At 35.0% G+C, this 71,901-nt stretch overlaps 7 protein-coding genes, 1 long non-coding RNA gene and 1 pseudogene across 9 annotated transcripts; 6 read left to right on the top strand and 3 right to left on the bottom strand.

Moving 5' to 3' along the window:
* Positions 1-20,038: 20,038 nt before the first annotated feature.
* Positions 20,039-21,159, bottom strand: LOC146932277 (uncharacterized). The gene is made up of 3 exons (XR_015007042.1): positions 21,004-21,159; positions 20,757-20,901; positions 20,039-20,220 (listed from the first exon to the last, which is right to left on the bottom strand). It is a non-coding gene; the product is annotated as an uncharacterized LOC146932277 (long non-coding RNA).
* Positions 21,160-26,209: 5,050 nt separating this feature from the next.
* On the top strand, positions 26,210-29,973 carry LOC146932276 (NAC domain-containing protein 10-like). The gene is made up of 4 exons (XM_085703930.1): positions 26,210-26,388; positions 26,552-26,798; positions 26,993-27,182; positions 29,175-29,973. The coding sequence occupies exons 2-4, from the start codon at positions 26,622-26,624 to the stop codon at positions 29,765-29,767; spliced, it is 960 nt and encodes a 319-aa protein (XP_085560056.1). The 5' UTR covers positions 26,210-26,388; positions 26,552-26,621; the 3' UTR covers positions 29,768-29,973.
* A 3,569-nt stretch (positions 29,974-33,542) lies between these two features.
* LOC146932275 (uncharacterized) lies at positions 33,543-34,665 on the top strand. The gene is made up of 2 exons (XM_085703931.1): positions 33,543-34,250; positions 34,303-34,665. Exons 1-2 carry the CDS (start codon positions 33,662-33,664, stop codon positions 34,515-34,517), a joined length of 804 nt encoding a protein of 267 aa, XP_085560057.1. The 5' UTR covers positions 33,543-33,661; the 3' UTR covers positions 34,518-34,665.
* Positions 34,666-35,807: 1,142 nt separating this feature from the next.
* LOC146932274 (uncharacterized) lies at positions 35,808-37,633 on the bottom strand. Its single transcript, XM_085703929.1, has one exon. The coding sequence runs from the start codon at positions 36,947-36,949 to the stop codon at positions 35,954-35,956; it is 996 nt and encodes a 331-aa protein (XP_085560055.1). The 5' UTR covers positions 36,950-37,633; the 3' UTR covers positions 35,808-35,953.
* Positions 37,634-39,097: 1,464 nt separating this feature from the next.
* Positions 39,098-41,018, top strand: LOC146932273 (uncharacterized; annotated as a pseudogene).
* Positions 41,019-41,223: 205 nt separating this feature from the next.
* On the top strand, positions 41,224-41,730 carry LOC146932272 (uncharacterized). Its single transcript, XM_085707740.1, has one exon. The coding sequence runs from the start codon at positions 41,224-41,226 to the stop codon at positions 41,728-41,730; it is 507 nt and encodes a 168-aa protein (XP_085563866.1).
* A 9,053-nt stretch (positions 41,731-50,783) lies between these two features.
* LOC146932271 (uncharacterized) lies at positions 50,784-52,619 on the top strand. 2 transcript variants are annotated; one of them, XM_085703928.1, is made up of 2 exons: positions 50,965-51,233; positions 51,326-52,619. In XM_085703928.1, exons 1-2 carry the CDS (start codon positions 51,171-51,173, stop codon positions 52,451-52,453), a joined length of 1,191 nt encoding a protein of 396 aa, XP_085560054.1. In that variant the 5' UTR covers positions 50,965-51,170; the 3' UTR covers positions 52,454-52,619. The 2 variants fall into 2 exon arrangements, with proteins under 2 accessions (XP_085560053.1, XP_085560054.1); XM_085703927.1 differs by having other exon boundaries at positions 50,784-52,619.
* A 2,826-nt stretch (positions 52,620-55,445) lies between these two features.
* Positions 55,446-58,552, top strand: LOC146932270 (quillaic acid 3-O-glycosyltransferase CSL1-like). The gene is made up of 8 exons (XM_085703926.1): positions 55,446-56,100; positions 56,196-56,297; positions 56,506-56,628; positions 56,727-56,939; positions 57,012-57,111; positions 57,233-57,405; positions 57,484-57,831; positions 57,941-58,552. The coding sequence occupies exons 1-8, from the start codon at positions 55,486-55,488 to the stop codon at positions 58,478-58,480; spliced, it is 2,214 nt and encodes a 737-aa protein (XP_085560052.1). The 5' UTR covers positions 55,446-55,485; the 3' UTR covers positions 58,481-58,552.
* Positions 58,553-60,177: 1,625 nt separating this feature from the next.
* Positions 60,178-69,969, bottom strand: LOC146932269 (Guanylate-binding family protein). The gene is made up of 14 exons (XM_085703924.1): positions 69,684-69,969; positions 68,453-68,614; positions 68,269-68,334; positions 67,943-68,086; positions 67,700-67,813; positions 67,123-67,224; positions 66,850-67,035; positions 65,447-65,536; positions 65,231-65,365; positions 62,954-63,076; positions 62,641-62,726; positions 61,922-62,534; positions 61,722-61,799; positions 60,178-61,562 (listed from the first exon to the last, which is right to left on the bottom strand). The coding sequence occupies exons 1-14, from the start codon at positions 69,939-69,941 to the stop codon at positions 60,534-60,536; spliced, it is 3,186 nt and encodes a 1,061-aa protein (XP_085560050.1). The 5' UTR covers positions 69,942-69,969; the 3' UTR covers positions 60,178-60,533.
* Between the last annotated feature and the right edge of the window lie 1,932 nt (positions 69,970-71,901).

Below are 71,901 nucleotides of genomic sequence, written 5' to 3'. Positions count from 1 at the left end.
GCGTTTATGGCCTTGCACGTGTATCCCGGTTTTAACGAACGCTCTAGGTATTCTGCCCCGAATCCCATAGGAACCGGCCCTTAGTTCCACATTCGTATAGGTGAGTCTATCAAGAGTACTCCTGTAGCTATGTATTCCACTCAAGATAGAGTATAGATCTCATTAAGAGTTTCTATTATCTCATCCCTCTATCGCTGCAGGAATCATGCTTTCTTACTTTTAACATAGCATGTTCTATCACTTGTGACTTGTTATTACCCATTGAACCTATTTCTTGGGATCTCCAGTCATGTAGGTCGGGTTACCATCACTTGTGACCTTTGGGCATTAGTCCCATCATATTGGATGTGTTTAGGACTTTCTTTTTAGTAATTCCTTTCGTCAAAGGATTGACTAATTCTTTATCAGTACGTACATGATCTACTTTAACCGTTCCTTTTGAGAGTAGCTAGCTATCTAATCCTTTATGTGTTCATGCCTTAATTATCGTCTCTAACGATTCTCAATTTTTTGTAATAGCTGCAGACTATCACAATGAATTAACACTTCTGGAAACGGTTTTATCCACTAAGGGATCTCAATTAGCAAGCATCTTGTCAACTTGCTTCTCCACTAGTTTTCTCTAGTGTTCTCATCTCAGATTCATTCCATAGTGGACTGAGTCAATATCATTTGTTTTAACAAACAACTCCTCTAGTGATGCTCAATATGCAAACACTAGTCGCTAAATATTCATCTGAAAGATGTTCTATTTTATATCTTGTACCATTTAAGTACAATAGGTTACTCCTAGTGAAGTAATCTTAGAGTCATAATCTTCTTAAGGCACCTCATGACTCTTTCTATAGCATGACAATGCTTCTCATCTGTCTACTAGTAAACTTGCACAAGAGTTTTACGACATCGGCAATGTCGGGTCTAATACATTCAGTGGCTTACCTAAGGACTGCCAATGACCAATGATGCTCGCATATTTTATTTGTTTAACTCCATCTCAAGTGTTCTTACACTTGGATCATAATATATGATTGCAAGTTTACGGTGAAATAATAATATTTCCGTAAGAACTTCAACTTTGTCTGGGTCTTTCTTGTCAATGTTATTGATAAACAATGATTTCACATAATTCATAACATGAATCTTTAAATCAACTATGAGCAAGTCGTCTTCATAGAGACATATGATCGTGCAAATATTATTTGTCACTTTCATTCACTTTATACTCATTCGATAGCATTAGAATGCCAAATTTTTCATGTTATTCCTTAAGAGTTTATTTTAGACCATACAAATAATTATCTAACTTACAGACCTTGTTTTCTTGTCCATGAATCGCAAAACTTTCAGGTTGTTTCATATAGATTTCTTCTTCTAGTTCACCATAAAAAGAGGCAACTTTCACATCCATTTGGAGTACTATCGAGTTATGAACGGCGGCTAAAGGGACTAGTACTCTTATGGATATGATTTTCGTGACTGGTGAATAAATGTCGAAGAAGTCTATATTTTTCTCTGTCTAAAACCTTTGACTACAAGGAGAGCCTTGTATTCATCAACCGTACCATCAGGTTTTAGTTCCTTTTTCCAAAATCCAAATACAACCGATTGGTTTTGCAACTATGAGACAAGTCAACCAAGTGTCATGTTTTGTTAGACTCTAGAAAATCCATTTCATCGTTTATTGCTTCTTGCCATAATTCAACATCCAATGAGGATATAGCTTCTTTAAAGCTTAATGGATCTTCTTCCAATGTATAAACCATAAGGTCCATACTCTTTAGCAATTCTTGCTTTCTTACCTCTTTGAGGTTCTATAACATCCCGTACGATGTTCTCATAACTATTTCTAATTACATGAATGTGATTAGATATAGTGTCCCCACTAGTTCTTAATTTTTAGAAGGGAATTTATTTTGCCCCCACTAATGTCGTGCTCCCATTAGAGCCCCCACTAGTGCCCCCACTATTCTTTAGTTAAAGGGGTAAACATTTACATAGAAATCGACATCTTTTAAATTCTATGATCACTTTAACATTTAGGTCATAAAACCTATATGTTTCGTTATTTTATCGCATACCCGATGAATACACATTCATAGGCTCTACTAATGAGTTCAACTCTCGGGGTCCAGAATCCAAATATAGTTCAGACAATCCCAAGTTCAAAAAATAAGACAAGTTAGGTTGTCTTTTCTTCAAAAATTTCTTAATTAGAATTTTTATTCTTAGACTTGGGTACTCTATAAATTTCAATTTTCGTTATAAAAATTGAACATTCGAGCATATCAATTTTATTTTCCAAAATTCACAGTCATCAATAAATATGATAAAAACATCATTTTATCATTTCTAATTTATGTGTCATCAAATTCACACATATCATAATTTATTATGTTTAGAGATTCATATTCTCTAAATTCTGATTTATATGAACTTTGGTTCATATATCTTGACTGCAATAAATAAAATTTGTCTAATTATAACGTTGGAATTAAATCCAAGTTACTCAAATTTAAAATTAAAAGCTTGTTCGTGATCAATTTTGATATGTCAAATATTAAAATCACACAACTAATAAAATAGAAGGAGAATTTTAATTTTGAATCTACCATTAAAGGTGCAATCTTTTTCCACAAGAATGCATAGAGTACAAGTCACTAGACCTGTTCTTATAGGATCAAAATCCTAAAATAATTGAGTGCTCGAGTTCATATTTATAATCAAAATCATAACGATACGCTTATGCTTTAATTTACCAAATAAATAGTTCAATGTGAAAATTGAAATTGGTTTTGGTAAAGCAGGCACATTATGTTTCTGACGTGGTACACTCAACCTTCAAATTTAGGACCTTAGCATCACTTTCATTTGCCATCGCACAATACAAAAGAAATTCAATACTTGACCGACGATTTGTTGTTGCCACTAGTTTGTTATGTCATATTTTTGTATTTACAAATTGTCAAGTAGAGAATTTAAGGACGATGCGTCAAACAAAGCAACACATGAGGGTTCTAATCTCAAAATAGCTAAAGGTATTTATTCAGAATGCGGTTCTGACTTTTGAATATAAATTTCAAAGTCGCATATGTGAATTTCTTAGTGTTGTTGTTTATAACAACAATCACTTCATCGTTTCAGTCAAAATATGTATTTCTATAGCTTGATTTATCCTTAATCTATTTAAGGACAATTGAACCTCAATAAGTAACTTCTTCGGTAGACATAGTAGATCGAAACGTCTTAAAATTGTTGTTTTTGGATTTCCAAACTATTGTATTTGGATTTCCAAATTCTATTATCTACCGAAGTTGTTACTAGGTTGAGTCACGACCAGGTCGCTCTCTTTAAGACGTTTCGTGGCACTACACAAAATTGTGCAAGGTAGACTATCAACCACGCCGCCTCCAGGATAAAACAAGCCCAGCTACAACTGTGCGGTTAACTACTGCACCGTAGAAAACCGTTCGAGAATTACACCCTCAAATATGGTACTAAGACCACTCTTTAATACTGAAACCACTTTAATATGATATTATTACCATTCTATTATGGTGCTAAGACCACTCAAATATGGTGTTTCCACCATTCTAACCCTTAAGTTCTCCAAACTATCAATATGGTACTATGACCACTCAAATATGGTGTTACCACCATTTCTCCTCAAATAGAAAAATATTGTTATAATATTTATATACCGTTAAGATCATTCTTGATTCTGACGGGACATTATTATTCCAAATAGGGACTATGATCTTAAAAGTACTCTTTATTCCGAAGGGACATATATTACCGAAGGGACTATGAACTTAAGACCATTCTTAATTCCGAAGGGACATTAAACCGAAAAGGGACTATGGTCTTAAGAACACTCTTAATTCCGAAGGGACAGAAAGGAGTAGAAAAAGGAGAATGACTTGTTAAACAAGTCGAAGGAGGGAGAAGAGAGGAAAGACTCATCAACACAAGTCAAGAAAGGGAAAAGAGAGAAAGAGTTCCCGACAACTCAATGAAACTCTTTGGTGTGTGGAATGCACTATGTGAGTTCTCTATATATAGGGAAAATTCATAACTAATAAGTGAGAAACTTTGGGAACAAGTAATATGAGAAACTTTGGGAACAAGTAACATATTACTTTGCTATTAAGTAATTCACTTATTAGATCTAGTACAAAAATATCTTAATTCAGTACTAAAATATATTAAATTTAGTACAAAAATATATTATATTATGTACCAAAATATTTTAGCAAAACTTGGGGACTAAGAAAGCACTTTCTAATAATGATTAAATTAATTATTTAATTTATCATTTCCAAATAATAAAATATATATCAATATATATTTTTTCTCTAGTGCTTATGTACCCCCATTAATTAGAGGTACACCCCCACTATATAAACACTACTAATGTGTGTGTTCCATCCGATGTGGGACTTCCACTTTTTTCAATTCACACAACACTAGTTCTACTCAACATGGGAATTTGTGTTTAGTCTTTTTACTCAATTTCCACACATGTTCCAACAATCCCCCACTTGAATTTAAAAAATGGTTTCAGAAGTAACGTCAAAAACGTCTCCATAAGATTTGCTAGTTAACAAAGGTGTCGCCTACAACTTGAACCTTTGCATAGTGAGTAAAATTCTGATTAACAAGATTTGCTTACAACATTGAACTCTATCTCAGACATAGAACCCACACACAAACCTTTTCATAAGGTGTATTCTAAAAGCCCGTGCGTTTATGGCCTTGCACGTGTATCCCGGTTTTAACGAACGCTCTAAGTATTCTGCCCCGAATCCCATAGGAACCGGCCCTTAGTTCCACATTCGTATAGGTGAGTCTATCAAGAGTACTCCTGTAGCTATGTATTCCACTCAAGATAGAGTATAGATCTCATTAAGAGTTTCTATTATCTCATCCCTCTATCGCTGCAGGAATCATGCTTTCTTACTTTTAACATAGCATGTTCTATCACTTGTGACTTGTTATTACCCATTGAACTTATTTCTTGGGATCTCCAGTCATGTAGGTCGGGTTACCATCACTTGTGACCTTTGGGCATTAGTCCCATCATATTGGATGTGTTTAGGACTTTCTTTTTAGTAATTCCTTTCGTCAAAGGATTGACTAATTCTTTATCAGTACGTACATGATCTACTTTAACCGTTCCTTTTGAGAGTAGCTAGCTATCTAATCCTTTATGTGTTCATGCCTTAATTATCGTCTCTAACGATTCTCAATTTTTTGTAATAGCTGCAGACTATCACAATGAATTAACACTTCTGGAAACGTTTTTATCCACTAAGGGATCTCAATTAGCAAGCATCTTGTCAACTTGCTTCTCCACTAGTTTTCTCTAGTGTTCTCATCTCAGATTCATTCCATAGTGGACTGAGTCAATATCATTTGTTTTAACAAACAACTCCTCTAGTGATGCTCAATATGCAAACACTAGTCGCTAAATATTCATCTGAAAGATGTTCTATTTTATATCTTGTACCATTTAAGTACAATAGGTTACTCCTAGTGAAGTAATCTTAGAGTCATAATCTTCTTAAGGCACCTCATGACTCTTTCTATAGCATGGCAATGCTTCTCATCTGTCTACTAGTAAACTTGCACAAGAGTTTTACGACATCGGCAATGTCGGGTCTAATACATTCAGTGGCTTACCTAAGGACTGCCAATGACCAATGATGCTCGCATATTTTATTTGTTTAACTCCATCTCAAGTGTTCTTACACTTGGATCATAATATATGATTGCAAGTTTACGGTGAAATAATAATATTTCCTTAAGAACTTCAACTTTGTCTGGGTCTTTCTTGTCAATGTTATTGATAAACAATGATTTCACATAATTCATAACATGAATCTTTAAATCAACTATGAGCAAGTCGTCTTCATAGAGACATATGATCGTGCAAATATTATTTGTCACTTTCATTCACTTTATACTCATTCGATAGCATTAGAATGCCAAATTTTTCATGTTATTCCTTAAGAGTTTATTTTAGACCATACAAATAATTATCTAACTTACAGACCTTGTTTTCTTGTCCATGAATCGCAAAACTTTCAGGTTGTTTCATATAGATTTCTTCTTCTAGTTCACCATAAAAAGAGGCAACTTTCACATCCATTTGGAGTACTATCGAGTTATGAACGGCGGCTAAAGGGACTAGTACTCTTATGGATATGATTTTCGTGACTGGTGAATAAATGTCGAAGAAGTCTATATTTTTCTCTTTGTCTAAAACCTTTGACTACAAGGAGAGCCTTGTATTCATCAACCGTACCATCAGGTTTTAGTTCCTTTTTCCAAAATCCAAATACAACCGATTGGTTTTGCAACTATGAGACAAGTCAACCAAGTGTCATGTTTTGTTAGACTCTAGAAAATCCATTTCATCGTTTATTGCTTCTTGCCATAATTCAACATCCAATGAGGATATAGCTTCTTTAAAGCTTAATGGATCTTCTTCCAATGTATAAACCATAAGGTCCATACTCTTTAGCAATTCTTGCTTTCTTACCTCTTTGAGGTTCTATAACATCCCGTACGATGTTCTCATAACTATTTCTAATTACATGAATGTGATTAGATATAGTGTCCCCACTAGTTCTTAATTTTTAGAAGGGAATTTATTTTGCCCCCACTAATGTCGTGCTCCCATTAGAGCCCCCACTAGTGCCCCCATTATTCTTTAGTTAAAGGGGTAAACATTTACATAGAAATCGACATCTTTTAAATTCTATGATCACTTTAACATTTAGGTCATAAAACCTATATGTTTCGTTATTTTATCGCATACCCGATGAATACACATTCATAGGCTCTACTAATAAGTTCAACTCTCGGGGTCCAGAATCCAAATATAGTTCAGACAATCCCAAGTTCAAAAAATAAGACAAGTTAGGTTGTCTTTTCTTCAAAAATTTCTTAATTAGAATTTTTATTCTTAGACTTGGGTACTCTATAAATTTCAATTTTCGTTATAAAAATTGAACATTCAAGCATATCAATTTTATTTTCCAAAATTCACAATCATCAATAAATATGATAAAAACATCATTTTATCATTTCTAATTTATGTGTCATCAAATTCACACATATCATAATTTATTATGTTTAGAGATTCATATTCTCTAAATTCTGATTTATATGAACTTTGGTTCATATATCTTGACTGCAATAAATAAAATTTGTCTAATTATAACGTTGGAATTAAATCCAAGTTACTCAAATTTAAAATTAAAAGCTTGTTCGTGATCAATTTTGATATGTCAAATATTAAAATCACACAACTAATAAAATAGAAGGAGAATTTTAATTTTGAATCTACCATTAAAGGTGCAATCTTTTTCCACAAGAATGCATAGAGTACAAGTCACTAGACCTGTTCTTATAGGATCAAAATCCTAAAATAATTGAGTGCTCGAGTTCATATTTATAATCAAAATCATAACGATACGCTTATGCTTTAATTTACCAAATAAATAGTTCAATGTGAAAATTGAAATTGGTTTTGGTAAAGCAGGCACATTATGTTTCTGACGTGGTACACTCAACCTTCAAATTTAGGACCTTAGCATCACTTTCATTTGCCATCGCACAATACAAAAGAAATTCAATACTTGACCGACGATTTGTTGTTGCCACTAGTTTGTTATGTCATAATTTTGTATTTACAAATTGTCAAGTAGAGAATTTAAGGACGATGCGTCAAACAAAGCAACACATGAGGGTTCTAATCTCAAAATAGCTAAAGGTATTTATTCAGAATGCGGTTCTGACTTTTGAATATAAATTTCAAAGTCGCATATGTGAATTTCTTAGTGTTGTTGTTTATAACAACAATCACTTCATCGTTTCAGTCAAAATATGTATTTCTATAGCTTGATTTATCCTTAATCTATTTAAGGACAATTGAACCTCAATAAGTAACTTCTTCGGTAGACATAGTAGATCGAAACGTCTTAAAATTGTTGTTTTTGGATTTCCAAACTATTGTATTTGGATTTCCAAATTCTACTATCTACCGAAGTTGTTACTAGGTTGAGTCACGACCAGGTCGCTCTCTTTAAGACGTTTCGTGGCACTACCCAAAGTTGTGCAAGGTAGACTATCAACCACGCCGCCTCCAGGATAAAACAAGCCCAGCTACAACTGTGCGGTTAACTACTGCACCGTAGAAAACCGTTCGAGAATTACACCCTCAAATATGGTACTAAGACCACTCTTTAATACTGAAACCACTTTAATATGATATTATTACCATTCTATTATGGTGCTAAGACCACTCAAATATGGTGTTTCCACCATTCTAACCCTTAAGTTCTCCAAACTATCAATATGGTACTATGACCACTCAAATATGGTGTTACCACCATTTCTCCTCAAATAGAAAAATATTGTTATAATATTTATATACCGTTAAGATCATTCTTGATTCTGACGGGACATTATTATTCCAAATAGGGACTATGATCTTAAAAGTACTCTTTATTCCGAAGGGACATATATTACCGAAGGGACTATGAACTTAAGACCATTCTTAATTCCGAAGGGACATTAAACCGAAAAGGGACTATGGTCTTAAGAACACTCTTAATTCCGAAGGGACAGAAAGGAGTAGAAAAAGGAGAATGACTTGTTAAACAAGTCGAAGGAGGGAGAAGAGAGGAAAGACTCATCAACACAAGTCAAGAAAGGGATAAGAGAGAAAGAGTTCCCGACAACTCAATGAAACTCTTTGGTGTGTGGAATGCACTATGTGAGTTCTCTATATATAGGGAAAATTCATAACTAATAAGTGAGAAACTTTGGGAACAAGTAATATGAGAAACTTTGGGAACAAGTAACATATTACTTTGCTATTAAGTAATTCACATATTAGATCTAGTACAAAAATATCTTAATTGAGTACTAAAATATATTAAATTTAGTACAAAAATATATTATATTATGTACCAAAATATTTTAGCAAAACTTGGGGACTAAGAAAGCACTTTCTAATAATGATTAAATTAATTATTTAATTTATCATTTCCAAATAATAAAATATATATCAATATATATTTTTTCTCTAGTGCTTATGTACCCCCATTAATTAGAGGTACACCCCCACTATATAAACACTACTAATGTGTGTGTTCCATCCGATGTGGGACTTCCACTTTTTTCAATTCACACAACACTAGTTCTACTCAACATGGGAATTTGTGTTTAGTCTTTTTACTCAATTTCCACACATGTTCCAACAATCCCCCACTTGAATTTAAAAAATGGTTTCAGAAGTAACGTCAAAAACGTCTCCATAAGATTTGCTAGTAAACAAAGGTGTCGCCTACAACTTGAACCTTTGCATAGTGAGTAAAATTCTGATTAACAAGATTTGCTTACAACATTGAACTCTATCTCAGACATAGAACCCACACACAAACCTTTTCATAAGGTGTATTCTAAAAGCTCGTGCGTTTATGGCCTTGCACGTGTATCCCGGTTTTAACGAACGCTCTAGGTATTCTGCCCCGAATCCCATAGGAACCGGCCCTTAGTTCCACAGTCGTATAGGTGAGTCTATCAAGAGTACTCTTGTAGCTATGTATTCCACTCAAGATAGAGTATAGATCTCATTAAGAGTTTCTATTATCCCATCCCTCTATCGCTGCAGGAATCATGCTTTCTTACTTTTAACATAGCATGTTCTATCACTTGTGACTTGTTATTACCCATTGAACCTATTTCTTGGGATCTCCAGTCATGTAGGTCGGGTTACCATCACTTGTGACCTTTGGGCATTAGTCCCATCATATTGGATGTGTTTAGGACTTTCTTTTTAGTAATTCCTTTCGTCAAAGGCTTGACTAATTCTTTATCAGTACGTACATGATCTACTTTAATCGTTCCTTTTGAGAGTAGCTAGCTATCTAATCCTTTATGTGTTCATGCCTTAATTATCGTCTCTAACGATTCTCAATTTTTTGTAATAGCTGCAGACTATCACAATGAATTAACACTTCTGGAAACGGTTTTATCCACTAAGGGATCTCAATTAGCAAGCATCTTGTCAACTTGCTTCTCCACTAGTTTTCTCTAGTGTTCTCATCTCAGATTCATTCCATAGTGGACTGAGTCAATATCATTTGTTTTAACAAACAACTCCTCTAGTGATGCTCAATATGCAAACACTAGTCGCTAAATATTCATCTGAAAGATGTTCTATTTTATATCTTGTACCATTTAAGTACAATAGGTTACTCCTAGTGAAGTAATCTTAGAGTCATAATCTTCTTAAGGCACCTCATGACTCTTTCTATAGCATGGCAATGCTTCTCATCTGTCTACTAGTAAACTTGCACAAGAGTTTTACGACATCGGCAATGTCGGGTCTAATACATTCAGTGGCTTACCTAAGGACTGCCAACGACCAATGATGCTCGCATATTTTATTTGTTTAACTCCATCTCAAGTGTTCTTACACTTGGATCATAATATATGATTGCAAGTTTACGGTGAAATAATAATATTTCCTTAAGAACTTCAACTTTGTCTGGGTCTTTCTTGTCAATGTTATTGATAAACAATGATTTCACATAATTCATAACATGAATCTTTAAATCAACTATGAGCAAGTCGTCTTCATAGAGACATATGATCGTGCAAATATTATTTGTCACTTTCATTCACTTTATACTCATTCGATAGCATTAGAATGCCAAATTTTTCATGTTATTCCTTAAGAGTTTATTTTAGACCATACAAATAATTATCTAACTTACAGACCTTGTTTTCTTGTCCATGAATCGCAAAACTTTCAGGTTGTTTCATATAGATTTCTTCTTCTAGTTCACCATAAAAAGAGGCAACTTTCACATCCATTTGGAGTACTATCGAGTTATGAACGGCGGCTAAAGGGACTAGTACTCTTATGGATATGATTTTCGTGACTGGTGAATAAATGTCGAAGAAGTCTATATTTTTCTCTTTGTCTAAAACCTTTGACTACAAGGAGAGCCTTGTATTCATCAACCGTACCATCAGGTTTTAGTTCCTTTTTCCAAAATCCAAATACAACCGATTGGTTTTGCAACTATGAGACAAGTCAACCAAGTGTCATGTTTTGTTAGACTCTAGAAAATCCATTTCATCGTTTATTGCTTCTTGCCATAATTCAACATCCAATGAGGATATAGCTTCTTTAAAGCTTAATGGATCTTCTTCCAATGTATAAACCATAAGGTCCATACTCTTTAGCAATTCTTGCTTTCTTACCTCTTTGAGGTTCTATAACATCCCGTACGATGTTCTCATAACTATTTCTAATTACATGAATGTGATTAGATATAGTGTCCCCACTAGTTCTTAATTTTTAGAAGGGAATTTATTTTGCCCCCACTAATGTCGTGCTCCCATTAGAGCCCCCACTAGTGCCCCCACTATTCTTTAGTTAAAGGGGTAAACATTTACATAGAAATCGACATCTTTTAAATTCTATGATCACTTTAACATTTAGGTCATAAAACCTATATGTTTCGTTATTTTATCGCATACCCGATGAATACACATTCATAAGCTCTACTAATAAGTTCAACTCTCGGGGTCCAGAATCCAAATATAGTTCAGACAATCCCAAGTTCAAAAAATAAGACAAGTTAGGTTGTCTTTTCTTCAAAAATTTCTTAATTAGAATTTTTATTCTTAGACTTGGGTACTCTATAAATTTCAATTTTCGTTATAAAAATTGAACATTCAAGCATATCAATTTTATTTTCCAAAATTCACAGTCATCAATAAATATGATAAAAACATCATTTTATCATTTCTAATTTATGTGTCATCAAATTCACACATATCATAATTTATTATGTTTAGAGATTCATATTCTCTAAATTCTGATTTATATGAACTTTGGTTCATATATCTTGACTGCAATAAATAAAATTTGTCTAATTATAACGTTGGAATTAAATCCAAGTTACTCAAATTTAAAATTAAAAGCTTGTTCGTGATCAATTTTGATATGTCAAATATTAAAATCACACAACTAATAAAATAGAAGGAGAATTTTAATTTTGAATCTACCATTAAAGGTGCAATCTTTTTCCACAAGAATGCATAGAGTACAAGTCACTAGACCTGTTCTTATAGGATCAAAATCCTAAAATAATTGAGTGCTCGAGTTCATATTTATAATCAAAATCATAACGATACGCTTATGCTTTAATTTACCAAATAAATAGTTCAATGTGAAAATTGAAATTGGTTTTGGTAAAGCAGGCACATTATGTTTCTGACGTGGTACACTCAACCTTCAAATTTAGGACCTTAGCATCACTTTCATTTGCCATCGCACAATACAAAAGAAATTCAATACTTGATCGACGATTTGTTGTTGCCACTAGTTTGTTATGTCATATTTTTGTATTTTCAAATTGTCAAGTAGAGAATTTAAGGACGATGCGTCAAACAAAGCAACACATGAGGGTTCTAATCTCAAAATAGCTAAAGGTATTTATTCAGAATGCGGTTCTGACTTTTGAATATAAATTTCAAAGTCGCATATGTGAATTTCTTAGTGTTGTTGTTTATAACAACAATCACTTCATCGTTTCAGTCAAAATATGTATTTCTATAGCTTGATTTATCCTTAATCTATTTAAGGACAATTGAACCTCAATAAGTAACTTCTTCGGTAGACATAGTAGATCGAAACGTCTTAAAATTGTTGTTTTTGGATTTCCAAACTATTGTATTTGGATTTCCAAATTCTACTATCTACCGAAGTTGTTACTAGGTTGAGTCACGACCAGGTCGCTCTCTTTAAGACGTTTCGTGGCACTACCCAAAGTTGTGCAAGGTAGACTATCAACCACGCCGCCTCCAGGATAAAACAAGCCCAGCTACAACTGTGCGGTTAACTACTGCACCGTAGAAAACCGTTCGAGAATTACACCCTCAAATATGGTACTAAGACCACTCTTTAATACTGAAACCACTTTAATATGATATTATTACCATTCTATTATGGTGCTAAGACCACTCAAATATGGTGTTTCCACCATTCTAACCCTTAAGTTCTCCAAACTATCAATATGGTACTATGACCACTCAAATATGGTGTTACCACCATTTCTCCTCAAATAGAAAAATATTGTTATAATATTTATATACCGTTAAGATCATTCTTGATTCTGACGAGACATTATTATTCCAAATAGGGACTATGATCTTAAAAGTACTCTTTATTCCGAAGGGACATATATTACCGAAGGGACTATGAACTTAAGACCATTCTTAATTCCGAAGGGACATTAAACCGAAAAGGGACTATGGTCTTAAGAACACTCTTAATTCCGAAGGGACAGAAAGGAGTAGAAAAAGGAGAATGACTTGTTAAACAAGTCGAAGGAGGGAGAAGAGAGGAAAGACTCATCAACACAAGTCAAGAAAGGGAGAAGAGAGAAAGAGTTCCCGACAACTCAATGAAACTCTTTGGTGTGTGGAATGCACTATGTGAGTTCTCTATTTATAGGGAAAATTCACAACTAATAAGTGAGAAACTTTGGGAACAAGTAATATGAGAAACTTTGGGAACAAGTAACATATTACTTTGCGATTAAGTAATTCACATATTAGATCTAGTACAAAAATATCTTAATTGAGTACTAAAATATATTAAATTTAGTACAAAAGTATATTATATTATGTACCAAAATATTTTAGCAAAACTTGGGGACTAAAAAAACACTTTCTAATAATGATTAAATTAATTATTTAATTTATCATTTCCAAATAATAAAATATATATCAATATATATTTTTTCTCTAGTGTTTATGTACCCCCATTAATTAGAGGTACACCCCCACTTTATAAACACTACTAATGTGTGTGTTCCATCCGATGTGGGACTTCCACTTTTTTCAATTCACACAACACTAGTTCTACCCAACATGGGAATTTGTGTTTAGCCTTTTTACTCAATTTCCACACATGTTCCAACAGTTCACAACTTTTCCGTTCATCATTGTCTCCGAGAAGGAAACCAATGCGCGGACTTCATGGCCAAATTGGGAGCTTCGTCGAATGAAGAGTGCCTAGTTCATGCCTCCCCTCCTCATGAGCTTCTTGATTTAATTAGATTTGATGCTATAGGTGTTAGAATTTTAGTTGATAATTTATTTTAAAGTTTATTATTATTAATTATTAGTAATTTATTTTAGTTAATAATAATATTAATTACTATTAATTGATACACGTTTTCTTGTTGCTTAATTGCTTGGTCAAACTAGCGGTTGCTGGGTTTACTTGGTATCCTAATTACTAGGAATTGCAATATTAAAAATTTAATTGCACATATAAAGGAAATTGAGGTCTTTGGGGTTAGATGTATAGTTTCACTACTCTCTTCTTCCTTTTCTTATATTACACAGCAACAATGCGTAAAAGTTTTAATAATAATTAAGTTCCCATTAGCATCCAAAAGTTGTTTCTGAGACCTTGCTAATTCACGTGCGGTGCTAGCAAGATGTGACTGTTGTATCCTGGAGAGTACTAGCTATGAGACCTACTGCATCGGGTAACTTATCCGGGGTGGCGAAATACTCTTAAGCCCAGTGCTTCGTGCACGCCTCAGTCAATAATCGATAAGTTCACTTATTCTCTATTCTATTGTATTTAGAGTTCTATTAATTTGATGCTAATATTTCTTGTTGTTTATTATCTTATAATAATTCTATGTCTAATTTTACCTACAATCTTAAGAGTATTTTGCTTGACATAGAATTGTTATTAATTTTATTTTAGATTTGGTTTATGAATTATTTGTTGATGAAAATGAAATTTTGAGAATTGAAAGTAAGAATTGTTTGGTTGCTTTTCTTGATCCAATTGATCGGTGCTTGAGAGTATTGGCACCTGCATGTGTTTATGATCTTGAACCACTAGTATTCTTTTAAGAGAACTCTTATTACTATTTTCTCTCAATGTCTAACTTTGTTTTATTTTGATGAATCAGAATATGCTTGTAAAACTAAGTTATAACATTACGTGGTGAAGTAATTGCTGCAGACAGAATTGGCGAATAAGTTTCTGCAAATTATAATAAATAAACTCCATCCAGGTTCTATCTGTTTGATTCTACTAGCTTCGTGGTTAATTGAAGATTTCTTTGTGTTTATGAATTTGTGGATACGTGTATCAAATATTTGGTTAAAATAATATGTTAAAATTTGCTTTGATTACTATTATTTCATCGTTGGTGAGAAATTGTGTTTGATATATTATCTTACAACTAATTGGGAAAAAAAAAATGGATATATGAGTTTAGATTACTTATATGCAACATGTGAAAATGGTTCAATTTGTCTATAAATATAATGATTATATAGTGTAATTGAAAATCACAACCTTTGTTTCTTTTATGATTACTTTTGTGATTAAAATCTTGTAGTAAGGCATGTTGCTGTGTTACTTGCAATTTATGATAACATGTATAAAACCATGTTACACCGCTGCATGAGGTTTTTTATGTCTCCTTTGAATGTGTAGAAATTCTAGAATACTACATAGTTTATGAAACTCTGATTATCATATACCATTGCAAATATTAGAATTTCTTGTACTTCATATTCTATGATTATATTTTATTAAGCGTTTATAAGCACATGTACATGTATATATTTATTTCAGTTTGGAAAAACTTAATTAGTATATAGTTTAGTTGTGTACAACTGATCCATGCATACATACCAATGTATTTAAATTATCAGGATAATTTAATTTGACTTGTGTGTATATATCAATGAAAATCATTGTATGATAAATTTATATTTTTGGGAATGACGTGAGTGCTGCATGTGGAGGAATTAGTTTATGATCATGCATGTTACAACTATATAGTATGTATATGATTAATTAAAGTTTGTTTGCATTAAGCTAAATAATTTGGTTATGCACTCAGTGGTGACATATGTATTAATGTAATTTAGATGTACATTATTTATATTCTGCACTAACTGATATTTAAGTGATGCACTACATTAGTTGCTGCTGAAGCATGAAGATACATATATGATATGCATGAGTGAAACAAGTGCAATAGAGATGTTTTGTTGTCGCTTAAAATTAATTTAAGCAGACTATATTTTGTGGCACTTGCTAAACACATGAGATATATATTGAGATACACCGTAAAATATTGGTGTAATATTGTGGATTATCCATTGTATTAAAATAATGCAATGATGTTTGATTTATCTATGTGTCGATTTATTTTCCCCAATGTGGGGGTGTCGTCACTTGAAAAATAATTTAAGTAGACTTGAATAAAATTCACACATGAATTTATATTTACCCAATGTGGGGGCGTTATCACTTGAAAGTATTTTCAAGTAGACCTGTATAATAAATCTAAATGTAGATTTAATTTTCTCCTATGTGGGGGTATTGTTGCTTAGAATTTATTTCAGCAAACCTATGATAATATATCATAGATGATGATTTGATAATATATATGAGATACTGACTGAGAGACGTCTTGGTCAATGTATTATTTGTGATACAGCTGTATAGTGAAAAATATATTTACATCGAAGGGGGATAAATTATGTCCAATACAAAAATTGAGAGTGATGGTAACCCAACATAAATTGTGAAAATTCGCAAGGTTATGTTCATATGGGTAAGAACAAGTCACTTGTCAATTTGATGAGACACTATCCATTTTATTTTTGAGAATTCATCCCTATAATGTAGGATAGTGTATACTACAGCGTGGTAGGTTGAGTTCATACTCTTAATAAATCTATAGCTCATACATTTGAGTGGTGTACTTGACTGTGGTGTACACTTGATAGATTTACCTATATGAGTGTTGGAGGTGGGGCCGCCTCTATGAAAGCTTGGGCAGATTTTCTAGAGCCACTCATGAAATCCAGGCATAGGTGCAAGGCCAAAATGCACCACATCGCGTTGAACAAACTTTGGACGAGAGATCAATGTGAGTGATGAGGTCACTGATTCACATACGGAATGAGGTTCATAGAGGTTATAATCTCACCGACATTCTAGTGGGTCAAATTTCATTTGCTCTATGTGCTAGTTCATAGTCCAAAAGACACTAGTACTTATGCATTGATTTTTCACGCTCTTGGGAACAGCTAAAACTTTAAAATAAATTGTGGGGGATTGTTAGAATTTTAGTTGATAATTTATTTTAAAGTTTATTATTATTAATTATTAGTAATTTATTTTAGTTAATAATAATATTAATTACTATTAATTGATACACGTTTTCTTGTTGCTTAATTGCTTGGTCAAACTAGCGGTTGCTGGGTTTACTTGGTATCCTAATTACTAGGAATTGCAACATTAAAAATTTAATTGCACATATAAAGGAAATTGAGGTCTTTGGGGTTAGATGTATAGTTTCACTACTCTCTTCTTCCTTTTCTTATATTACACAGCAACAATGCGTAAAAGTTTTAATAATAATTAAGTTCCCATTAGCATCCAAAAGTTGTTTCTGAGACCTTGCTAATTCACGTGCGGTGCTAGCAAGATGTGACTGTTGTATCCTGGAGAGTACTAGCTATGAGACCTACTGCATCGGGTAACTTATCCGGGGTGGCGAAATACTCTTAAGCCCAGTGCTTCGTGCACGCCTCAGTCAATAATCGATAAGTTCACTTATTCTCTATTCTATTGTATTTAGAGTTCTATTAATTTGATGCTAATATTTCTTGTTGTTTATTATCTTATAATAATTCTATGTCTAATTTTACCTACAATAGGAACTCTTTTCCCTAGAGCTTAAGTTTCTGTTTTAGTCTCTTTTTTCTCTTTTTGTTTTTCCTTAGCATTGTAACCAAAAAAAAAAAGAAAAAAACTTTTTTATTCTATATACACGCATTGTACTTCCATCCGAACACACTTCAAAACCCTAAAATCTCGGTACAACAATATGGATAAAAATGAAATACAATCGTAAGGAATCCCACTCTAGCAGAAGAACCATATTAATATGTCAATAATTTCCTCAGTAGTAATTGGCAAACAAGTAGCTAATACAGTAATCTTCAGAGTGAATAATTTTGACACATTTTACTACACAGAAATTGAGCCCTAAATGTTCTACTTGAATATACAATGTTAGAAATATAGTACTTAAATAATGTGTATTTAATTAATCAACAGACATCTTGGATGGTACTGATTCATAGAAAAATTCAAAATGGAACTTGAGCCAAAATGGCATGCACCAAAGTTTTTCAGTGGCTGTCAAATTAGTAAAGCAGGTAATGACAAATCTGCATAACTCCAAAAACTCTTACCTTCCAGTTTCCACTCACCTCATTGATAAAAACCTATCATGAAGAAGAACATTGAAAAATGCAAGGTGCATAAGACGATAACAACACCTTTTTCATAGTTAGATATCCAACCTAATATAACATCTAGGATCAGAACAAACAATAAGAACTCATGCTAATTCTTTTCATGCTACAAATTTGTGCTTTATTCTGACTAAGAAATTAAAGCCATAACAAGCAAAAGGAACGTCAAAAGAAAACTAACATAAATTGCTTTATAAAATAAAACTAATCATATTATTGCTATTCCGACGACAAAACCAAGAAAAAATAAAGAACAAAATCTGAGCTTTGCAGAGCAAAGAATGACATTGATATAACCTAGATATATAACCTACAAAAATCAATTCAACTTAGAAATTTCCTTATGAATATACATGCATGATTCAAAGAACTAATGAAATAAGAATATAGTAATAGGAAACGTTGAGTTGTTGCATTTGTAAAATGTGAATCCTTGAGTTATTGCATTATCTCATTCTCAAGTGGAATCACGTACCACAAACTCAATCCTTCAATGTCATAATAAAAAGCATAGCCCCTTTCAAAAAGTAAAATAAACAAATGTTATAGCAATAAATAGTGGTCATAGGGGGGTGAGTTAGCTCACTTTATCGAGTTAAAGGATTAAAAGAGTTATAAGGTTTGAATCACGACAAGGTTAACACACTAAAATTGGCCATAAGCTTTATTTAGAGAATTTTTTCCCATGTGCCATACTTGTGTGATTTTATTTCCAAAATGTCTCGGTTAAAAATATATGTACAAATCTGCCCCAATTTGGATTTGAAGGTACGAGTGCGGCCTTCCATTGGGCGCATTCATGATTTCTTTTCTTCGTTTTTTGCTTCTTTTTTTGGGTTGTTTTATATTTTATTTTATTGTCAATTTAAAAAATATTTTTGTCAATAAAAATTTACTTTAATATTTAAAATATATTTTTTTGGCGGTGGCCGGGGTTTGAACTCCGAACCTTGCATATTTTATGCATTGTCCATACCAACTGAGTTAAGCTCACGAGGACGTTTAAAATATATTTTAAAAATATAGTAATAATATTCATAACAAAATATTACAAATTAATAATTATTAAGACAAATAGAGAACTACAAATGTCTATATGTGCTACATGCCCGATGTCTAACGTCGCGGGTGGAATATCATGGACCTTTTGGTTGTGCATTTTCGACGGATGATTGCATGAAAGAACTACCATCTTGATATCACATAGAAAGTCTTCTTTAAGTGTGCCCCACATAGCGTTTAAGAATTGACTGAAAAATTAAAATTATGTCTTGCCGTGGAAGTTATTATGTGGTTGTGTTTGTGATTGGAACCGAAAGTATAAATGTTCTTGAGGGGATTCATAAGGAGGACAATTGGACCCAAATACAATAGGCGATCACAAAAAAAAAAAAAAAACTCATGATGGGCGAGTAAATACCCACATTGTTGGGTCTAGGCTTGAATAATTATTCGCAAATTTAAAAGTGAACGGATATGAACGCGGATACGAAAACTCTAGTGTCCAACCCACTCCGTAGCTTACCCACTATATAAACAATAACTATAATTTTATATAGTACTTAAATTAGTTAATCAATCATAAGTCTTTCATATTTATTGGAACATGCACTTGTTTTTTTAACTCAATTCATACCGATAAAAACATATTTGACCTAGGGTTCATATATGTTATAATATTTTATTTTATCAATCTCAATTGAATAAATTTTACATTATTTTATTGTGTTGGACAACTTATAATACAATAGTTGTTTTGTGACTATTAATTTGTCATGTGTTATTCTTCTTGTCCTATCATTGAAATCAAAACTTCTGAAAAGTATAAATGAAAGTGTGAGAGAAATAACAAGAGTAAAAATGAGATAAAAATAAAAGGTTTAAATGTGTAATTGGTCCTTGCACTTTCAATAGATTTTGGCATTGGTCCCTGCACTTTTTTTTGTTTGGCATTGGTCCTTGCACTTTGTAAAAATATTGTCATTGGTCCCTGCGCTTTTTTTTGTTTGACATTGATCCCTGCACTTTGTAAAAATATTGTTATTGGTCCCTGCACTTTGTAAAAATTTTGGTATTGATCCCAATCATTTCATGCCACGTGGCACCAATACCAATATTTGTCCAAAGTGCAGGGACCAATACCAATATTTTTACAAAGTGCAGGGACCATGCCAAACAAAAAAAGTGCAGGGACCAATGCCAATATTTTTACAAAGTGCAGGGACCAATGCCAAACAAAAAAAAGTGCAGGGACCAATGCCAAAATCTGTTGAAAGTGCAGGGACCAATTACACATTTAAACCAAAATAAAATTATAGGCTTTAAAAGAAACAAATTATTTTCAACTTAACTATTAATAGCAGTGACAAAAGTCATTAAAGCATCTCGCAAGGGAAAGTTTTATGCACATAGTCCTTGGACAATCAAAGTCGGAGCTGCATCTTTTCTTCAAATAGAATTCTGAGTTCCAACTATGCGAGTTCCACTCCTCAGCTACTGTAATGTGAAACAAGTATAATAAAATGCTATTAAAAGATGATAAAATATTGTGTATAAGCTAAATAAGAAAATTTGAAATGGATGATAAAGGGGAATTACCAATACTGGTCACAACAAGAAATAGTGAAAGAAAGATGGACATAGTATAAACAAACTTCAAAGTTTCACCCATATTCTTCTTCCTTTGAATATAATAGAATCAAATAGTTTGTTTACGTATTTATAATGTAAAAGACATCATACTCTGCTTACTTCAATTTAAAAAATTATCACTTGTTACAAGAAACCATTTGTAAAACAAAAAATATTATTATATATTCTTGCCCTTTTGTCTCACTGAAGTGGTCAGTTGAAATTATCACGTACAAATCTGGTTGGTAATAAGAGGTAATCCATTTTTTTTATAAACCTTTCATTATTATTTGTATTTCTTTATTAGCCTTAATGATAAACAAGAGAAAAATGCGAATAGAGGCGTCTTTGGAATTTTATGAAACTTGGCTGATCATTTCTATGTATTTTTATATAGGTATCACCAAAAAAACCGCTAAAATTATGATTTCAAAGTTAAGATTTTCGTTGTTTTGGTTTTTGAGTTTTTGGCGCTTTAGAAATTGATAATCAATTTGTTCCTTGTCGGAAAATTCTAATTTTATGTAGGATGCCTTATATTAATGTCCTATACATACCTGTAAAAAAGCATTAAAAAATTCAACATCTATGTCCCTTTCTGTACTTTATGTCTACATGGAAAAACGGTCCATGAGCGATTGGGCTGTCGGAGGATCAAAATGGAAATAATCCCAAAATACAAAGTGGAATCTGTGTTTTATCATTGAGGCTATCTCTAGACTTTGTGTATATTATAGGAGCTATTTCAACGATTAACCCTAAAAACAAAATAGAAAATACAAAACATGGGGGCATAAACTAAACTTATGATGGTAAAAAAATAATTAGAAAGGAGATTCCTAACTCTATAAATATTCTCAAAAATAAATGGGGGGATTAGATTCCATCAGACAAATTCTAGGTTTGAAATACCAAAATTATCCTACAGATCTGCATAAGTATTTTCTACCCTAAAAATATGAAAATATAATAATCACATTTCAGCAGTGAGCTTTATGCGGTTTAAGCATAATTTCTTAACGTCCAAGGGATGAATATGTTGTATTTGAAAGTAGCAACTACCAAAGGCGAATCACATTTTTACAAAAAATTATGTCTGATTCTTTGAAGAAGAAAAAAATTATCACCCATGATCCCCACATAAAATGCATTATGTCTTATATATATATATATATATATATATATATATATATATATATATATATATATATATATATATATATATATATATATATATCACTTATTTCTCTCCCTCTTTGGCTCTTCCCTAACTCCTCAACCAAATAATCCCCCATCCACAGCAACTCAAGACAAGTGGACATTTGGGAAAGCCGCAAAATGATCATGCATTATACACGTATATATCTCGAAAAATAGCATCGTCAAAAAAGCCCTAAAACCCTACACAGACGATGAAGGAATTTTCATCTTTTCTTAATAACTACCCAAAACGTTATTAAAGTTATTAAAGAAAACAAATAAAAACAAAACCATTTAGCTGGAGCTTCTTGCCTAAGTTTCTCTCATTGCGTGGCTTCTTTGAGAAGCTCACGACGACTTGTCAGATACTATGTACATACATGAATTAAGCTTAATTTCATGCTCCAATTATTGTGGTTGTTTTGAATATGTGAAAAGTGGTAAAAACATCTTGTTGTATGAGAATCTATGTTTGATTATGATGAGTTGGTGTATTTGAGTTTTTATCTTAATTGCATGGAATTCATGAAGTTGTTGATGAATGCTGTTAAGTTTATGTTCTATCTTCTTACTATGACATTGAGTATGTGAAAGCAGTGGAATTATGTTGTTGATTATGTCATAAGCTATGTTTGATTGTGTTAAGTTGTTGTTGTTGAGACTTATGATGAATTAAGTGAAAACCATGTTAATTGAAGTATAAGTTTTTTTTTTAAGAAGCTAAATTAACCCACATAAATTGACACTAGGGAGAATCGAACCTGAGACCTCTAGGAAGTATAAGTTGTTGTTGCATAGGTTTGAAAAGAGCTTAAATGAAGTGTTTGAACCTTGGGAAATGATTTTAAACACTTTGGGTGTATGTGGGATCTAATAAGCACTTTTGAGGTGATTTTTAGAAAAATCTGAGGCCAAAACACTCAATTTCACACTTTTCACGGCGCTGACGCTGCAACTAGTGCCTAGTTACAGAGAGTCAGTGCTTGGACATACCAAGCCTGGCGCCCAACACAGGACAAGATTTTTCTTGCTTTGTGTTGTGGGTGCTTGGGGGATGGCCATGCATGTTCCTAGGTGTTCCTTTGGCGATGAATTCTTGTTGTTTTGATGAATGAATGATAGGTAATCAAAGTTTGCTTATGATTGAATTGGTTATGTGATTTTAGCGATGAAATGGAATGGAACTTGAAACAACAACTTTTCAACAAAACAAAAGTATCCCCCGTCAATACCAAAGACATTCCTAGCCATTGGGAGACTATAACCCATATTAGAAACACACAAGCTACAACCATAATATGACTGATGAAAAGGACGAGACTAACGAGGAGCATGTTGAATTTGTGACTGATGATACGCCATGTTCTCAACATGAGGGGAGGGTAAGTTATTTAAAAGAAACATGTGAATGGGCCAATTCTCAACCTATTCTAAGCCTGGTAGTGTATGATGATCTCGAGGTTATTCAGAAAGTTATGGAAGCTAGGGCTGATGGCAATGACAAAGTTGTTTCATTCACTTCCCTACATTTCAAGGAATTAATTAGAGGAAAAATCTTAAATCAAGAAGTACAAATAACAACTACACCCGCTCTAGGGTTGCATTATCTCATCATTCTAAATGATGTCTATTTTCTTAACTTTTTCTTTAGTTTTGTTTTCCATCTTTTATTTTGTTATTTATTTATTTTTTGCTTTTTTCCCCTTGTTTTATTAATTTTTTAATATTTTTTCCTATAGGTATGGTTTGGTCCTCCCATTTCTAGATGTATTTTTTTTATTGTATTATATAACAAGTATGCATGTAGTTCGTTCTTGTTTTATAAGGATTTCAACCTAATTATTTCAACAAAAAAAAAATGTCAACCTAATTGGAATGTCTATCAAACATTTCGGTACATGTTAATACACTTAGCTTAAAAAAATCATAAATATAAGAAGTTCATTTACTCAAAAAAAAAAAATACGAAGTCCATCTCCTTAACAAAAAATATGAGAAGTCCACGTGACAAAAGGGGTGTAAATTGTGTTAAATAAACGACGAATAACTGATATATTATTTTTCTTCAAAAAAGAAACTGAGAAATTATTTATTTCTTTGATTTTTTTTGTGGAATAGTAGTAGTGTAATTATTGGTTGGTGCATACTTAGATGCATACATTTCTCTGATCATAGACGTATTTTTCCCGTGTGAAATCTGTTACATTCTATGTCGGTTTGTATGTACGTGTCTGAAATTTTACATAGCTTTAAGAACACTCAAATTTGACACTGCAGCTGAACTCTCAACACACAAGACACATATACTCTCTCTAACTCTAAAGAGGTGAAACGTCCAACCAAGAAGAATCAGGTTGCCCCATCTCCACTCTTACCCACCACCCTTTTCTACTTTTTTCTTTTCTTAGTTACTAATTTGTGTTTTAATTCATTACAGTAGTTTTCTTTACTTAGTACCGATGTATTTTTTTTTATTTACATGCATATCTGTCGGTTAAGTACCGATGTATTAATCTCTGATTCATGTATAAAATATTAATTAACTCTCAAAGCAAACCACTGTTACGGTTAAAATGTGAACTTTTATATTACGGACAACTGAGTCAGCCTAAAGTACTCCAAACTTCTAAAGCAAGGGTTTTGACCTAAAAAGATTTCTATAGGAAAAACACCAAACAAAGTATATGCTATTATTAGTTATTTTACAATTTTTTTGTTAGCTCAGTTGATAAAATTTGAAAAGCAGGTCCTCCATATATAGTCACAAGACTTATATGATTATAAGTCTTGATCACACTCTCCCTAAAAATAAAAAAGTCTTGATCACACTCCTTTTTTTTAAAAAAAAAAAAAAAGTCTTAAGCACACTCACAAAAATGCAAAATGTAGAATTAATTTTTAATATTTTTAAATAATAAAAAGAATAAAAAGTTGAATCAATATTTTGTGCCTAATAGATTTATATTTGATCTTGTGGACCTAAAAAATATATATTTGATCTTGTGAGCATGCAACAGTCATTTATGTTCCATTGTTTGAACACCGATATGGTGCCATTTTCTGTTCATGTTAAATCTTATTTTCAATGTTTTTTAAAAAGAATCTCATTCTTAAAAAGGTTTTTAGAGACCCTTTTTCTCCATAAAAAACGTGTCTTAATATTCGTTGGACCGACTTTATAGGTGAATACAACTAATTAACGTGATCACAATTACAATTATAATATTGTTGTGAAAGGTAACTTCGAGGTTGTTTTCGGAAAATTGTGAATAAAGTTACCCACACAACTAATTAAAATCAATCGCGTGTATTCCACTATCTCCTTTTTAGAATTTTATGTTTAACACTTAATAAAATACACGCGATTGATTTTAAAGGCATCATAGGTCTTTCCGTCACTAATCTAGCATAAATTTATTGCACCTCTCAATTGTAATTGCAATTAAGGAGTGTCAATTATATTTGTATACCTTTAATTTTCCTACAATCATTTACCACCCCGTCTCTTTCGTTATCTTTATTTTCTTATCACGTCACTAATCTATCACATCACTCTCTTTATTTCCTTTCACACTCTGAATATATTGAGTGTTTGGGTGTCTAAAAAACAGTTTCCACATTACATTAATTTAGAAATACTTTATTTTTAAGGAAAATGCTAACAAGTGCCTTAAGGGCATTGTTTAAGCATCTAAAAGTAGTAACTTTTGCATTGAAAATTGTACGTTATGACTTTAACAAGTGTTTGACTTGTATTTTCAAGACATAATTTCCTCTTGTGGGTTCTTTAAACAATGTCCTTAGAGCACTTGTTAGCAAGACCCTTTTTTTAAAGATAGTAATTAGAAATACTTAGCAAACTCATTTATTCCATGATATAGACAAGCGTATATATGGGGACACAAAAACAAGCAAACTTGGCGTTCAAGCAGCCTTTTCCTTATATATTATATGTAGAGCCCACTTGAGTCCCACATTTATTTTCTTTATGACTTACACCCCTCTCCCTTTGCCTCATTCCTTCTCTTCTCTCTCTCTCTCTCTCTCTCTCTCTCTCTCTATAACTCTCTCTCAACAACAAGTTATTACCTCTTTGCACTTCAATCATATAGAATAAGTGTTAGGATTTATTCCATTCTCTTCCTATAAGAGGTGATTCAGGGAAAACATGTTGCAAAAGAGACAAGCTATATATAGCTTTCCCTTTTTCTTTTATTTTTTCCTTTTTTATTTTGTTATATATTCTTTCTTTCTTGTTTTTTTTTTTTTTTTATTATTACTAATTTTGGAGCTGAATCTGTGATATTTGTTGTAGGGTGGTGTGGAAGAAATAAAGAGCTTTGTTTTTATGTTGATAGAATTGGAAAATCCCAATCGAAGAGATCATGACATGGTGCAATGACTCACATGATCAAGATAGGGGCATTGAACTAATAACATCTACTGTTATTCCTGGAACTAGCAATGAAAGTACTCTTGTTACAGATGATGACACAAAACCAACCGAAGTTCGAACCCTAACTTGCCCCTCATGTGGCCATAACATTGAATTCCAAGATCAGGTATTTTAATTTTCATAGTATTATTTATTACCCTTAGTGTTTGTATTTTTTTTTAATTATATTTATTTTATGAGCAGAAATCGAACTCGGTACTCTGGACTTTCAACACTCACACACATGGCGCACCAATCACTTACGCTCCAAACTTTATTTATTGTTTTAACTTTATTGATTGTGTGTGAATGATTGAATAGGGTGGAATCAATGAACTACCGGGTTTACCGGCGGGAGTGAAGTTTGATCCGAATGATCAAGAGATACTTCAGCATTTGGAAGCAAAGGTTCTGTTGGATGTGCCCAAACTTCATCCTCTTATTGATGAGTTCATACCAACACTTGAAGGAGAGAACGGAATCTGTTATACACATCCAGAAAAGCTACCAGGTCTTAATTAACATTTTACTTTCTAACTTTTTCTCTGGTTTGATGCATGATGGTTTGGATTATGGAAATCCTGTTTTATGCATATACTACTAGGGAAAAAAATCAATTAATGATAAAAAAAATTGATATTTGTCTTAAATCTTTGCTTACTAAATAAATTTAGAGACAAATTAATATCAGAAGTACGATTATTATGTTTTATCTAAAATTTAGTGGTTTTTTTTTTTAATAATGAAAAGTTGATTGTTAAAATTCTAGTTTTTTATAACACTTTTTTGAAGGAAACGGATTAGAGAGTACCCCTTGCATTCTCAGTGATAAAATTTGGTTTACCAAAAAATACAGCTATTTTTTTTGCTGATTAAGAACTAAATTGATTGTTATTGTATTTAATATATATTTACTCTTTTTGGCGAAGACATTATAATATATAGTCTACACTAAATTGCTGATTTTAAAATTATATAGATAGATGGCTAAAAAAAATTATATATATATATTTTTTGAAGGAATTTTTTTTATATATAAATAGAATCTCCTATGAAATATATACATTGTATTTTTTGATGGATCCTTAAAGTTTAATAACTAGAGTTGGGGGTTGGTTTGTGAAATAATTAGCGGAGAAATTTATTTAATAAAGACCCTGGAATAAGATATTTTACCAGTCAAAGGAATAACGTCTAGGTTGCTTCATGTTTAGTTCTTGCATTAATTTGTCTCGTGATAACGAAAACTGTGTGTGATTATTCTTTAGAGATTCTATCTTTCGAAGAAATTAAGCAAATGAGAGGACTAATCACATGACTTTTTAACCAACTCGACAAGTTTGCATGCATGAGTGCACCAAACTCAGTGTGGTGGCATTGAAATGTAAACGTGTACACTATTCTTTAATCATGGGCAATAATATTTCTATACCTGAAAATTAACATAATACAAATGATTGATTATACCAAATAGAAGTTTGTGTAAACAAAATTTCACATGATTAATTTGATTATATTTAACTCATAAGGAATCAAAGTATTTGTTTTCTATTCCTTTTCTTGATGATCCTTCCAAAAATTAAAGATGACTTCATGACATGTACATTGAAAACTAATTTTGTTTTTATTATTTTCTTTGTTCCTGTTTTTATGTAACTCAAGTAAGTAGCATTCTATTCCCAATGAAAATAAAGCACAAGGAAGGAGACAAAAATGAGAAAGGTGTCTTGAATCTTAACTACCCTAAACATTAATCACATGTCAAGACGTAACGTAACTGCACATAATTATCAAAAGGGAAAAGTGAGAAAGAACTAACCAAAATCCTGGAGATGCAATTAATTTTTTCTTTCATAAGCTTTTCATATCTTCACCAACAAGCCATTTATGTCAATCTGTTACTCGCAATTCACATGCATCATAGTACTTGTGTCAGCTAAATCTCTTTTCCGTTTGTTTTCGGCAGTGGCGTCACAAAACCTGATCCGGCCGACACTTAAGCTTTTGGATTGGGACCGATCCGAATCCAAAAAAAAATAATTAGAGACAAAAATAGAGATAAAACACAGACTCGGGTTAACCCTCGGGTTACCTGGCCCGTTCCAAAATATTAAAAGGACATGTGTGTTTTTTTTACTAATTATCCAAAAAAAATGTCTTACACTTTCGCTTTCTCGTGCTAATTCTGATTTTTATGAAACTTTGTTTTCTGTTTCTTTGTTTTAAATGATCTGTTTCTTGATTTTGAATTCTTAGTTACATGTTAGTTAAATTTATTTCCAAATAAAATGTTCATGTATTACTATTTGACAACGTGTTTTGGGATCATTCTGGTTGTCTCTGTGTCATCGTGTCTTTATTGAACTCGTACCTCATCGAGTGTGATCGGGTTAAGAGACGGGTTTAGATCTAAACAAATTGGTTCGGTCTAATGTCAGGGCCAAGTGAGGGACACATCCAACTCACTTTTTGTACACTCATAGTCTTTTGTTATAACATGCAGGTGTAAAAAAAGATGGACAGATCAGGCACTTCTTTCACAGGCCATCTAAAGCATACACAACAGGAACAAGGAAAAGAAGAAAGGTTCAAACTGATGAAGAAGGAAGTGAGACAAGATGGCACAAAACAGGGAAAACTAGACCAGTTTTTATTGATGGTGTTATGAAAGGTTTCAAGAAGATACTAGTCCTCTACACCAACTATGGAAGGCAAAAGAAGCCAGAGAAAACCAATTGGGTGATGCATCAATACCACCTTGGTAGTAATGAAGAAGAGAAAGATGGTGAAATAGTTGTTTCAAAGGTGTTTTACCAGACACAGCCTCGACAATGTGGTGGAAATAATTCCAATATTATCAAGGATACTGCAAGTTATGAAAATGGACTGATGATAAATCAAGGAAATGTCCAAGATGATAATGAAGCTCCTCCTATGGATTACTACAATTCTCATTTCATAAATTATGACCATGTTGGTCATAATTTGGGAAACTCTGAATCCCAATTTATTCCAAACTTGGTTATGCAAGGTGATGGCTCTTCCTTTATTCGATTGGCAATGGATGCAAACAAAGCTGGGTTGAACAGAAATTAGCTATGTGAAAAACTTCTTGGTAGATTATTAATGTATAATGGTGACAATATAGCTACATAGATGTTGATGGTTTATTATTATTATTATTAGTATTATTTTTCCAATAATATTATTATTACTATTATTATCATGTATATTTATTCTATAATTGTAAACAAAAAAAATTGTATATTTATTCTATATATATGGATTTATATTAGAGAAAATTGAGGCTCCAAAAACATGTGGAAGAATTGTTTGCATATTATTAGAAATTTTAGATTTAGAGTTTCTCACATTTATAGAGAAGGTAATGTTTATGCTCATAGAATTACCAATACAGGTGTTTTTATATAGATGGTTTAGTTTGGTGGGATACCCTTCCAAATTGTTCTAAAGAAACATTTTTTAGAGATAGATTCGACTGATTTAATTATCATTTTTGTTAGCTTTGTTTTGGTGGGTTTAATTTATGTCCTCGCCCTTGTTATTATTTTTATTACAATAATACTTTTGGAGATGATACTGGTGGTTCATAGGGGCGACAACATAGTTGAAATGTCCATGAACAACATTAAAGCAATATCACTTTTGATATTGAAAATATATGTGTGTAAGTTATTTGTTAATTTAAATCATGTGATCACTTTTGATTTTGAAAATATATGTGTGTAAGTTATTTGTTAATTTAAATCATGTGATCTTTTCTCCATCAATTCACTTTTTTTTGACCGAAACAAAGTTAACTATTATCATTAATCAAACAATGTTCAATACAAGAAGGATAAGATTATCATTAATCAAACAATGTTCAATACAAGAAGAATAAGAATCAAAAATACGGTGACTAACCCAAGAACAGACCGCCCTAGCTAAACTATGAGCTCTTGTCTCCATCAATTCACTTGATTGCATGCTCTTTTCACTATTCCATCGGATGTCAACATATATAACACAACATTTGTAAAAAAAAAAAATATATAACACAACAAAGTTCCAATGATCAAACGATGAAATCATGTTTCTTCTCGCCAATCTCAAATTCTCAACTACATGTCATCTCCCATCTCCTTATTCATACCCGACAATGAGAGTCGACCCAATTTTAAAGAATTTTCTATGTGATCGGTTAAAGCCATTTTCTGAAATTCAACGGAGCTGCATTAACATCATGTTGCTTCACCGATTTCAATTTCTAAAACTCAATTTCCAATTCCAACCCTAAAATCCTACCAAATTAAGTAAATCCATTTAAAATGCCCTAGATTCACTAGCATCTTCCAATTGTGATCGATCTCATGAATTTTAGATATATTGTTTGCATAGGTTGCAATCCACATGGGAAACTAACCAACGAGAATGGATGTGGCTGTAGCAATTTTTCAGGAGCAATGCTATATCTCTAGAAAAATAACATCAAGAATTCTTCAAGAATAAAGAGCAGCCAATCACAATGCACTATTTGCCACAATTCAAGGAGGTATGACTGAAAAATAGGAAGTGAACAAATAAATCATGCAATTAAAACTTGCCACATGTGTCTTGAAAAATTCTTGATGCTATTTTTCTAGATAAATAGCATTTTCCATTTTTCAGATGCAAAAGACAGTGAACGTGCTTTCAAATTGATCCAATAAGGAAATGTTGTGAGTCAATTTTGAAAAGTTTTATTAACCTTTGATTAAAAAATTTGACGGTTGAGATTTGGTGTCAAACTAAAGTTTGACGCGTCATATATGTCTTATGTTTTTTACATTAGTGTCGACATATATGTGTCTGCGTCGTGGTTATATATGAATTAAACCTTGAAAGACTAAGTTATATATAATCATATTGTATCATGTTTAGGCAAATGGATAATCTCAATTTAAAAAAAAATTGAGAAAATAACGTGAAGATCTAGACCATTGATTTTTACATTAGCAATGGTCAAGATTAATGATAGATTATAGCGGGTAATGTATGTTGCTGAAATCTGAATAATAATCTTTGCCACACTTTACACCAAGATTGGTTGATCCATGCTAATTATAGTCCTTATTAAGTGTGTTCAAATCTAAACCGGTCCAAAAAAATCAAAAATTGTTTAAAAAAAACTGAATATTTTTGGGATGTATTTAGATGTTATTTTGTAAATACCACTCAGATCAGATCGAATTTCGGATCAATTTTTCAAAATAAAACAAAAAACTGAATATTTTTGGGATGTATTTAGATGTTATTTTGTAAATACCACTCAGATCAGATCGAATTTCGGATCAATTTTTCAAAATAAAACCAAACAGCAAATATAATTTTAATACTTATTTATCTTTTTATTAGTATTATATATTCCGTTAATTTATTTCTTGTGGTTTTTAATTTTATATATATTGCATGAATTTAATCTATATATTATTATTATTATAATATATTTATCAATTATATTTATAATCTTTTGAATTAATATATTTATCTTAATAATTTGAATGTTTTTTCAAAGTATTATTTTTATCTTTTAAAATGATAAATGTGATATATGAATTTAATTGAGATTTCTCTTTAAAAAAAATTAATTTAATTGAGATTATATTTAACAAATTTTGCTTGACTTCTTTATCATATATATTTTTTAAAATTATTTTATAAAAAATTATTTCATTTTATTTAAATTGGTAAATATGTTCAAAGAAAAAAATAATGATAAATATGTACATATGAATTTATAGAAAGAGACCGTATGAAAAAAGAAAATCAAATCTAAGATATTTCGAACGAACTAGAACAATAAATAAAAATTCAAATAGAAAGCAACATTAGACCATATAAAAAAATAAAAAATAAATCAATTTTAAGAACCTAAGAACGATATGTTCAACCAATCCGTGAACTTGGTTCAGTTGTTAGCCGAGACAACGCATAATATATGCAAGGATCAGGGTTCGAACCCGACACCCCACTTCTCCACACTTAAAATAATGTGTGAGCTTCAGTCATTGGACTATTTGACATAAAAAATCAAATAGAAAACATTTAGTAAAAAAAAACATATAAGGCAACCGTATAAATGAAAGAAAATGTGAAAAGTTATAAGCTTAAAAGTTAGTAAAAATAGCATCTAAAAAAAAATACTCCCTCCGTCCCGTTTTATCTGACCCAGTTTGATTTTTCACACAGATTAAGAAAAATGTATAAATAAAGGGGAAAGTGGAATATATTGTATTGAGAATGATGAAAGTAGTATTAATTAGAGTTATATTGTATTGGGAATGATGAAAGTTGTATTGAAAATTGAAATGATTCAGTTATTTTGGGACACTTTTTTTTAGAAAATGGGTCAAATATTCCGAGACGGAGGGAGTATAAACTTGGAAGAGAAGCTTCTTACCAAACACATTTTATCTTATGTTAGCTTATCAAACACACATTGGAAACATACACTATTTGACATGCATGCTCATTGGAAAAAGAATAATGATACCTTTTTTTTTACAAAAAAAAAAAAAAATACATGATACTTTTTTTTAGAGGAGAGAATTACACGATATTTGAACAACCATTTAAAAACAATTTTTATGATATTTTTTTTTCCTCTTTTTTTATCGGTCAAAAACAATAGAAATAGTAGAAATATAATTTTTTTTTTTAAGGAATGAGTAAAAATATAATATGAGTATGAGAAAGAAAATTGTCTAAAATTATTTAATCAGAAAAAAACATCACCACTTCGTAACCTGCACACCGCCGTAAAACAATTACTCCATCGCATAAACCAATCAATTCTTCTTCACCTCGTTAGTGATGATGAAGGCTTTGCTGAGAAGAGAATAACAGTAACACTTCTTTTTTATTCTATAAATAAATACTAAAGGGTTAGCATTCCTCCATAAATAAATTGCCACCATATCACCTCATTCTCCCTCACAAACTCAAGAAATGGAAGAACAACAACCACCAACTCTCTCATTACAAATCATCAAAGGTCCTCGTAAAGGAGAAACACTTCAATTTCGACCAGGATATGCCATCAGAATTGGACGTGTCGTCTGCGGCAACAACCTTCCCATTAAGGATCCCGGAATATCCACCAAACATCTCTCTATTCATATCGAATCCGGTAAATGGGTACTCAGAGACCTTGATTCCTCAAACGGAACTTCTTTGGACGATGTGGTCATTCCTCCAAATACTTCTTTTTATCTCGGTGATGGATCCATCATTAAGATCGGTGAAGTCACCGTTGTTGTTGTTAACTTCATCCACCCCAAAGATAAGTCTACATCTACCACGGTAGTGCGGGGTAGAAGAGGTAAGAAGGTGGAAGAACCAAAGAGTATACGGGTGACACGGAATATGACAAGGAATATGAAGAATATAGGAGTTGAAATTGGAGAAAGTTCATGCTTGGTAGTAGATGGTTTGGAGAATGTTGAGAAAGAGAAAATGAAGGGTGGTCGTGGGAAAGGAAAGAAGAAATTAGAGGAAGAGATTGTTGGTGATGGTAAAGAAAATTGTGATCAGGGTCGTCCTTTAAAGCGGTGCAAACAACTCTATCGAGAATTATGATGATGGGAAAGAGAAGGAAAAATACAACTGGGATGGGAATATGCCTGATTTGGAGAAGATGAATTTAGGTGAGTGGTTTGATTTCTTGGAGTTTTATTTGCCAAAACAGATACATGATGAAACGGAAGAGATTGTTGATTCAATGAGACAAAAAGCTGAGAGACTCCGTGAATATGTCATGATGCATGAAAATCAAAAAGCTCAAATTGGCCCAGGAATTGAATAGTCAATTAGCCTTGTACCATGCTTAGAACAAAGCCACTGCAGTAAATCTAGAATTCTAGTAGTATATTAATTACTAATTGTTGTTATGTGAAGCGTTGTTGCAACTGTTAGGTGGTTAGATTTTGTTAACTCATTAAGGGCATGTTTGGTAAGGCCTTATAATTTATAATTTATGTCTTATAAGCTTATTTAACTAAAAAAAAACTTGTTTGATATCGTTATATTTGTCACGAGCTTATAACTTATTTTTTTGAGTTTATTGCGGTTTGTGATAAGATAATTCAGTATCTTATAACTTATCAATTTTATTTCAATTTTACCTTTGTAAACTTAATTGAAAATAAATAAATATTAATGAAATTCACATTTTTTATGTAATTTCATATTTATAAGATACTTCAACTGTTAATTTTACCAAACACTACTAGTTCAATTAGTTAATTTATCCATTTATCCACTATCAGCAATAAGTTAGCTTATAAGTCATCCGTTATAAGCTAGTTTATCAATTATTTGTTTTTTTTTTTAGGGTCTTGTTAATGAGTGCCTCCGGGGCACTGTTTAAGCATTCTAAATTAGGAAATTATTCTTTAAAAAAGTCAAATAGTTCAATTTTCGATTCATTAAATACACATGATTTTATAAAAGGTTACTATCTAAAACCCTTAACAAGTACCCGGGGGCAGTCGTTAACATTTCCTTTTTTTAATCAAACAAGGCTTTGAGTTGTTTTGATTGATAGCACTCTTTTTTTGAAGGATTGATTGATAGCACTCTTGTTATTCTCTCGTGACTATTCTATTTTGATTGATAGCACTCTTGTTATTCTCTCATGACTATTCTATGATAACTTATTAGTGAAGTAACAAAAAATTACGGTAACTGTTGTTTTCTTGCTTCCATCCATGAAATTTTTTTCCTGCCCCTATCACCAAAAAAAATGATATATCTGCCCCTAGTTGAAAATTATTGATGTAAATGCCCTTGTTCTTCATTTGAAATGGCGAGCATGACATTTTTCCAACCATCCTCTGCAAGCTTGCAGGCTTTCTCAGACTTTCTCTGTACAACTCTGTGTGTTCCGAATTTAAGTTGGCGAGCATGAATTATTTAAGGTTTTTTCTTGTTCTCTCTTTGAAATGGCGAGCATGTTAATTTTTTTTTCCCATGCTCCACATCTAAAATGGCGAGCATGCATTATTGTTTTTTTCCTTATTATTTCTTGCTAGTCCTTTGAAATGGCGAGCAAAGGCCTTTTTTTTTTAAAAAATGTGAACATGCATTTGTGATATTTTTTTGCGGTTTTAAATTTTTTTTATTAAAAATACCATATTTCTTGAATTTTAAAAAACAACCTAAAATGATTTTTTTTTATTAAACATTAAACAAAAATACATTAAAATGAAACATTGTTACAAACCTAAACATCTATTACATTTATCTTCTCCTAATTTTGTGCCCATGAGTACCACATCCAACAGGTTTGATTTTTCGTTGAGGTCGACCGGGTGGCGCTATTTGTGGTTGTGGCTCCTCCTCCTCGTCCTCATCATCATCCTCCTCCTCCTCCTCCTCTTCTTCTGTTAATACAACATCCTTTTCTTGTTGTACTACGTCTTCATATTCTTCTTCTACTTCTACCTTTTCTTCTTCTACTACTACCTCTTCATCTTCCTCACTCTGAGGTTCATTACGACGAAGTGCCCACAGACTGTTCATCGCATCATTGCCCATCTGTGTCGTTGTGACTATTGGTGGTCGAGACCATTGTGTTTGTTGGGATGATTCTGGAAAGGAGGATTGCATGTATGCTGGTGGTAGGTTAAAGCTTTCAATGGGTGATGGTCGGTGGAAGCGGTGGCTAGATTCTGCCTGGAGAGTGAATGAATGATGGGAATGTTGGCTATGGTGGCTAGATTCGGGGTAGCTTCCAAATTGAATGGGAGAATTTTGAAATGACGGATACATGGGTGGTGTGTATTGGAAAGTGTTTTGAAATTGGTTAAATGTGTTGGGTTGTGGGGTGTAATAGGTGTGGTTTGGTTGTGGTGTGTGTACGGGGTGTGTCTGGTTTTGTGTGTTGGGTTGTGGTGTGGGTGGGTAATCTGGTTGGTTTTGTGGAATGACCCTTAGACGTGCCCTTGGGTCTCCCAATAGCAAAGCTCTAGAGACAAACAAATTGTTTCCGAAAAATCCCCAATACCAACGTATATAGTGACGATTTGGTCGCACTTCATGGGTAAAGGGGACCCCGGTCAATACTAGCTGACGACGTTGGTGCCACGTAGCAATTTCTTGTTGAAATTTGGTTGACAAGGATACCTTTCCTATGATCTTCATAGTGATATCATGGTAACCCTTCAAATTACGTGCAACGTCTGGTTGGTTTTGAGGGAAGCCGAATTGTAGTTTCACCCTATCTGCTTGGTGCATCTCTACAACGTGAAATCAGATAATATAGGTGGTTGCAGACCATACTTCACTTTCTTCTGGTGTGGGAGTTTGAAAATTGAGATACGGTCTCCAAATGAACTGAAAAAAATATAAAATGTGTGTTAGTTTTTATATTTTGAATAAAAAATAAAAAAAGTTATTTTGATGATAAATTACTTGATCGTCTGTCATCATATCAATCCTCCACCGATAAGTGATAAGATTGTGTTGGCCTGCCTCTTCGTATTCCATCCCAGTATCACACCATCTGATAAAGTTTGAAAAATATTTAATAATTAGTAACATAAAAAATATAAGCACGCTTGTGTTTTAAAAAAAATTAAAAAAAATATTGTACATGCCTGTTAAAGAGAGGGAACATATCTGGTATATTAGTCTTTGGCTTAGGTGCCATGCACGTAATTCTCGAAAAAGCCCATACTTGTATTAATATTGTGCATCCCATTATATCATGCACCCCATTATATGCACCGTCACACATTCCTCTGTATAGCCACGATAAACAAGCCGAACCCCAACTATAAGTTCCAATCTCAATGGGTTCCTTCTCTAACATTGCCAACCATTTTATGTGTACTAAGTTGCCCGTCTTATCAGGAAATAATACTGAGCCAATTAAATATAGACAATAGGCTCTAAAATGGTATACAAGTGTTTCGGGACTTTCATCACCTGCCAGTTGTTCCATGTAATCTCTTAACCATGTTAATTTCACAGTTTTGCGCTCCCTTGAACTTTGATCAATATTTCTTCCTAACAAATTTTCAAAATCATTCCATGAAATGTGTCTGTCAGATGTGACCGGCAAACCATCGACTTTTAAACCCAATATCATGTGAATGTCCTCCAATGTTATTGTACATTCACCTGTTGGAAGAATAAATGTGTGCGTCTCAGGTCGCCACCGTTCAAGTAATGCACAGATTAAACGGGAATCAGTTTGAAAACTTGTTATTTCCGTTGGCCTCAAAAGACCGGCTTGCTCTACATATGGTCTTATGCGTGCATGTGGCTTTAATATTTTGTGACAACGGGGTCTCACATAATGTTTTTTTTCTTCCTACAAAATAACATTAGTTAGTATATTAAAACTAATAGATAAAACGTAATAAACATAAATTGTTATTGTGCAAATAAATAAATAATAAATACATTTGATTTGTTAGAGACGTGACATGATCTGTGAGCCATTCCCATCCAAAGAAATTTAGCTACGTCCATGTTGAAATTAACAATTAAAATGAGAAAGTGATGAGAAAGTGTTGAGTTTTTGAAGTGAAAATTGAAGTGAGTTTTTACGTTGGGAGTTTGGGAGGTAAGTGTCGAGTTTATATAGCTCAAATGGCGAACAGTGTAAACAATTAGAATGGATGCATGCATAGGCACATGGCAAGTGCTCGCCATTTGAATTTTTTTTTATGCTCGCCATTTGAAAAAAAAAATATGCTCGCCATTTGAAGCATTTTATGCTCGCCATTTGAATAGCCAAGCATTCCTATTTTGCCTACAGCGAAAATGGCAGAATATTAATTTATAGGGAATCTCTTTTGGCTGCATGCATGGTGTCTTTTTTAAATATTCAAAGCTAACTCTCTCTTTTCAAAATGCACACAGGAAATTCAACATGAAAGCTGCTCTCTTTTGGCTGCATGCATGGTGTCCTTTTTAAATATTCAAAGCTAACTCTCTCTTTTCAGAATGCACACAGGAAATTCAACATCAAAGCTGCTCTCTTTTGGCTGCATGCATGAAATGAAATGAGAGGTCTAAAAAAAGAAAACAATTTCATGAAATGAGAGGTCTGAAAAAGGAAAGATTCTAGCATGAAAGTTGATTTCACCCGTGTTGTTAAGTGCATGCATATGCAATAATACAATCCAATTCATAGTGTTGTTATGTAAAGCACGCATTGCATTGTCATCTCAAAGCAGAGATAAATAGTCATATAAAACACTCACTGCACTGTCATCTCAAATCAGAAATAAATAGTGTTCTTATGTAAAGTACTCGCCATTTTTAACATAGAACACAAAATTTTGCCGGTATAACAAGTGGCGAGGTCTATATATGCAGTGGAATGGCATATTGTGATTCATCAAACACGCTTTACAACATAAACAAACAGTTATGGCACCACCCCAAAATGTATTTTTCATTGTCTACTGCAATGGACAAGTTTTAAGAAATGAGTTTGGTGTTTATTTTGATAGTAACGAAAAATTTGGCTTCAACATCAGTGTGAAAAGTACCTTTGCACACTTGAAAAAAAGAATAGAAGAAAAGCTAAAATTAGGAGATAACAAAGTGGTATCTCGAATTTTCTATAGAAACCCGGCGTTTTTTGGAGGGGGTGGAGTTCATTTCGAAGACACAAGTATTAGAGATAATGACGATGTTGCGAACATGTTTGAAGTTCATAGAAATCTTCAAGTAGCAAAGTCTATTGAGATAAATGTCATTGTTGAGGATGGTATTCAACACCACGACATTTCAACACCAATTCAAAATCCTCACACACATGAATATCCTTACATACAAGAATATCCAACCCACAATCAACACCATTCGATGAATATGCACCCTCGTCGTCACAACCTCCCATATATACACAACCATCATCCCAATTTCAAGACGTGGCAGACATTCAACATGAAGAAGAAGTTGGCGATGAGAGTGAAGAAGATGAGGAATTACTTAATCTTTTAGAAGGTGAGGAAGACAACGAAGACGATGAAGACGGTCAAGACGACGATGTTTGGGCCAACATTTTGCACCCATCACAAGGGCAACAAGAAGCCACTCATATTAGAGAAGCATATTGTCCTCCACTCCACATGTGTGACCTTGATATGGATCTTGTTGACAGACACATGGACAGGGAAGGCGTAATCCCACTTCCAGTTGATGGGGGTATTGAAGAAGGAATGCAGTTTCACAACAAAGAAGATTGTGTGCTCGCGATCAGACATTATCACGTCAAACAATCATTAGATTATGACGTAAAGAAATCTGATCAAACGAGGTATGTCATTAGATGTACCAATTCAGCGTGTATATTTAGATTGCGAGCATCCTTTAGTAAAAGGAGTGGGAAATGGAAGATTGTCACTCTGGTTGGGCCGCACAACTGCGCATCATCTTTAATGTCACAGGATCACCGCAAGCTTGACTATAACGTCATTTGCGAGAGCATCAAGTCACTTGTGCATAAGGATGCGTCGATTAAGCCTAGTATGATTATTGCATATATTCGAGAAAGGTTTAATTACACAATCACATACAGAAAGGCATGGATGGCAAAGAACAAGGCGATCAAGTCTATTTACTGGAATTGGGAGAAATCTTTTGAAGAACTTCCACAATGGTTAATGGTCATGAAAAACTCAAATCCAGGAACCATCGTAGACTTGAAAACTATACTGAACCCAGATGGGACCACAAAGTTCAACCGTCTCTTTTGGGCTTTCCATCCTTGCATCGAAGGTTTTAAATTTTGCAAACCAGTTATCCACGTTGATGGGACGTGGTTGTACGGCAAGTACAGAGGGACATTGTTGTTGGCAGTTGCACAAGATGGAAACAACAAGACAATTCCAATCGCCTTTGCGTTGGTTGAAGGTGAGACAAAGGAGGGATGGGTTTTTTTTTAAGAAATTTAAGAAACCACGTCACACCAGAACGGGATGTTTGTGTGATCTCTGATAGACATGAATCTATAAAAAGCGCATTCAATAACCCAGAAAATGGCTGGCACGGGAGTGGATCAACTCATGTGTTCTGCATTCGGCACATCCAACAGAATTTTGTCAGGACGATCAAGGATCGAGAACTTAAGGATAAAGTTTCAAATATGGGTACAAACATGAAACATTTTTATTTTTTAGCATTTCATATGATATTAATTACTTAATATATTTGAATATTTTCTTTCAAACAATGCAGGGCATGCCATGAACATACCCTTGTTCGAATACTATCGTAATGAAATTCGAGAGGCAAACAAAGAGGCATTAGCTTGGCTCGACAATATACCCAAAGAAAAATGGACTCAGGCACATGACGGGGGTCGACGATGGGGTCATATGACAACTAATATTGTCGAGTCATGGAACAACATTTATAAGGGAGTTCGCAACCTCCCTATCACATCTCTTGCCCAATCAACCTACTATAGGTTGGCGTGTCTATTTGCCAATAGAGCATAGAAGGCATATGCAAGGGTAGGTTCTGGTGATCCATTCACGGATCATTGTATGAAGGAGATTCAAGAATCTGTGATTAAGTCCAACACTCACCAAGTTGATCAATTCGACAGACAAAGGTATACTTTCTCTGTCCGTGAAACAATCAATTATAGGGAGGGAAGACCGATGGGAACATTCAAGGTAGACCTACAGGCAGGGTGGTGTGATTGTGGAAAATTTCAGGCTTTACATTTGCCTTGTTCTCATGTTATAGCTGCGTGTTCTAGTTTTCGTCATGATTATCGAACCCTTATACCAGCTGTGTTTACAAATGAGAGTGTATACGCAATCTATAACACAAGGTTCGAAGTAGTCCATGACAAAAGTTATTGGCCCCCGCATGAAGGTCCAAAGCTTTGCCACGATCCAACCATGCGAAGATTAAAGAAAGGTCGTCCAAATAGTACTCGCATCTTGACTGAAATGGATGTTGTGGAAAAAGCACCGAGAAAATGTGGACTGTGTTCCAAAACCGGTCATATTCGCAGAAATTGTCCAACTGTTAATCATCAGTAGTTAATTTTCTTCTTAATGTATTTTATTCCAAATTATCTTAATTAATATAATTATTATTATTATTATTATTATTATTAAAATTAAAAATATTTATATTAATTTCATTAAACAATAATACACAACGTTTGCATTATATTATACTAGATGAACCTTCTTTCAAAAACAAAATTAAATTTCCTTAAAAAACAAAATTAAACTAAAATGGCGCCATTTTATATATTAAACATAATGCTGCTCTTTATTTATAACAACCATGGAAAAATATTACAAAGGCATGTTCGCATTTTTTTAAAAAAATGGCCTTGCTCGCCATTTCAAAGGAACAGCAAGAAAAAAATACTTAAAAAATGATGGCATGCTCGCCATTTTAGATGTGGAGCATGGGAAAAAAAATTAACATGCTCGCCATTTCAAAGAGAGAACAAGAAAAAACCTTAAATAATTCATGCTCGCCAACTTAAATTAGGAACACACAGAGTTGTATAGGGAAAGTCTGAGAAAGCCTGCAAGTTTGCAGAGGATGGTTGAAAAAATGTCATGCTCGCCATTTCAAATGAAGAACAAGGGCATTTACAGCAATAATTTTCAACTAGGGGCAGACATATCATTTTTTTTGGTGATAGGGGCAGAAAAAAAAAATTCTCCATCCATCAATGTTGTTTCTCTTTCTTGTTTGCATCCTTCGTTGTTGTTTCTTCTTATGAAGCATGAACAACTCTAGAATGACATATCATTGTTTGCATCACTTTTTCGATGGTGCATGGATAAGTAAAGGTCAAATACTATTTTTTTTTTTGAATGGCAAAATATTATTAACCAACAAGCCCGTGCGAGGTGCACTAAAAAGCTCGGGTGGGAAAAAAAATAAATACAAGGGGAAATCGGTTGCCGCAAAAACGCCGGCTCGAACAAAAACCCCTATAAAAACCACCCATAAAAACAAAAATACTACCCCTGGACCTGAAACACAAGGCAGCTAGCTGGCATTCCTCAAACAGTAGAAGCATCAGCACTAAAACTCTGCTACGACACCCAAAAAGAACCACAAAAAACCAACCAACATACCCGCGAAAACAAGGCGCAGGACCACCAAAAAGACCCCACGCGGAAAGAGTATTGACGCTAGCATATACAAGTGGTAAGGCGCTGCATACCCTCGCGTCAACACCTTAGACACGCTGCCTAAAGCAAAACAGTACCCCAAAACTTGGAATAAAACATCAAAAAACAGACCAAGACACTCCACAGCCCCACAGTACCTAAACCACACCGAAACCACACCAACACCGCTGCGAAACCACCAATAACACCACCAAAACAGTTGTTGCCAGCACCTTAAAAAGAACACAGCTGAGACGCTGGCAGCAAAACCAGCAGACCACCGCAGCTCAAAAACTCCACCAGCACACAACCCACTCGATCACCTCCGGAACGGAGCCCTACTAAGACACCATTGGGGATCCCAACACCACTCAAAAAACAAACAAACCGGAATGTTCATTTTATACATTGCCCATTTCCAAGCCAAAACTTTCACCTCCTCCACAATAACGTCTACCTCAAAGATAGCATCGTTGAACACTTTATCATTCCGAGTTTTCCACAACACCCACATTGTTGCTAGCCATATAATTCCTTTCCCCTTTTTAATCTTTTTATCTCTTTCCCCTCCATGCCAACACTCCCAATGAATAAAGAGATTTGGAGGAGAAATGAAATAATAATTTAACCACCGCATTAACTTGATCCAAACCTCACTAGCAACATCACAATGGAGAAAAAGATGATGAACGGATTCCTCCATCCTATTACACAACCCACACAAAGATTGGACCTCCGGCCCAAGAGCGTTACGCAACGCAAGATTATCTTTAGTAGGAATCCAGTTGAGAAAAGCTCTCCAAGTGAAAGCCACCACCTTAGACGGTGCCGGAGACTTCCAAAGCCTATCAAAAACTCTTATTTCATTGCTCCGCCACCTCACCTCACCAAGAACAAAACCCTCCAACCTCTTGTATGCCGAAATAACCGAATACCTACCGGAATCTTCCAACTTCCACCTCCACATGTCCTCTTGATTATTCAACCTCACACCATTCAAGTCCTCCTTTAGGCTTAGAAGCACCTCCTCTTCCCACATGAAGAGATGTCTTCTCCAAAGGAAATTCCACTTCATGCCTAAACCCGAATTCACACCCACCTCTCCCACCTTAGTCTCCTTTTGGTCCGAGATAGAATAAAGCCTAGGATACTTACTCCGAAAGCTTCTCTCCCCACACCAATTATCATTCCAAAAACTAGAGTTAAACCCATTACCCACTTTCCTCTCAATCCCGGAATTGAACCAATTAAGCTCACCAAAATCACCAAGCTTAATAAGCTCCTTCCACCAAAAAGAAGACCATCTCGGCACCCCGCTAGACCTTCCGGTCACCAAACCCTCCACACTAGTACCATATTTAGCCACCAACACATCTTTCCATAAAGCCACCTCCCCATCAAGCAACCGCCAACGCCACTTAGCCAAGAGACTAACATTCATAACACGAATATCCTTCACCCCCAAACCCCCATTTCTTTTACTATGGCAAACCTTCTCCCACTTAACCCAGCAAATCTTCTTACCCCCATCCACTCCTCCCCAAAGGAATTCTCTTTGAATCCGCACAATCCTCTTCCAAACTTGAACCGGGAGCTTCAAAAACGACAAATAAAAGATAGGTATAGCATTGAGAACCGAATTCAAGAGCATAATTCTACCACCGAGGCTAATATACTTGTGGCCCCACGAATTCAATTTCCCACTAATACTCTCCACCAACGGTTCCCAAGTAGCTAAACTCCTCGAATTTGCACCCACCGGAAGGCCCAAGTACTTGAAAGGCATACTCCCCGCACTACAATTCAAGAAATTACAAGCCATCTCCATAAAATCACTTGAGACATTCACCCCCTATCAACGAGCTCTTAAAGAAATTAATCTTAAGGCCCGAGACCATCTCAAAACCTCTTAGAAGAGATTTCATAGCCCAAAGATTATTTACCGTTGGTTTCCCAATACAAAGAGTATCATCGGCATATTGTAAGTGAGACACCACCAAACCACTATTACCAAAGGTGAATCCCTCAAACAAATTACGCTCCACCGCATTTCTCATCAACCCACTAAAACCTTCCGCCACCAACAAAAACAAAAAAGGAGCAAGCGGATCTCCTTGTTTGAGACCTCGGTGAATACTAATTTCCTCCGTTGGACTCCCATTGACAAGAATAGACATACTACGTCCACAAACACAAGCCTTCATCCAATTCACCCACTTGTCACACATGCCCACCCTTCTCATCATATACTCCAAAAAACCCCAATCCACCGAATCGTACGCCTTCTCAAAGTACACCTTAAAAATAAGACACTCTTTGTTCGCTTTCCTCGCATAATCCACCAATTCATTAATGACCAAAACACCATCCACCAAATGTCTACCCTTAAGGAACGCCGATTGCGAAGGAGAAATAATGGAATTCATAACACTAGCTAACCTTCTCGCCAAAACCTTAGCTAGTAATTTATAGAGACAACCTAGCAAGGAAATTGGCCTGAAGTCTCTCAACTCCAACGGGGAAGAGACTTTGGGAATACGAGTCACAAAGAAAGCCAACATACTCTTCGGCAAAACCTCATTAGCATAAAATTGATCAAACATTATTCTAACCTCATTCTTTATCAAGTACCAAAACTCCTTAATGAATGCAAAGTTAAAACCATCCGGACCCGGGCTTTTACCGCCATCACTATCCCTCACCACCTCCTCCATCTCCGATAAAGAAAAAGGGGCCACCAAAATATTATTATCAACCGAACTTAATTTTGCAAACTCCACCCCATCCAACTTTGGACGCTCCCACCTATCCTCCGCGACATGAGTAGTGAAATAATTCACCACCTTCCTACGAACCTCAAACGGTGTCACCAACCAACCGTCGTTCTCCCTTAGTGCCTTGATAGAGTTTCTACTCGTCCTTAGCTTGATACATTTGTGGAAAAACTTCGAATTTGCATCTCCCTCCTTAAGCCAACGAGACCTTGACCTTTGAGCTATCAAAGAATCTTTAGCCTTAAGGATTCTCCACAACTCCACAAATTTTGCTTTCCGGAGATCTACCTCCCACGTTGCTAAAACTTCGTCCTCCCCTTTCTCATCAATACTTTTAATCTCCTCCACCAACCTCTCCACCCTTTCCTCCATACCCCCATACTCCACCTTACTCCACTCCTTAACACTAGCTTTAAGCGCCTTCAATTTCTCTTTAAGAACAAAACTCATCCAACCGGAAACAATTTGATTCCTCCAAGCTTCCTCAACCACCCTTTTAAAATCTTGGTGTTGGAGCCAAAAATTATTGAAGCGAAACGGTTTTGGCCCCCAACTCCAACCACCATTCTTAAGCACCAACAGGCAATGGTCGGAAACATCCCTTGGCAACACCCAAAGAGCATTGTCACCCCACACATTCTCCCACTCTTCCGAAACGAGCATCCTATCAATCCTACTCATCGATCTACCGTTGGGATGGTACCAAGTAAATCTACGACCCAACACATTAATATCCTCCAAGTCCATATCACCGAGAAATGAATTAAAAAGAGACATTTCCACAACTTGTGATGGGGAAGCTTCCTCATTCACCCCCCTCCTCTCATCCCTTCTTCTAACCGCATTAAAATCTCCAAGAACACATCACACTCCTTGAATTCTATTATGACGCTCACCAATAAGGCTCTCCCAAAGACGCCTCTTAGCCGCCAAATCACATTTGGAATAAACATTAACCACCACACACCGAGTGTTAGCAACACCCCAATCCAAGGTAACCCCAACATATCCCTCACCACCAAAAGAGTCCATCAACGTTGCACTAGATTTCCTCCAAATAGAGAGAATGCCACCACTACTTCCTTCCGAAGCTCTAAACGCCCAATCACAATCCTCATTTCCCCAAATGGAAAAACACAAGGAAGGAGTAACCTCTTCTAACTTAGTTTCTTGCAAAGCCAAGAAATCAATGTTATTATGCCTCACAAGATCACGGATTTTATTCTTCTTAACTCTACCGCCAAGCCCCCGCACATTAAAAGTTGAAATAATCATTAAGACAATCTAACACCCACCTTACTAGACTTGAACTTCACCGCTTTGTCTTCCATCTCCACAAGCTTATCGAGAATACCCCCTTCCAACATGGAATGAGAGACCCCGACCTCTAATTGAGTTACAAGTTCTTTCTTAGCCGCCAAGACTTTGAGTTGCTTCCGACTATCACCAACTACCCTCAAATGAGATTCACCCTCCATATCATCGTTCTTGGAAAAAAATGACCAATACCCGACCCTTGAGATGTTCTAATCTCCAAGGAACGGACTCTCCCGCCACCCCTTCCAACACCACAACTCACGCCATCTCCCTCACTCCATTCATCCTCCCTCTCCACCGGGTGAGATACCGTCCTTCGATGGGTAGAGCAGACTTGGTAATTCTTCTTAACACCAGTGCCTAATTTCGGACTTCCTTCCACCATATTTTCTAAAACCGGTCCCGATTGCTTTTTGGACAAAGAGATGGCTTTTTTCTTCTTTCTATTCTTTTGCCTTAATTTCAAAAGCTGTTGCTCATCCCCTACCAACTCTTCAATCGAATCACTAAAGTCCGAACAATCTGACTCTTCCGACAAGAACCGAATATGATGATTTGCTGGTTTAAACTGTTGCTTCTGCCCACCCCCACTGAATTTGGTAGCTTTAGAACAACCAGACTTATGGGCTTTAACAGTCTTCAGCCCAGACTGACTACCCGACCCACAACCTGGGTCCACATGCACAACCAAGCAGCTTTGCGGGTCCACTTCTGCAGGCGCGTGTGGGTCCCTCTCTGCAGGCGCGTCTCCTTCCACGCCATGTTCCTCCTGCTGAAGCATGCTGGGCGCGTGGGACCCTGCCTGGATGCTGTCCTTCACGTGGCCCACATGTCCCATCCCTTTCTCCCCTTCTGTCCACAAGCATCTATCCACTTCCAACCTCCTTTTGTCAACTCCCATACCCCTACTTGCCACTTGTCTACTAGCAATAGGGTCAGCCACAAAATCCACCTTTTTTGAATTTTCCTTTGACTGACATTCCTCAAAAGAGTGAACCTGCACATCCTTATTTTCTTCTGCTACACCATTTTCCAGCAGCCGACCTTGATCAAGAAGGGGCCCCTCCTGACCCAACTCCAGCTCCCTAAGATCCACATCAGCATCAGAAAAGATTCCAAACTCTTCTCCCAAAACCTCACCTTCACGTGAGCAAACAGAGGCTGCACTCTCAGCCACCTCCTCCCTCAACTTCGGCGACCACCACCTGCCTCCTCCTTCCTCCACCACCCACAAACTAAAAGTAGCTCCCATAACTCTCAGATTCAGAGTATCATCAATTAATCCTTTCCTCCCAGTCTCCACTTTGATCCTTGCCACGTCCAACCTATGCCTCCCTATGGTTTCAACATCAAAATCCACAAACTTACCAAACACATTACCAATCTTTTTGAATAAGGGTTCATCCCACACATGAAGTGGAATTCCATGAACATTAATCCACACCACTCTGGAATCTGCCACAAACTGAGGGCTCCAACGCTTAACACTCAAAAACATGGAATCCCACCAAGACTGGTGATTAACACGGACCGCCTCAATATCTCCGATGCCATCAAAGAACAGAAGCATACGCTTAGCCCCCATAGATATGACCTTAACCCTGTGCAGACCTTCCATCACCATGGCCTGCTGTAGCGCCTTGGCCTCCGGATTCAGATGGAGCTCGGCCACGAAACTCCCCTCCAGATACTGCAGCATAACTTCAGAAGGTTGAATATCCAAACTGGGAATCTCCTTCTGCAACTCTGGGAAGTGAGATCTGTCCCACTTAAACGGCACTTGACTTGGACCCGACTGAACCAACGCACCACCACTTCTCTTCACCACCTCCCTGTTCAACCTCTCCCCTTCCTCCTTCTGGCTTTCCCTTCCAAACCGAGCTCTATTTACTTTCAAACGAAAGTTCCATAACCACACCTCCTCCAACCTTGATTCCAACTCTTCCAAATCCTCCACCTCCCAAAACTTCACAAACCCGAATTTTCTTCCCCATCTATCCCGTTTTTGAGGAACAAACACCTCTTCCACTTGGCCATAACTCGCAAACAACCTCTTGAGATCAGCGTTATTCGCATTCTCCGGGAAGCAAGTAAAGAAGAAAGAAATGGTGTTGCTGTCTAGATGCTTAAAGCTCACTCTCCGCCTCTGAGCTTCCTTAGAAGATTCTACCGGACCTTTACCCTTGGAAACCCCTCTCACCTTTGTCCCTGTGGACCCAATCCCCCCCCAGAGCCTCTCTCTCTAGATTCTCTCTCATCTTTTTAGAAAAACGTGGAAAATAAGGTCAAATACTATTATATCTTGTTATAGAACTTTTTTGGGTTAAATATGTTTTTGGTCCCTATAAATATACTAACTTTTCGTTTTAGTCCCTCTAAAATTTTCTTTCGACTTTTAGTCCTTAAAAAAATTTCAATCACTACTTTTGGTCCGTATTTAAAAGTAAGTTTTTGTATTTTTTTTTAATGAAATTGTACAGAAATGTATATAATATTGTAAAAATCACTCCAAAAAGAAAATTAGAATTTTTTAACAAAACATAAATTAAATATGAATTTTTTACCATAAAAAATATAAAAATTCATGTTTTGGTAAAAAATTCTAATTTCTTTTTATAGGAGAGATCCTTATAATATTTTTTTTTTAAGAAACTAAATTAGCCCACCTAAATTGATACTGTAGAGAATCGAACCTGAAACTTCGAGGAGGAGCACACTCACAGATCCCAGGCCAATACCGGCCAACCCAAGTGGGTTGAGATCCTTATAATATTATAAATTTTTCTGCAAAATTTTATTCAAAAATATGAATTCTACATATGAATTTACTTTAAAAGAGGGACCAAAAGTGAAGATGATTTTTTTTAGGACTAAAAGTTGAAGAATTTTTTTAGAGAGACTAAAACGAAAAATTGACATATTTATAGGGACTAAAAACATATTTAAATTTTTTTATAGGTATCACGTATACACATTATTCATTTATAATTTTTTAATAGTAGTACCTAATAAGCATTCAATATCTTCAACCCAACATCTCATTCAATAACTTTATATCAATACATTTCAATTTTTTAATATTAAAAAAATGCGGATCCCACTTAAAATAGAGGGTTTTGAGTGAGATCTTGAGTCTTATAAGACCTCATTAACTTTTCTCCCCAATAGGTACCAAATTTTTCCTTAAGAAAAAAAAAATGTACCAAGTTTTAAAAGTTTAAGAATTTCCCAGTGGAGATGGTCTAATTGTGTGGATTCTTTGATTACGGTTCGCGAACCTCCCGCTTGTCTTTCCTTGACCGTGTTAACCGACATCGTTTGCTTGTCCTTTACGAGAAAGGATCCTCTCCATGTTGTAAAAGCAAATATAGATACTCCCTCCGGTCACTATTATAAGAAAAAAACTACTTTTTAGATTCATTGAATAAGTGATGTATGTGGCCATTAATATAGACCATATACATCATTTATTCAATGAACCTAAAAAGTAGATTTTTGCTTATAATAGTGACCGGAGGGAGTACTTATTAGGGGTAGCTAAGTATACAAATATACATACTTATTCAATTATTATTTTTCCTCTTTGGGGTAGACATAGCTACCCCTTGAGTATGAAAGCATCCGCCCCTGTTTTTTTTTTTTTAAAAAAAATTGTGTCTTTATCTCTTTAAATGAAAGAAATTGAGAGGAACATAGATGAAGACCTAGTTCGTCCTTTACGGGACTTAGTTAGCTTTTCTTGTTTTGTTTTTCTTTCTCTTTGCATTTTTTTTTTGAAGGATCTCCTTTTCGTTTTTATTTATAAAAGAAAAGAAAAAGCACTTGTAAAATGATTATTTTTTTTGAATAACTCTTGTAAAATGACAATAACTCAATGTAACCGGGAAAGTTGATAATTCAAAAAAAAAAAATAAAGTCGTTAGGCAGATACTCATCACCTCAATCCTCCCTTCCAAACTCACTCTCTCACTAAAATGGAAGAACAACAAGTGGCTCCATCTCTCACACTTCAATTCCTCGCCGGTCCACGTAAGGGAGAAACCCACCTATTCAAACCCGAATCCACCATCAAAATCGGTCGGGTCATCCGCGGCAACAACCTCCCCATCAAAGATCCAGGTATTTCCACCAAACACCTCACTATCCATTTCAATTCCGGTAATTGGATTCTCACAGATCTCGATTCTTCTAACGGCACCGTTTTAGACACCAAACCTGTTCCTCCGAATACCCCTTTTCATCTCAGCGATGGTTCCACCATCAAGATCGGTGAAGTTACTTCCATCCTCGTCAATTTCATCAATCCCCAAAGTAACCCTACGGAAACGATAGTAGAAGATAAACCTATGAAGGGTAAAAAAGGTAATAGTGGTAAAAGTGTTAAATTTAGGGTTCCGGTACAGAGTATTGATGAAGATGAAATGTTGAATGGTGATGATGAATCTGGAATTGTGGATCGACCTGAACCGATGAAGGTTACGAGGAATACGCGGAGCAGGAAAGTTGTTGCTGATTCTGCTGATGTGAATTTGGATGCTGTAGTATCGAAGAATGTGAGGGTGACGAGGAATTCAAAGAATAAGAAGAATGCAGTTGAGATTTGTGATTCGGGTAATGGTGATTTGGATGATGTGCAGGAGAAGGTGGAAGAAGTGAAGAAGAATGTGAGGGTGACAAGGAATTCGAAGAATAAGAAGAATACGGTTGAGGTTTGTGATTCGAGTAATGGGGATTTGGAGATTGTGAAAGAGAAAGTGGAGGAAGTGAAGAAGAAGAATGTGAGGGTGACAAGGAATTTGAGGAATAAGAAAATGGGGGTTTCTGAATTGAGTGTTGTAGATTTGGATGGTGTGAAGGAGAAGGTGGAGGAGCCGAGGAGTGTGAGGATGACAAGGAATGCGAAGAATAAAGGGGTTGTGGTTGAGGAAGATTTGAGCTTGGTGAATGGAGTGGAGAATGTTGAGAAAAAGAAAACAAGGGGTGGTGCTAAGGGGAAGAAGAAATTGCAGGAAGAGATTGTTGGTGATGGAGATGGTAAAGAGAATTGTGATGATGTTAAAGGAAAGGAGAAATTGGAGGAAGAGTGTGTTGGTGATGGAGATGATAAAGAAAAGGAGAATTTACCAGAAGAGCGTGTTGGTGATGGAGACGATAAAGAGAAGGAGAAATTACCGGAAGAGTGCGTTGGTGACGAAGAAGATAAAGAAAAAGAGAAATTACAGGAAGAATGTGTTGTTGATGAAGAAGATAAAGAGAAGGAGAAATCACAAGAAAAGTGTGTTGGTGATGGAGATGGTAAAGAGATTTGTGATGCGAAAGAAAAAGAGAATTTGAATGGGGATGAGAATTGGCCTGATTTGGAGAAGATGAATTTAGGTGAGTGGTTTGATTTCTTGGAAGTTTATTTGCCAAAACTGATACATGATGAAACGGAAGAGATTATTGATTCCATGAGACAAAAAGCCGAGAGACTCCGCGAGTACGTCATAATGTATCAGAATCAGAAAGCTGGAACTGCCACTGAATGCTAGTATATGTAGTTAACTGATAGTTATTTGAAGCATTAGCACAACTGTTGTTAGGTAGTTAGATTTTGTTAACTGAATGAGTTTTTAGTCAGCACTCTTTTGTTACTCTCTCCAGAATATATTGTACCTCTGTTATTGCTTTTAGTGAAGTAACTCAAATTTACAGAAACTATTGTTTTCTTTCTTGCAACTCTCAATTCTGATTCTCCTTGTTAATAACAATTTTACTTCCTTGTGGTGTTACAAGTTTGGTTCACTTTTTAGTTTGTAATTATTACTAGAAGCATGGTCTTGATCAATTTAACTCGTATTCAACTGCTGTATTATATGCAATAGGCTGGCACCGAATCATCTAATTTGTAAGTTGGTTAATGATTTTTGCTGTTATTGGATGAGGTTTGAGAAAACTGAAGTGTGAGTGACTGCTAGTGTATGGACCGAGGTTTGAGGAAACTAGGGTGGGAATGACTGCTGGTGCATCAGGTGATAACAGCCAACTTGATTATCAACATCAGGAGCAAAATCAATCAATGTATCTTTAAATAATGGATTGTGATGGGCAAATGCTTCAAACAACTAAGATTGAACACAAAACTGGTTTTCCTTCTGATTCTAATTCAGATAATGAAGGATGTCATGATGTAGACGTCATAGTTCGTGGGGTGGCTGGAACTTCTCAGATCAGCTCCTCACTTTCCTTTGTTGAAACAGGGGCAGTGATTCACACATGATGCAGTATAGTGTAACAAAAAAAGCTGATGATAGTTTGCGTCTAACGCAGAATCGAGAACAAGAGTCACCTGTTAACACTTGTCGTAAAATAGAGAATATTTCTGTTAATGTAAATACCTGGAAGCCAGCATAATATCAGGAACCAAGACAGGTCATACATCACTTTGGGTTATTTGGAAAGCGGGAAATAATCGTATTTTTAATAATAATAATATGATTAGTTCTTGGGAGGAATTAGTGGATGAGATCAAGGTGTTATCGTGGAGGTGGAGTTTAACGCGGTTAAAGATTCCGCCTACTCTTTACTACGATTGAAATTGGCACCCGAGAGAGTGTTTCCGTAGATAGGGTTTTTTGGTGCTGTCTGCTGTTGCTGCTGTCTGCTGTTTTCTGGTTTTTGGTGCTATCTCTGTGCAGGTGCTGCTGTTGCGTTTCTGTTGCTGGTGTATCAGCTGTTCCTGCTGCTGTTTGTGCTGTTTTCTGGTGTAGGGTTGTGGCCGTGGTTTCTGCTGTAAAAACCACTGCTGTTTGGCCGTTTGCAGGGGCTGGTAGCGTTTTTGCTTGGGCTGCCTGCGGGCTATAGTTAGTTGTTAGAGCAGCAGGCTATGTTTCGCCGCGTAGGTGATTTTGGTGTTGTTTTGGTGTGGCAGTGTTTATGCATTGGCCTTTTGTAATCTGTTTTTCTTCCTTTTGCGTTCGTAGGTGTGTCTTACACCTAGTTCTGCTTAATAAAATTTAGCAATTAAAAAAGAAGGAACCAAGACAAGTTGCAGAATTGGATGGTCATTAAATTTTAGACAATGAACTGGAGATCCCAGATTGTACACGCAATTGGTGAAGGAGAATGCAAACGCTCCAAAAATTAGTAATGGAAATGTAGATGTTCGTTTATGCCAGCATTGTGTTATTAGTTTTCTGTTTAAAATTAGTGTATAATATATTTTGCTTTTTGAAACGTATACCTTTCTCAACATAACTCCTTAAACTTCACTTTTTATCACTTAACCCCTTAAATTGAGTATGGAGGCGTAGAGTTTGTTTTACATGAACAATTAAGAAGTATAACATGTCTGGTTGTTTAGATATTGATTGTTTTCATTGGTATTGTAACATGCCTGGAGTGAGGTTTGAGGAAACTGGAGTGACTGCTAGTGCATAATCTGCATTGAGCTGAAGGTATTTGTTATGTAGAATTTTATAAAGTACCTTATCTCCTGAGGATGCGTGAAGTTGAAATGCTAGCTCTTGCCAATAGTGAGATCACAATATTCATTATACTTTCAGGAGTTGTGTATACTGTAAATTGTGTGCGCTAATTGCATATAAGTTTGAGCACTCTAATAGACGCGCTTAACTATGCGAGAGAGGATTTTCTCCTGCCTCTCCTCTCTAGCAGAAAAGTACAACAGTGAGAGGACGGTAGTGAAGGAGAGATGAGGGGAATCAGAGGGACTGAAGGTGTTTTGCTGGAGGATCCGTATCTGTTTGGATGTCAGATATAACTATCGCCAGTGTAATGAAATTGAGATGTAAGGGTTGCTCTATTGCACATGTTCGTATTATCAAATTTTCTTTAATATAATTGTATCTATTTACATACTACCAGCCTAACATTTTAAACTGCATATTATGAATTTTTATGTGTGAGGTGTGTATCATCTCAAATCGTTTATCTTGCCTTGTGTCTCTGTTTTTTATTTGGGTTGTGAGAGAGGAGTTTTCATTTTCACTTTTTAACACAAGCTGTTTCTCAAGTCAATATAGTTTCATGTTGTAATTCCAGCAATTGTGCAGTAAGCACTACAACGTGAGAGAGTGGTGACAGGTGAGCTTATCCTATCTATTCTTCCATGTCAGCTTGATTGTTTGAAAATGTGACTTGTTGAGATATTCAATGTTAATTAAGAAGTTCTTGGTAAAAAAAAGAAATTGTTATAGATTCTAGGCTTTTTAAGCTGAGGTTTTTATGTTTTCTTTTTTGGTTGTATAAGACATTATTCAATACCAGTGGAAAAAATAAGTTGTGATATTGACATCTTTGTCCTCATATAATAGAGACGTATTCATTCTGCCAATTAAATTAAGTTAGCTATTGAGACTTTTCATAGGCTAGCATCCTTGTTTTCTTTATGTCGTTTTTGTCCCATGGTCAGAATAGAGACGTTTCAAAGTTAAATTCTTGCTTCACACTATTTTTTCAAACAAGAAGTCGGCTACTGTACCTGTAGTACTATATAATATAGTTAAGTGATCAAGTAATTTTAGAAACATCAAGGAACTGCAAGGTTATCATTTAGGGAGAAATGGAGGTAACCCAAGGGACTCTTCCTCTCAATACCTGCCATGTCCAAAAGTTGTTGCTTATCATCAATAGGTTACACATGCTCCTTCATTCCATGGCTCTAGGCTTCTTGTTCTATTACAGGGTGTGCTTTCTTTTCCAAGACCAAGAAAACAGGGGAAGCCATTTGTTACCATGGCTCCTTGTTTTTGCTTCAGAAATCATTCTCTCCTTCATTTGGTTCCTTGGCCAAGCTTATCGCTGGCGTCCCGTTTCACGTTATGTCTTCCCAGAGAGATTGCCAGAGGATGACAAGCTCCCTGCTGTTGATGTGTTCATATGCACTGCAGATCCAATCAAGGAACCCACTTTAGAGGTGATGAATACTGTTTTATCATCCATGGCACTAGATTATCCTCAAGAGAAGATTCATGTGTATCTTTCAGATGATGGGTGTTCCCCCATGACTCTGTATGGTGTGAGGAAGGCTTGGGAGTTTGCAAGGTGGTGGCTTCCCTTCTGCAGAAGGCACAGAATAAAAAACAGGTGCCCCAAGGCCTACTTTTCTGCTTTGGAGAGTGATGATAATGATTTTGCCAGGAGTAGTGTTTACATGGCAGAGAAGCAAAAGATTAAGGTTGAATATGATATGATTGTTTTTATTGAATTCCTATAGATTGCAGAACATACATATAGAAACTTTGCTTTCTGATGAAAGTCAACAATTTGCAGAGAAAGTATGAGGCTTTTAAAGAAGAGATAGAGACATTCAGAAAAGATGAGGCCTTCTCAAGAGATGGTATTACTTTTGGAGATCATTCATCAGTCATTGAGGTATAATAGCACGTCATTGTAAATATGTAAACATGTTTGAAGAATAATAACAACTGTACCTGACAGCAATAATTTGAGTTTCTAGTGTGCTCAACAAATTACAAATTTGCGACAACAAAAATTAGTCAATGCTCATCTGCAACTATATATGTGCTAAATATACGCCATCTGCACTTTATACTAGACACATTTTATCTGAATTTTGCAGGTGATGCAAGAAGATATCATTGATGATGTGGATAATGTCAAAATGCCACAACTTGTCTATGTTTCGAGAGAGAGAAAGTCTTCTAGTCCCCACCATTTCAAAGCTGGAGCCCTCAATGTCCTTGTACGGCCATCCTTCTATCTTCCAAAGTATATATACAAAACTTGCTTTACAAACACAGCAAATGTAATGATTTCATGTCTTGCATAATAATTTTTCAGCTTCGTGTATCTGCTGTGATGAGTAATTCTCCCTACATCCTAGTTCTAGATTGTGACATGTTCTGCAACGATCCAAATTCAGCTCGATATGCCATGTGTTTTCACCTTGATCCAAAGATATCATCCTCCTTGTCTTTTGTTCAATTTCCTCAGAAATTTCACAACATTAGCAAGAAAGACATCTATGACAGTCAGCTGAGATCATTATTTACTGTAAGCACATAAAAACTGATCCTTGAGATTAAATCTTTGCAGTATTAAACTAAATCTTTTGAACAACTTCAGCTACAATGGCAAGGGATGGATGGGCTTAATGGACCTGTATTGTCAGGCACATGCTTTTATATGAAAAGGGTATCATTGTACGGAAATCAAGCGAATGAAGGTATTGACCCACAAGGTTGCTTGTAAAACACTAGATTGATATATTTTAACAACATTGACATATGAATATAGCCTTTATGTTATGAACTAACATACTTTACTGTTCTGAGTTTTAAATTTAGGAGGGACTGACCTGCTGCAACTTCGAGAATATTTTGGTTCATCGAATGAATTCATCAAATCACTTACTCAAAACTACACAAGAGTTTTTTTTCCGGGACGGAATACATTGCTCGAAGAACCTCACTTGTTGGCTTCTTGTAGATATGAAACTGGCACTAAATGGGGACAAGATGTAAGTAAACTTCAAAACTCAGATATTACATCAAAATTTATACAGAAAAACTCAATGTATAATTTTGAACTGTTTCAGGTAGGTTTCTTATACGATAGTGTAGTCGAAGATTTCCTGACTGGATTTATCTTGCATTGTAACGGATGGAATTCGGTTTTCTGCGAACCATCTAGGCCACAGTTCCTTGGTACAGCTACGACAAATTTGAATGATGTACTAATCCAAGGCACTAGATGGTACTCTGGTTTGTTCGAAAACGGGATAAGCAAGTTTTGCCCCCTCATATATGGGCCTTTAAGGATGCCACTACTCCAAAGTCTGTGTTTTGCAGAGCTCACATATTTCCCTCTTTATTGTTTGCCCCTTTGGTGTTTTGCCACCATCCCTCAGTTCTGTCTACTAAATGGAATACCCTTGTATCCTAAGGTAACACAGATATTAAACTTCCTACCGTTTTCACTTCAATCTCAGATTCTTTTGTATATTCACGTCAAACGCTAATATACACTCTTTTCTTGAACATTTTTTTTGACAGGTTTCGGATCCATATTTTATCATCTTTTTATTCATATTTTTATCATCTCTTTCAAAACATTTACTAGAAGTCTTCTTAACTGGAGGAACACTACATAAATGGATCAATGAGCAGAGAATCTGGATGATGAAATCAACTACTTGCAATCTATATGGTTGTTTGGATGCTTTACTGAAGAAAGTTGGAATAAGACAAGCTAATTTCTTACCTACTAATAAAGCAGAGGATGATGAACAAACTCTGCTATACCAAAATGATAAATACGACTTCCGAGCATCGAACATTTTTATAGTTCCAATGCTTGCCCTCCTCACAATCAACATATTTTGTCTGGTAGTTGGAGTTTATAGAGTGATATTGGTGGGTGATTGGGACCAAATGTTCATACAGGTTGCCCTTGCAAGTTTTATCATTACAATAAACTACCCTATCATTGAAGGGCTGGTGATAAGGAAGGACAAGGGACGCATTTCACAGTCGGTAGCTATATATGTTATCTTGTTTACTATGATTTTTTTGACATTTTCTAAATTTTTATAAATTAAGAAATGCATAATAATATGATCTACAAGCGATGTACTGTAATATATTTCTTGTGATTTTAGAATGCCATTTAACATGTGTTTGGAACCCTTCAAAAAAAAAAAAAAAAAACATGTGTTTGGATCTCCAGATGTTTTATGACCGCAATAACAAACGCTTAATATAGTGTCATTGAAGAGTGATACTTGGCACAACCCAAATAAAAAGATTTGGACAGACAAAACTTCAAAAATTTAAAAAAGAATAAAATAAAATTAAATGATGCAAGTTGATGTGACTAAATTATTTTTGTTTTAATTTTATTGATTTCATGTAAGTGTGCCTAAATAATATTGATTTGAGGTTGTGTCTAGAGAAGACTTACTCGTCATTGAAATGTGCACCATTATATTAGAGGCCTTTCCTCGTCTCTTATAATAGACAATTAAGCATTAAGTTAATCGAGTAATACTTGTGCACAAATACAAATAAAAGTAATTGGGCCCGCACACAGAAGCATTAATGTCAATTGATGTGATTAAATTATTTTTGTTTAATTTTATTCATTTCATGTGAATATATCCAAATAGTATTGATTTAGGATCGTACCTATGTGTTTACCCTCCAAATATCATTTCATGATACACGAAAATACAGGCCAACGCTATGTAAGACTTTCTATAGGTTTATCATGAATATGAACATGACACTTTTAGGAGGTATAGGATTTTTATACTATTTGGGATAGTGCACTTCTCTCTATTACTACTCCCTCCGTTTCAAAATGAGTGTCGCTTTAGGCTTTGGCACACAGATTAAGAAATAGAATGAAATAATCATTGGATATAACGCTTTTACTAAACTGCCCTTACTTTATAAGAAAAAGACAAAATTAAAGTTGCATTGAAAATTGTGTGAGAGAAAAGTTGGAGAGGGTAAAGTTGGAAGAAAAAAATTAAAGTTGTATTGGAAATGTAAAGCGACACTCATTTTGAAACAAATTTTTTTGGCTATGATACACGAACTAAAAAAACTGTTAATTTTATAAAAAATTATGATTTACTATCCTTCATTAATGAAGGAAAAAACAAATCATAACAGAACAAAAAAATTATGAATATAATCAGAAAAACAAAACTGATACTCCCTCCGTCCCGGTATAATTGACCTACTTTGGTTTTTCACACAGATTAAGAAAAGTGTATGAATGAAGGGGAAAGTGGAATATAATGTATTGGGAATGATAAAAGTAATATTATTTAGTGTTATATTGTATTGGAAATGATGAAAGTTGTATTGAAAATTGAAATGGGTCAGTTATTTTGGGACACTTTTTTTTAGAAAATGGGTCAGTTATTACGGGACGGAGGGAGTACAGTATTTCATTGGAAAGTAGTAAATGACTCTTTTCTCATGGAGTTTGTGGCAGTGCAGTGCCTTAAAGGCGTGTTTAAGTATCAGTGATGTACGAGAGGGACATCAGAAATTTAGCTGTACGTGACAGTGATGCTTTTACAATTAATACATACTTCTTTTTGGACAGACGTGATGGTTTAACATTTGAATTAGTTTTCACAAAGTACTATTAAGGGTACTCAGGCTCTGTGAAGGAACTTACTTACCATCTTATGGACTACCCAGCAGGTTCCTGTTTTTCTCACTTCAGTGCAGGGAGGCTCTTAAAATAGGTAAAACAGATCAAATAGATAGATAGGTAAAACCGTAAAAGACCAGTCTTAATTAATAATAATGTAGCTCGTCTAATATGGAAACAATGTTAATAGAGTTTTCATTAAAACGCTAAATACTACTATACAGAAATACAACTCAATCAATCAACCAATAAAATCGTGCCATCAAAACTTCCTATGGCCTACAATATGATAATCATTGCTAGCAAACACAAGTAATCACAACCAATATGCAAAACCACACAGAAAAAAGAAGTTAAATTCATGCAATATTTCTAGTCCGTATGTCAGTAACCACGGCATCAATGAGATCTAGACAGGCCTAGACGGAGTGATAAAGAAGCAACAGGCAATACAAATCCTTTTCAAAACCCCCGTTATCACCTCTGAAGAATACATTCCTCATACAGAGCAACAAGATCTTTCTTCATGGGATTCTTCAACTGAAGCAACCGATCACCAAAGTTATGTTTTGTCAGTTCTCGCTTAAGCTTCGGGATGGTGAACTTTGTATGATCCTCTTCATTGGCTTGCTGACTAAGATTGTCCTCTGCACCCTCATAGATTGAACCACCATCTTCTGGCTGTGTGTACTTAGGACTGGTTGTACTCCTGGCTCTTTTAGCTCCCCTTAAAAATCTAGGGCTTGCATCCATGTCTTGTACAGAATCAGCACCATTGTCATTCTCTGCCCTCAATCGCTTACCATCGGTTGTCTTTAGCTTACTGTCCAATGTTTCATTCATTCGAAACTTAGTCAGCTCTTGATGTAGGGAGTCAATTTTGGCCTGTGCAGACTGTAGCTGCAGAGAGAGACTCTCAGCCCGGTTATTTGCCTGTGTATGTGCCTCACGCTCTGTTTCCAAAAGTTGTTCAAGAATCTGAGCATTATTTCTCCTGTGTGTTTTATCTTTATCCAGAAGTGCTTCTAAATCCTTCTCTCTTTGTTGCACCTTCTCTTCGAGCTTCGCAACTGTCAAACGTGCATCCTTCTCTGAATCCGTTGCTCTCTGCAATTCACCTTCCAGATTATCTTTCTCCCTTCCTAGAGTTTCAATTCTCCTCTCAGCCCTCTCAATCTGTGCCAGTCTTTCCATTGCCAGTCTCTGCATCTCACTCTTCTCCTTCTGAGCCATGCCTGCTTCAGCCCGTGCTCTATCAGCCACTTCAGTAGCCCTTGCAGCTTCTTTTTCAGCAGTTTTACACCTTTCTTGAACCTCCTCAAATCTTTTGAACTCAGATTGGTACTTCTGCTCAAGATGGTTCTTTTCCTGCTGATATACTATTGCTTCCCTCTCATATGACTGGGCCTTGGCATTTTCAGATTTCATTTTGTCAGTCAAATCTTTAATTTCATTCCTCAGTGACGATATTTCTGTATCATAACTCCTTATCTTGGACTCAGCAGCCTGCAAGTACAAGCACAATATTAGCCTCGAAAAGACCGAAATAAACACACCAAAAAAGAGAGTTTGTCATATGATGTGAATAAGTTAACAGAAATCTTCTTATTGAAAGCCCTTCATAATAGTGCCGAGACAACACTTCTAAGAAGCCAAAAAAATTACCTTCAACTCTAATTTCAGAGTTGCTAAACACATCTCAGCATGCTCAATTTTCGCAGTTTTTTCTTTTATTTCTTCATCCTGCATAATTAGCAAACAAGTCAGAACCCAAGTTTGCAAGGAATTATGGGTATTTATATAATAGCAATACTAATTAAACAATATGCAAAAGAAATGGGTGGGTATCAGGAGGTAGAGCTCACTTTTTCAGCCAAAGTTCCAGAGAACTCTTCTCTTAAGACATCTTCCCTCAACTGTGTCTGCTTGTTTGTGCGCTCCTGAACAATTGCTGCCTTCTCTAGAGCAGATTTTGCTTCTCTGACAGCAACATCATACTTCCGTTTCCACTCATCAGCCTCCTCTTGAGCAGACTGAGCTTGTTCCCTTGCTGCTGCCAACCTTGCTTCGGCTGCACTACTGCGGGATTTGAGGGCTGCTATTTCAGAACTAGTTTGACCTTCCTCAGCTTTCTGCCTTGATAAAACCTGTTCATATTTTCTTTTCCAATCCATGGATTCCTGCTTACTAGAGTCCAATGTTTTCAATAAGCTAGAATATCTCTCGTCCAGTGAGCGACGATTAGCTTGCAATTCAGTAATGCGGTTCATGTATTCATCAGTTAATTTCTTCTTATCGTTGATGGCATCCTCATATCGCTTGATGTACTCGGACTTTTCACCTTCACTGGCTTCCAGCCGCTTGGTCAGTAAGGTCATCTTATCTTCATTCAACCGACGTTGTAAGGCAAGAGAACTTTTTTCTGATTCAACTTTATCTATTACCCTCTTGAAAAGGTCAAGCACAGGGCCTTCAAAACTATCAACAGAAACATATTTTTTTAGGAAAAAGATGGAAAAAAAGACCGGTTCCACTACTCTCAACCACAAAAAAAAAAACTTCACAGAAAAATATTTGAACAAACCTTTGCTGCAAGAAGACAGCAAGTTTTTTCCATTTTCCAGGACCTTGAATGGACTTTTCATATTCAGTTAAAAGAGCATCTAGAACCTGCGTCAAAGATAAAATATCCAACCTGGTCGTCAATTCAACAAGGCCATCCTTTTTTTTTTTTTTTTGCAAAAAAGACCTCATAGAAGATTTATTGAAAGCACATGCATGCTCTCTTGTTTTCTTTCCCCTTTCGGGTTTCAAACAAGATATTACAATACAACCAACAAAATGAATGAATGAAGGAATGAAAAGAATGAATGCATCACTTAAAAGCAACATATTACCTTTGCAACATTATCAACCCTAGCATCAGAAGCATTACAAGCTGCCCTCAGCCTCTTTTCCATAGAATGTATGGCATTTGAACATTGTATATCTGCCTCCATGAATGCATTCCTTTTGTAATCCTGTTGTTCAATATTAATTATTAAATTAACATAGCATTTGCTGCATTGCCTCACACTCCAAGAAAGTGGCACAAATATTTGCACCATATTAAAAATAAAGACTTGATCTGGTTGTTAATACAAACAAACATAAACATAATACACACACCCTGATTATCATTTGGAATTCTCCCTAAATATACTATAACAGGGTGTAAGCACAAAAGCCAAGTTAGGTTTGTTAAAGCCAGAAATTCTTCTTTTGCATCAATACATTTTTAAAACACCACATGATGTTTGCCAGAATTAATAATAAAAAAAAAAGTCAATCAAAACAAATCTGATGATATATATTGCACATATAAGAATCAGGATAAAATATCGCCATTCACATCATAACCTCCAAATATGCCAGAAACAGAAGGACTATTGATGAATGGTTTGTATAACAAACACTTGCCTTAATTTACCTCCTATGTCCCATTTGAAATGTAAAACCATACCATCTTCCAAAGTTACAAACAGCAAACCATATCATTTTCAAATACAGGCCAGTAAAACCCCCCTGCTTATATCCTTTGCCATAATAATCACTCCAATATACCACAAACTAATTATTTTGCATAAGGGGTCTATTTGGTATGACATAATTTTGATCTTATAGGTTATGTCTTATAAGCTCATTTGACTAAAAAGGTCCTGTTTGGTAACCGCCACTTAGCCACGAGCTTATTGCTTATTTTTACTAGCTCAAAGTGTTTTTGATAAGCTAATCCAAGTAGCTTATAGCATATCATCATTTATCTCAATTTTACCCCTGTAACCTTGATTGAAAAAAAAATAAATATTCATCAAATACATCACTTTTATGTCATTTCATATTTATAAGCTAGTTCAACTGCAAATTTTACCAAACACTGCAAATTCAATCAGCTAGCTTATCCGCTATCAGCTATCCACTATAAGTTAGCTTATCAGCTATTCGCTATTTTTTACCAAAGAAATTCAAGATGTCCCTGAGTAGGTTACATATCTGTTCTAGAATAAATAAGCTAGCTAATTCTCTCAACAGAACTAGAGGAGACGTTTTCCGACAATTATGTGATTAACTTCTGATGTAACTATGATGTGTTTGGATGAGTCATTTCAAAGACTTCAAAATAACGAAAAATTGAATTGATGCCATTTATAAAATATCCCGTTTGCATAATTATTTGAGAAGAAGGATAAATGCCCCCCACTCTGAGTGATCAGAGAAAAGTAACAACATCTCTGAAGTTTACTCCACCAATCATAGTGACAAAACATCGGGTCAGATCCAAGCAAACTTGACAAAGTCACTCAGTTGGGACTCAAAAATGCAATTCGGGTCTGAGAAAAAGGAGCACAGAAACATAGTTGATTGAGATCATTATGGAATGGCTACGGAAGGAAATAGGATATCAACCTCTCACCCAGCAAAACTGCTGGCAGGGCACATTTTCTGTCGCTTGTTATCAGCAGCGGTGGTGGTGGAAGAACATTTATTGTCTATCAGGTTGAAAGTGGTGTCTATCTTTTTTTTTTTTTGAAGAAGCTAAATTAGCCCACCCAAATTGGCACCGAGGATAATCAAACCTGAGACCTTGAGGAGGAGCACACTCCAAGGTCCCAAGCCAACACCACCAAGCCAAGCCAAGTGGCGTCTATCTATCATGAGAGATGGAAGTTTGACAGGGGATTTCAAGATTTCCTTCAAAAAGCATGAAATTTCAAATCCCCAATTTCAGGTTTAAAAGGTTAGCATTAAAAATATTTGGTATTTAAAAAAAAAAAATTATCTATATCCAAACAAGATATTTTTCATCGAAAATAGTCTAAACAAATACATTGGCTCGTTAAAATTCATCATCCAAACACGCTTATTTTTTGCTCTGTTGCCTACTTTGAACAGTCAATTATCAATCAGTATAAGCAAATGACATCTCCGAATACAGATAAAATAATAATCAAGGAAAGTGTGTGATATGATTACAGAGTTGCCACAAACCAGCCCCTTGCAGTCTAAACAAAAAGAAAAAACATACACTTTAGCTAACGTGTGTGTAAAACATGCATGCAAACCCTAATATGTTTATAACTTTTACGACATTAAGTATCATCTTTAACACACTAATAATTTTAAATATCAAATACCTCGAAAGCCTTTTTGATGAATTTCTGAAGCTGACCTTCATATTTCTTCCTAGCTGCACCAACTCCTACAGCACTAGCATTAAAAGCAGCCATTGACTTATGAACTGCTTGTTCGTGAGCTTCCATCAAAGCGACCTACAAAACAGTGCAGTCAAAATTAAGGAAAGAAAAAGAATTATACAATCAAAATTTACTTCACGCAGATAGATTACTCACTTCCTCAGGTGGCTTGGAACGGTCAAAAGAAGCCATATAAACTTCAGAAGCCAAATCATAAGCCCTACGGCACTCTGCTTCTTCAACACTCTGCAAACCAATAACAACAAAACCAATATTGAGCAAACTAAAGCCGAGATTGTTGACTTACATTTTTCGTTCCAAACTCTGGAAAACTATTTTTGAAAATGCCTTTGCATGATAATTTGGTTCTTCATTTATTAATAACTTTGGTAGAAAATGACATTCTTATAAGTATAACTTCAAGAGACAGACAGAGAACACTTGATCACATTAAAAGGGCATTGAAGTAAAGAGTGATTCAAAAGATCAATCAAGGATAAAGAACTTCCTCCAATTGCGGACTAAATATCCACATCAAGGAAACCAGTTGTCAATCGTGGATCATGAAAAATATCGGTTTGTTCAACTTAAGCTACACTACAGTGCTATCACTTAGCCATAATTTGACAGTGCTTCGTATCAAATAATGTATAGCGGAACAGTAGTGATTTGTTCAAATTACGTTATGCTCAAGGTTATCAAAATCGGGACTTTACTTCAAGTCGAAAGGGAGTAGCAAAATCGGGACTCGTAAAATCGCAATCAAAATCGAAGGATTTTACTCAAGGACTTTTGTAGAATCGATATAGGATAACAAAGTCAGGACTCGTAAAATCGCAATCAAAATCGAGGATTCTCCCAAAACAAAAATAATGTTAAATCTATGTTATAAATTGCATATAGTCATAAATGACTAAAAGCCTAGATGCAAATATTCTTTAGTAGTCATAATAATGTTAAATAACCTAACAATGCTAAATAATCCCGTGTAACAATTGAGGAAGTGAAAGAATGAAAAAATTTGGCCTTTTGGGTATTTATGGAACCAGGTCATGGATTCAAATCGGGTCAATTTACGAACCGGGTAAAAAATTGACCCTTTTCAAAATATGAACAAAATCCTTCAAAATCCTGCGATTTTGAATGGATTTCACGATTTTGTGCGACTTTGTGCGATTTTGATAGTATTTTGCCTGTTTTTGAGACTTTGCTACGGATTTGAGTCGTTGAAGCTACGCAAAGTCGCAAAAACCAGGATTTTAGGACTTAAGTCGCGTTTTTGATAACAATGGTTATGCTATAGCTGCTATTTAACAACATTGAAGGAAATTGTGGTAGTAAATGAATATTGTCATTCATGTGTCAACTATATCAAATATCAATAGTCAAAGCTTTATCGATCATTTTATTTCCTTGATAGGATAATCTTAATGAAATGAGAAAGTCCAACGGTCAAAATATAACATCCATTCGTCACTGATTCACTTTTAAGGAATTCTCAAATCTCAACATGTTTCAATCTCGCATAAATAAAAATTAAAAGTTGATTTAAAACTAACCTGCCAGGAGGAAGAAATAGTAGGCACGGCACCATGGTTGAGTGCATCAAGATAAGATTCGGTGATACCAATCAATACAGGACCTGTCATCATAGTTGCTCCAACTTGCTTTGGCCTTGTTCTTTCAAAAACAAACTTTATCAAAGCTTGAATATCTCTTCGAAATTCAGGTCTTAGTTTGTCCGACTGCGTATTTAAGGCAAAACATCAAACATGAAAGAGACAAAATGTCTGCAAAAGAGTATGGTACATGGCTGATGAAAAGTTACTCACTGATATCTGGTCCAGTCGCTGTAGATCATTTTCATTGTTTAAAGGTCGTACAAGGGTGAAGCATTCCCTATCTGGGAATAGAGCACGAATGGATTCTCGAATCTACAAATTGAAATTGTCAGAAAGTTAGCAACTCCAGAGGGGAAATAAGCTTCACATATTCCAATTTTTCAATGTGCTGTAAAAGATTGTTACATGCATTTTCAAAAAAGTTTGGTATACAAATAGAATGATTCAAAGTGGAAAAAAAATACTTTGAAGTTGAAAAAATCTTTCAAGAGTATTCCAGATTCAAGTGGCAATTTTACAGATTTTGGTGTGTAGTGTCAGTTTTGGTTTAGGAACAAATCAATTAAACTAGCAGGCAGAATGGGTCCCAATTATGAATAAAAACCTATCCGAGGGATTATTATTCGCATCCTTTACAAAATTATCCTAGGTCGTCTGCTACATATGTTTGCCTGTGCCTATGCCATTCTAACTCCTATGTTCTGAAATAATGAAAATCCTAATATTTTAACATTTATTATATACCTCAATTACTTCAGGAATGGAAAATTAGGAAGAGAAAATATACCTCATTTTTAGCAGCTACATCGTTTCTGTTCCCTTGAACAGACCGCAAAGCAAGTTCTAGATAGTCTCGGGGTGTTATTTTTCTGTTATCTTCACTCAAGTCCAAATAGAAGTCCTGCCACCAAGATTATTCACAAATAGTGCATATGAGACTAAACAGTCAGATCATGCTAAGAGACCATTAAACTACAATATCATGACTCTTCCTACTGTCTTCCAATATTTGCAATGGTTCGTAACCTACCCGTAAGAGCCAAACAAAAATTGGGGAAAACTGTCCTATTTCAGACGCGGAAGTCTTTTCTCCAGAAGCTCTAACACGAATATGCTTTGTCATTTGAGTGACTAGAGAAAGACGGTCAAGAGCAGCCTCATCTATACCACCCATCTGAGTAAATGAAACATCAGATTGCAATTTCAGCAAAAAAAATCCAGAAAAGATGTACAACAAAAAGGGATAAATTTTCATGCTCAACAACAGACCCACAAACCGGTCATGGAATATCAAAACAAAAAATAACACAAGTAATTTTTCCTAGGAAAATATAGGTCTGGATAGGATGTGCCAACCTGGTTGTAAATGAACATGCTAGATAAAAGAACAGCCAGTGAGAATATCTGGGTGCTGTATGTTCCCTGTGTAGTAAAAATAAATGTAGAGTAAGACAACATAGCAATTATTAGAAGCATACTACATACATGTACTCAAAATAATAAGCATATGTAAACACTTAGAAAGCTGAAAAATGCAAACCGTTTGATCATAAGCATCTATTCCTTCACTGTCTAATAGTAGAAGATTGTACTCCGTTCCATCAAGTGCGGTCCTCTTCAAAGGTGCGCTCCACATCCAAAGCCCTTTGGTACAGGGTCGATGTGTAGATGCTACTTTAAATCCACCACTGCTTCCTAAGAGCTGCAGTGCAAAAAACATAAGCCACAAATCTATAATAACAACAACAAAAAGCAGCAACAAGGTCTAACTTATTTAGTTAATGTGTTTCAATACAACAATAACAACTAACTAGGCCTTATCCCACTAAGCGGGTCGGCTACATGGATAAGTCACCATAATGTTCTACATATATATCATATCCCTATACAACTCATTAATCTCTAGAACTTTTTAAATAGTTACTCTGATAGTTTTTCTAGGTCTTCTTCTGCCTCTAGTAACTTGCTACAGTAATTATACAAGCGGAAAAGTTGAATTTTACTCTTGGATGTATAAAAAAAACATGTTATATTGCAAAATATTCTCATTAAAGTATACAATTCCAACTTATCCCGGAAATTAGCCACTGAACTTCGCAGTTAAATTTTAAACAAGGTTCATAAGGAAACAATCTTGTAAATGAACAAACATATGAACTCAAAATCAAAAAACCACATACTCGTTGTGGTCAAACATAGTCAAATACAGTCCCAAAACAATCCAACAACTAGATTTGTTTGCTTTGCAATCAAATTTTAACTAAAAGACTAAAAAATATTATATATTTTTCACAATTAATCAAAACCTAACACACATTACTCCCAAAAAAAATCATCAACAAATAAGAACACTTCGCAAAAAATTGATACTTTACCATAAACCCAACAAAAATCTACAATGATCACACTGAATGGGTCAAACCAAAACCCTAATTACCAATAAATACACCGGAAATCCAAAAACTAAAACCCTGAACTTCAAAACCGATGCACAAGCATACAAGTTTAAAACCAAAGAGCAACTTTCTGATTGCGGTCAAATATAGTCAACAACTACATTTGAATGAAGCAGTTAAATTTAAGATCAAAATTTCACGCAACAGACTAAAAAAAATTATAAATTTCTCTCAAAATTAATCAAAATCTAACACACATTACTCGCAAAAAGTGATAATTTACCATAATCCCAACCAAAACCCTAATTACGAAGAAAGACACCAAAACCCTAAATTTCAAAACCGATAAAAATCTACTAGAATTCGAAAAATCACCTGGTTCAAGATATAGCTTTTTCCCTGGCGAGCACGACCACAAACAGAAACGACACCGATGGGTTCCTTGACGAGTTGAAGAATAGCGACGGCTTCTGGATCCATACGGAACTTTCCCTTTTCATCGCAGTAGACAAGGCGAATAGCTCTCGGTGGTCCGGTGAACTGAGAAGATGAAGAAGATGGCCTCGCCGGCGCCGGAGATTGCGGTGACGCATCGGCGGGGTTTTCCTTGTTTCGGTTAAACAAATTGAACATTTTTCTTTCTTTGTTTGTGTCGTACTTTCGCTTTTTTTCTCTTTGGGGTTTCTGTTTTGTAAGAGTTTGTTTTTATTTTATTTTATTTTTCTTTTGATAGTTGAGACGGTTTAAAGTTAAAGAGGGAAAATAAAAAGGGGTGTGTGTATGTAGGGTAGCGACGTGTGAGAGAAAGAGAGAAGCTGCGTTAGCGTTGGTATAAAGCAACGCGTGCTCCGCACGGGTCCTACCAGCTTACACATGCGCGTTTGAAGTTACGATTATTAGTCTCTTCCTATATTAATTGGTTATAACTGAATCAATATGTAAGTAATATTTTATAAAATTCCAATTACGATAAATATTAGTCGCATAATGGTGACTTTAGTAATATAATTTGTTGCTACCATTGGAATGCAATAAATCAAAATATCGTACAAAAATCATTGATTTTTAGCACAACTTATCTTACATTACGAAATACTTTTGGATATACTACATTTGAAGTCACATTGGCATCTTGAACATTTTCATCCATTGTAATCATCTTCAATCCATCTCTGGAGGTAACTCTTGATATTGCAACATATAACTGACCATGTGAAAACACATGACTTGGCAAATATATCTCAACTTTCTTCAGATATTGTTCTTGACTTTTGTTAATAGTCATTGCGAAAGAAACAACTATTGGAAACTGTCTCCGTTGAAATTTGAAAGGTATCATGACATCAGAAGGAGTAAGAGATAATCTTGGTATAAAAAAATTTCTTGCATATATTGCTTCGAAATATGACCTTTCCTTCAGGCACAAATTTACCCATTCTAGTTATGATTAGTCTTGTGCCATTGCATAATCCTGATCTTTGATCTGTATTCCTTAACAACATCACTGGAACACCAACCTTTAACCTGAGTTTGTGATTTGGAAGACCAGGTGTATTAATTGTGTTGAGAAATTCAGGAGTGTGGACAACATCAATTGCATCGCCATTCGGGTTTGTTGCTAACGGCGAATCTTAACTCAGATACATTTTTGCTTCGCCTGGAATCAAATCCAATATATAATCGTTTATTTGTTTGACAACTGAATGCTTTGGAGTTAATATGGACTTGTCTTGAAAATAAGCTATATCAGTCATGCTATCTAATATATTTGGATAGGTGATCTTGACAATAGTCGCAATAGAATTCTTTGTGTTCATTATAACTTATAGTATTATTATTGCTTTCCATTAGTGATATCGGCAAAAGGAGTGCGCGAACTTATGTTACGACTTTTTTACCTCATATGAATACAATGATTCTCTTTAGAGGATTCTTGTGAAACTTGTTGCCCATTTCATGCTCAGTTTGGTTTTTTTTCCTTCAATGCTTTAGATAACAAAGTCAATGGTTCATTTTTTGCAATGCCGATTAGTTGTCCATCAGTTAGGTATACACACACACACGTGTGGAGTCCTCCCATACACATGCGGCTCATATCATAAGTACTGCACAATTATATATGTAAAACCAGTGCATGCTTGCTGATATATACGTGCTTTGTGTATCTCAATACAATAACAACTCTTCGTTTTATGCATGATTGCATTTTGGATCCACCAAAGTTACATAACGGTACAACTCATAACCAATGTCTTTTGTATGGTGTGTACCCAAAAACATATAATCATGCGACACATATTGCATAACAAAAAAATGCAATGTCAATTAAACTTTTCTAAATAGCGGCAAAAAGAGCATTGTAAACAAAGTGCATCAATAAACAATAAAAGCACAGAAACTAACAACAATATCTTATGACCTTAGTTTGTGAATCGATCTAAATAAATTTATTACTTAAAAAAAACACGTCAATTAAACTTTTCTAAACAACGGCAAAAAAGAGCAATGTAAAGGAAGTGCATCAATAAACAAAAACACCACAGAAACTAATGGAGAGCATTAGCATATGACCTTCATATGTGAATCAATCTAA

The sequence above is a fragment of the Medicago sativa genome, chromosome 4, assembly GCF_051527215.1.
Source record: "Medicago sativa cultivar Bolivia chromosome 4, Bolivia_mono, whole genome shotgun sequence".
Classification (NCBI taxonomy): Eukaryota; Viridiplantae; Streptophyta; class Magnoliopsida; order Fabales; family Fabaceae; genus Medicago; species Medicago sativa.
This window is presented reverse-complemented; position numbering and strand designations above follow the sequence as displayed.

Bases quoted from the DNA above. Each gene is read 5' to 3' on its own strand.
- LOC146932272 (XM_085707740.1), top strand. From the start codon at position 41,224: ATGAAGGAGATTCAAGAATCTGTGATTAAGTCCAACACTCACCAAGTT.
- LOC146932274 (XM_085703929.1), bottom strand. From the start codon at position 36,949: ATGCACCAAGCAGATAGGGTGAAACTACAATTCGGCTTCCCTCAAAAC.
- LOC146932275 (XM_085703931.1), top strand. From the start codon at position 33,662: ATGGAAGAACAACAACCACCAACTCTCTCATTACAAATCATCAAAGGT. The intron at 34,251-34,302 runs GTCCTTTAAAGC...ATGATGGGAAAG, and splicing joins AGAAAATTGTGATCAGGGTC to AGAAGGAAAAATACAACTGG.
- LOC146932270 (XM_085703926.1), top strand. From the start codon at position 55,486: ATGGAGGTAACCCAAGGGACTCTTCCTCTCAATACCTGCCATGTCCAA. The intron at 57,112-57,232 runs GTATTGACCCAC...TTTTAAATTTAG, and splicing joins CGGAAATCAAGCGAATGAAG to GAGGGACTGACCTGCTGCAA. The intron at 57,406-57,483 runs GTAAGTAAACTT...GAACTGTTTCAG, and splicing joins GCACTAAATGGGGACAAGAT to GTAGGTTTCTTATACGATAG.
- LOC146932276 (XM_085703930.1), top strand. From the start codon at position 26,622: ATGACATGGTGCAATGACTCACATGATCAAGATAGGGGCATTGAACTA. The intron at 26,799-26,992 runs GTATTTTAATTT...ATGATTGAATAG, and splicing joins ACATTGAATTCCAAGATCAG to GGTGGAATCAATGAACTACC. The intron at 27,183-29,174 runs GTCTTAATTAAC...TATAACATGCAG, and splicing joins ACATCCAGAAAAGCTACCAG to GTGTAAAAAAAGATGGACAG.
- LOC146932269 (XM_085703924.1), bottom strand. From the start codon at position 69,941: ATGTTCAATTTGTTTAACCGAAACAAGGAAAACCCCGCCGATGCGTCA. The intron at 68,615-69,683 runs GTGATTTTTCGA...TTTGCACTGCAG, and splicing joins AAAGCTATATCTTGAACCAG to CTCTTAGGAAGCAGTGGTGG. The intron at 65,366-65,446 runs GTGAGTAATCTA...ACTGTTTTGTAG, and splicing joins GTTCCAAGCCACCTGAGGAA to GTCGCTTTGATGGAAGCTCA.
- LOC146932271 (XM_085703927.1), top strand. From the start codon at position 50,897: ATGGAAGAACAACAAGTGGCTCCATCTCTCACACTTCAATTCCTCGCC.